At 37.3% G+C, this 72,089-nt stretch overlaps 1 long non-coding RNA gene across 2 annotated transcripts; it reads left to right on the plus strand.

The window, feature by feature from the left end:
* Positions 1 to 24,692: 24,692 nt before the first annotated feature.
* Positions 24,693 to 58,905, plus strand: LOC125364812. 2 transcript variants are annotated; one of them, XR_007213570.1, is made up of 4 exons: positions 24,693 to 24,732; positions 25,353 to 25,356; positions 51,450 to 51,599; positions 58,895 to 58,905. It is a non-coding gene; the product is annotated as an uncharacterized LOC125364812 (long non-coding RNA). The 2 variants fall into 2 exon arrangements; XR_007213569.1 differs by lacking the exon at positions 58,895 to 58,905 and having other exon boundaries at positions 51,450 to 51,644.
* The last annotated feature ends 13,184 nt before the right edge of the window (positions 58,906 to 72,089 follow it).

Consider the following 72,089-nt stretch of genomic DNA (forward strand, 5'->3'; position numbering starts at 1 on the left):
GACCCAGTCAGAACAGACTGGAACTAAAGCAGGCCAGGGGAAAGTGAGGACAAAGGAGGGCAAGAATAACTGATCAGTGAGAGACAGCTCTGCCCAGGAGAAGGACCCTCCACCCACAAGGGAGGATCTCTCCTTCAGGCCATGGCTCAGAGACTCAGCTAAACTCAGCCAGAGGTGCCCTGCCCCGCCCCGCCCTGCCCCACCGACACTGAGGCTGCCGACTGACTCTCCAGCAGCCGGAATTTCTAAAATCAAACCGAAAGCGGTGAGCAACTACTGGCGGCACAGAATTATCAGACAGGAGAATAAACAGTTCCCGAGATAGATAAATGGCCCCATTACAGAGAAAGCCCAATTTCTACCAGCAAACCAAGTTGAATTCCACATACCAGCTCCGCCCAGGAGAAGGTCGCCCCACCCAGGAGGGAGGAGCCTCCCTGGGGGCAAGCAGCTCTCAGCCAGGTAAACCAGGCTTGACTCACCCTGCTCTGCTGAGTCCCCAGGCTAGTCAGAGGCAGGTGTTAAAGGCAACAGCCCCACAGCAGATGGGAGGAGCCATGGTTCCTGAGACTGTTCAGTGTCCCCCAACTACAGAGGACACCCAAGTCCTACCTGCAAGCTGTGTGAACCACAGAGACCAGGATTTAACTAATAGGGGAGGAGGGTAAGAGCAGATCCACCCCCTCCAACCTGAAAGCAAATCAAACCAGCCAAACAGCAGGAAAGTAGACTGTAGACCATCGCGAGGAAACCAGAGACTGGAAAAAGCCACCCAAACAAGGAAGACTCCATTTTTTAAACTTTTTTATTTTTTATTTTTCAGTTGTCACTTGTTTTTTGTTTGTTTGTTTTGTGTTTTTTGATTATATATATATATATATATTTTGGTTTGTGTGTTTGTTTTCCAGTATTTTGTCTTTGTTTCTATTTTCACATTTTCTTTCTTTAAAATTACTTTCCTTTGATTAATACCTTTACTGTTTTCTGCTGACTTTCCATTGTCCATCATTTTAACCTTGTTATTTCTACTGATTCTACTCTTCTCCACCTTTCCACTTCACTGAAACTAAACCAAAATCATCATCCCCCATTCATTTTACTCCATTCTCTTCACTACCCCTAACTTATGCTCTTGAATTTACTTCCAGGACCTTCAGACTCCATTGATCGCTGGTTATTGGATAGTGGGTATCCCTATTCAATCCGAGTGAGTCAAAGGGGTTCATAGAGAAATCCCACCAGTCTAAACAAAATTAAATGTAAGAACAAAATTGCTCATATGGTTATAATGGTAAATAAGTAACTACTGAATACAGGGCTCAGGGTTGCTGTTATATTAAAAGTATATTCTTTGGGGACACCAAATCTCCTTTTATATACAAAAAAAGAGAGGGAAGGTATCTGTATATAATTGTGAACTTCTAAGTTTTATACAAGTGCTTGGTAGGGTATTCTTTGGGTCTTAAACGGTGCTCACAGGTGCTTGTAGATTGGTATTTCCAATCCAAATTGGCAGAAGAAGCACAAGAAAGATGGCAAGCCAGGGAAACTCATCTCCCACTCAAAACAAGCAGGAAGCAGAGCAGTCAATCAAAGACCAAGAAGAGAATCCTCAAAATGTTCTACAAACTCTACTGATAAAAAATTTAATGAAATGTTTGAATCTCTTCAGACAGCTATTCTAGAGTGTGAGGAGGCTAGCCAAAGACGAATACACCAATCCATCCATAAATAGAGGATTTCATAGCCTCCAAAAAATAGAAAAATAAATGAACTTCAAGAGTCCAATGAAAAGATAGATACCCAGCTAAAAGATTTGAGAGACAGCACTCAAAACGAAATTAATGAAGTAAGGAAGTCCATACAGGACCTAAGAGAAAATTATAGTAAAGAAATTTAAGCCATCAAGAAAGACCAGTCAGAAGGAAGGGAGATTTGAAATCAAGTAGCTACCCTACACAGCAGACTAGATGAAGCAGAGGATTGAGTCTCAGGAACTGAAGATACCCTAGAATCTATGGAGAAAGAAGGAAAAAAAAAAACCAATCCAATCAGCAAAGCAGATAAATCCAGGAGCTCCAAGATACAATCAGGAAGTCCAACTTAAGGCTAATAGGTATCGAGGAAAACTTAGAGAAAGAAGTTAATAGAATAGACAACATGTTTAACAGAATAATAGCAGAGACCTTCCCAAATATCCAGAAGAATAGGCCTATCCAGATACAAGAAGGATTTGGAACTCCAAACCAACCAGACCAGAATAGGACATCCTACCAACACATTATGATCAAAACAGGATCAATAGACACCAAGGAAGGAATGTTTAAAGCTACTAGGGAGAAGAAAATAATCACATATACAGGAAAACCAATCACAATTACCCAACTTCTATCCAGAGACCATGAAAGCAAGGAGAGCCTGGAATGAGGTATGCCACAACCTACAGAAAAATAAGTATCAATGAAGAATACTGTACCCAGCTAAACTCTCATTCATAACCGAAGGTCAAATAAAAGTCCTCCACAGTAAGGAAAAACTGAAACAATGTATCTCCACCAAACCAGCATTACAGAAAATCCTCAAGGATATCCTACACATAGAAAATAATCAAAATCACAATACAGACATAGAATTGAATCCTAAATCGAAAACCAGAATATTAGATCAAGAATAGGGAAGACACAGCTTTTAACAAGATAGCTATAATGAAAGGAACAAATGTTCAGCTCTCAATCCTAACTCTCAACATTAATGGAATTAATTCTCCAATTAAACAACATAGGTTCATAAGCTGGATCAAAAATCAAGATCCATCTTTCTGCTGCCTCCAAGAGACACATTTACTCAGCTAAAACAAACATTTTCTAAAAGTGAAAGGCTGGAATAAAGTCTATCAAGCAATCAGCCCCCATAAGCAGGCTGGAGTTGCAATTATACTATCAGACAAAATTGACTTCAAATTAAAAACAGTAAGAAGAGGAAAAGAAGGCTACTACATATTAATGAAGGGGTCTCTCCTACAGGAGGTTATAACTGTTATGCCAAGTCACGAAACAACCACCAAGAAGGCCACTGAGACTCAGACATTCTGAAATGCAAAAGCAAGGCTTTATTCAGGTGGGCTGCAACTCGGGCCTCGTCCTACTCACCGACACAGCGGAGGTTAGGAGGAAGCCCTGAGCTGCGATTGCACAGGGCTTATAAAGGCAAAAAAAACCAAAGTTACAGCCATCAGGTGTTCAAGCAAGCAAGATTAGGACACAGGTACAAATCTGATTGGCTCAGGGCTCAAGGCATTCTGGAGGCAGTTAGAGTTAAGCATTCCCAGTGGTTAGAGTTCTTGACTGGCTGGGCCCTAATAAGCTTGTCCTGAGTTTGCTCACAGGGCCTGCTTATCTCAGGTTCACGTGGTAAAGTGGGGTTTGCGTGGTAAAGTGGGGCCTGACTTCAACATCTGGCTCTTCATTTCCGCCTTTTCTCTTTGGTACCTTGGGAGCCAATCATGACTCCATTCTGTCCATTTCAATGGCTTGCATGTCTAGGGGATGATATAGAGATAAGGCATGGGCCAATAGGGCCCAAAGTAATAACAACAACAACAACAACAACAACAAAAACCAACTCTGGTCCCTTAGTTTTAAAGGGGGGCTGATGGGTGAAGATCATCCATCTTCTGTAGCTTCTTCAGGCTGACTGAGGGACGTTGACCTTACCTAGCCAGGAACCTATAACCTTACTTTACCAAGGGACTGCAGGAGTACTCCAAACTGGAAATTAACTTTCAGCTATACAGACTTACCATTAGCTGTATAGTGTTTAGTATCCAAATGTCAGCAACAAAATAATACATAAACTTCTCAGCTGTGCTCTAAGGGTTGAGTGGCTATGCCCATATTCCTGAGCAAGCCTAAAACTACCAATGCCTTCTTGCATGGGACTTTACAGAACTCCTGCTAGTTGCTAAAATAAGGGGGTCACCCCACTTTGGAGTGAGCTGCCAAAATAACATCAACATTAGCCAGGGTAGCAAGGAAAGAAGGCAAAAAGAAAATTATGACAATATTCAGTCTAACTTTCTTTTCTTGAGGAGAAGGCAAAGCGGCTGAGTCGGGTGCTTGGAGACCTCCCATGTTCCACCATGGTAGTCGCCGTCTAGGGCAAAGGGGTCAGCTGCCCTGGCGTGGGAGCAACGGACCCAAGTGGCGATGCCGTCTACCTTGAGGGCGGTGGAAGTAGTCAGTAGGACCACATAGGGTCTCTTCCACCGTGGTTCTAAGGATTTAGGGTTATGCCTCCGGACAAACACCCAATCCCCTGGTCTGAATAAATGGGGGGTAGGGGCAGAAGCGGAATCATATAATGCCTTAAGTTTGGGCCACATGTTCTTGTGCATGAGCTGCAAATAATCAAGTTTACACAAAAATTCAGTATGATCCAAATCAGCAAGCAATTCAGTCTGAAGGCTAGGGATAATGGGTGGGGGGTGGGGGGGTACCCGTACATTATTTCAAAAGGAGTAAAGCCAAGCTGATAGTGAGAATTTCTTACTTTAAGCAGAGCAAAAGGAAAGAGTGACACCCAGTCTGCGCCAGTCTCTAAGGCCAATTTAGTTAAGATCTCTTTTATAGTCCGATTCATTCTCTCTACCTGTCCTGAACTCTGGGGTCTATAAGCACAATGCAATTTCCAATCCATCCCCAGTGCAGTGGCTATTACCTGACTTATTTTTGAGACGAAGGCCGGACCATTGTCCGACCCAGTGGTGGATGGGAAGCCATACCTGGGTAGGATTTCTTCCAGAATCTTCTTAGCCACTACATTCGCAGTCTCATGCTTTGTTGGATAGGCTTCAACCCATCCTGAAAAGGTGTTTACAAAAACTAGCAAATATTTGTATCCAAATTTTCCAGGTGTAATTTCTGTGAAATCTACTTCCCAATACACGCCTGGCCTATCCCCATGGAGGCGAGCTCTTTTAATAACTTGTTGCTTGGGGGCATTGGTAAGCTGACAGGCCTTGCAATTTTTAACAATATCTTCAATAAGTTGATCTCCTTGTCTAATTTTCACGGTGGAGTATCGGAGCAAGTCCTGCATTCTTCGGGTTCCCATGTGAGAAGCTCGGTGGATCTCTCCTTACCCAGCCCTTGTGGCGAGATAAGTTTCCCTTCACCAGTTTTCCACCAGTCATTGTTTCCTTCTCTGTCTGGGGTTTTGTGGGCCATGGGAATTTGCCACTCCAAGTCTTCTTGGGAATACTGGGGCACAGGAGGCAAAGCTTGTGACCCTGGGTCTACTAGAGTCAATACTTCTGCTCTGGGCTGGAAGGCATCCTTGGCTGCCTGGTCGGCCAGATTATTCCCTCTAGTCACTGAATCAACTCCCTTTTGATGACCCGGACAGTGCATAATGGCAATTTTTGCTGGTTCCCATAGGGCCCAGATGAGGCTTAAAATCTCCTGCTTGTTTCTAATGGCCTTTCCTTCAGCTGTCAGTAGCCCCCTCTCTTGGTAGATGGCTCCATGGATGTGTACCGTGGCAAAAGCGTACCGACTGTTCGTATAGATATTTAGTCTCTTTGCTTTTCCCATCTGTAAAGCTTTTGTTAGTGCCACTAGTTCTTCTCTTGCAGTTCCCTGAGGGAGGGCCTCCGCCCTCACTATCTCAGTGTCTGTAGTAACCGCCACACACGCATACCATTTTCCATCCCGAATGAAGCTGCTGCTATCAGTGAACCAGGTGTGCTCGGCATGTGATAGTGGAAAATCCAGCAAGTCTGGCCGGAGGCCATGTGCTTGGGCCAGGATCTGCTCACAATCATGCAGAGGCGCTTTCAGATCCAGATCCGGCAGCAGAGTTGCTGGGTTTAATGCTGTAGGTACACAGAAGCTGATACATGCCGGGTTAAGTAACAAGGTCTGGTAATGGACCATGCAGGCATTGCTCATCCATTGGTTGGGCGGTTGTTTTAGCACCCCCTCTAGAGTGTGTGGAGTGGCCACAGTCAGGTTCTGTCCCAGAGTCAACTTGTCTGCATCTTTTACCAAGAGGGCTACTGCAGCTATTATTCTTAAGCATGGAGGCCACCCAGCTGTGACAGGATCCAATTTCTTTGACAAGTAGGCGACTGGCTGTCTCCAAGGCCCAATTGGCTGGGTGAGCACCCCTTTTGCTATTCCTTTATTTTCAGCCACGAACAATGTGAATGGTTTATTCATGTCAGGTAGGCCTAAGGCGGGGGCTTCCAGAAGGCTTTTCTTGATTGCCTCAAAGGCTTTTTGCATCTTCTCAGTCCAATGAAATTCTGGGAGATTTTTGGTGGCTTCATATAGAGGCTTGGCCATCTCAGCAAACCCAGGTATCCACAGCCGGCAAAAGCCCGCTGTTCCCAGGAACTCTCTGACTTGTCTGGCTGACTTAGGCACAGGGATTTTCACACAGTCTCTTTAAGTGCCAATGCTTGCCCTCTTTTAATATGAAACCCAGGTAGGTGACTTCAGGTTTACAAATTTGTGCCTTTTTAATGGAGGCCCTATAGCCCAAATTGCCAAGAGTCTTTAAGAGCCTAGCTGTTCCCTTTAGACAGCTATTTTTGTCTGGAGTGGCTATTAACAAATCATCTACATATTGCAATAGACTTATTCCAGTATTTTTGGAGCGGTACTCACTCAGGTCTTCATGTAACGCCTCATCAAAGATGGTAGGCGAATTCTTGAATCCTTGAGGCAGCCTGGTCCAGGTCAATTGACCACTTATCCCGATTTCAGGATCGTGCCAAGTAAATGCAAAGTAGCTTTGGCTCTGTGGGGCTAAGGGCAGGCTAAAGAAAGCATCCTTTAGATCCAACACAGTATACCACACATGGCTCGGTGACAGGGAGCTCAGCAGAGTATACAGGTTTGGGACTGTTGGATGAATGTCCATTACTCTCTTGTTAACTTCTCTCAAGTCTTGCACTGGTCTGTAATCATTAGAATTAAGCTTTTTTACAGGCAACAGTGGAGTATTCCAGGCTGACTGGATGGGCTTCAGAACTTCTAAATCTAACAATTTTTTGATGTGAGGAGTGATCCCCTTCTTTGTTTCTAGTTACATAGGGTACTGGCAAACTCTTACTGGGTTGGCCCGGCTTTGAGTTCCACAAAGATTGGAGGACGATGTTTTGCCAGTCCCATTCCCCCAGTTTCTGCCCATGCTTGGGGAAATGCCCGTAGCCACTCATTTTCTGGAGACTCAGGCTTGGGATTCTGGTATAGCCTATATTCCTCTTCTAACTTGCTAGTTATTAGTATACTAACAGGCTTTTCTCTTGAGTTCGTCACGGAAGCCCCACTGCCTGTGAACTGTATCTGAGCTTTCATTTTTGTTAAGAGGTCACATCCAAGCAATGGATAGGGGCAGTTAGGGATGACTAAAAATGAGTGGGTTACCTGGCTGGCTCCCAAGTCCACTGTCCTTCGAGTAGTCCATTTATAGGGTTTAGTGCCCGTCGCACCTTGGACCCATGTTGTTTTAGTGGACATCGGCTCTCTCAGGGCTAGCAATACTAAATTTTCTACTCCCGTATCTACCATGAACATGACTGGATACCCCTCCACTTTCAATGTTATCCTGGGCTCAGGGAGGGGATCTGAGCCCAGACTCCCTCAGTCACTGTCTTCAGCCATCTCTAAGGCTGGAAACACTCTTGATCCTACTTTCTGTTTTTCCTCCTTTTTCTTGGCTAGCTCTGGGAAGTTTTTGATCCAATGCCCCTCCTCCTTGCAATAGGCACATTGATTCTTCCCCACTCTTGATTGGGATTTGGGCTCCTGCTCCTTACTTGGAGAGGAGGACTGTTTCCTGCCTGCACAGAGGTCAGGATTTCCCTGAGGTCCTTGTATTGTGCCTGTTGTTGCTCCAAAATTCTAGCCAAACTCCTTTCCTTAACTCTGTTCCTCTTTTCTTGCTCGATTCCACGTTCTTTGTCCTTCCTTTCCTGTCTTTTTCTCCTGTTTCTCTCTTATTATAAACCTTTTCCACCACTGCTACTAAATCCTTAACAGATTTTTCACCAAGCCTGTCTAGAGCCTGCAACTTCCTCTTTATGTCTGGTGCGGCTTGATTTATGTAGGCAAACATAATCATCTGAGCAGATTCCTGGGTCTCAAGATCATATGGGGTGTATTGACTAAATGCTTCCACAAGCCGCTCAAGGTATGCTGCTGGACTTTCACTTTCTCCCTGTCTAATATCATAAACTTTGTCCATATTGGTAGGTCAGCGAGCCGCCACCTTGATACCTGTCAGCAGAGCCTGGCGATAGACAAGGAGTCGCTCCCTACCTTCAGCCGTATTGTAGTCCCATGCTGGTCGGGTTTCAGGAAAATAGGTGTCAATCAAGGCAGGATTCGTGATGGGCGTTCCGGTGGGGCCGGAGATAAGTCTTCGGGCCGCTTCTTGGATACGATCTCTCTCCTCAGTTGTGAAAAGGACCTGTAAAAGCTGTCTACAATCATCCCAAGTGGGCTGGTGGGTGATAAGTATAGTATCAAGCAAGCGAATTAAATCCTGGGGTTTCTCAGAAAAGGGGGCATTTTGGGTATGCCAATTGTAAAGATCACTAGTAGAAAATGGCCAGTATTGGTCTCTCTTGTCACCCTGTGCCTTGGAACAAATACTGGGGTAGGGGAAGGATTGGAGCAGGGAGTTGGTAAGAAAGGCCAAACCCAAGGAACGTCCCTGTCAACGAGTTCCCTCCATGTGTAAGGAACCTGGTCTAGATACCCTAAACAAGGGACGTCGATTAGGTATTGTAAAGTATGGATCTTAGCTATGTCAAAGCTCCCCTCAGGTGGCCAATTAGCTCCCTCAAGGGTGGGCCATTCTGACTTGCACAGGGTGATCCACTTTTCCTTCTTAAGGGCTACACCTTGGTTCTGAGCTATCTCCTTGACCTCCCTCCAGTGAGCTAGGGTCAAATCTAGGGGGCCAGATGGAGGTCCCCAAGATAGAACGTTACCCATAGTTCTGATCAGATGTTCACTCCAAAAGGTTACAAAAACAAAACAATTAATACAAAAGGAGGAAAACACAGGCCTGAGAACAAGAAAAGTTGGGGCTCTCCCAAGTTGGCCCACGACCTCCTGCAAGGGTGCAGAAGGAGTGGACCCGAGTTCAAGGCAGGTTTCCAGGCGTCCTCCTTCAAGGGTGGAGAGTCTGGGGCATCCCCCAGTCTCCAAAGGGTTGCAGAGTAAGTGCATCCGCTTCGACAACCCCTTCAAGAAATAAACAAAAGCAAAACAGACAAACAGACACATTATAGGACAAGACAAATGAACAGGGCTGTTTACTTACCTTCGGAGTCTGGGGTCTCGGGGGGGCCCCCAAATGTTATGCCAAGTCGCGAAATGACCACCAAGGAGGCCACCGAGACTCAGACATTCTGAAATGCAAAAGCAAGGCTTTATTCAGGCGGGCTGCAACTCGGGCCTCGTCCTACCCACCGACACAGCGGAGGTTAGGAGAAAGCCCTGAGCTGCGATTGCACAGGGCTTATAAAGGCAAAAAACAAAGTTACAGCCATCAGGTGTATAAGCAAGCAAGATTAGGACACAGGTACAAATCTGATTGGCTCAGGGCTCAAGGCACTCTGGGGGCAGTTAGAGTTAAGCATTCCCAGTGGTTAGAATTCTCGACTGGCTGGGCCCTAATAAGCCTGTCCTGAGTTTGCTCACAGGGCCTGCTTATCTCAGGTTCATGTGGTAAAGTGGGGTTTGTGTGCTAAAGTGGGGCCTGACTTCAAAGTCTGGCTCTTCAATAATCATCCTAAATATCTATACCCCAAATACAAGAGCACCCAACTTCATCAAACAAACACTACTGACTCTAAAAAGACTCATAGATCCAAACACATTGATAGTTGGAGACTTTAACACTCCACTGTCACCTCTGGACGGAACAGCACGCCAAAAACTGAGCAAAGAAAACTCAGAACTAAAAAACTACATAGACCAACTAGACTTAACCGACATCTACAGAATATTCCATCCAGCAACACAAGAATATACATTCTTTTCAGCAATACATGGAACATTCTCAAAAATAGATTACATCTTAGGACACAAAGAAAATCTGTACAAATTCAGAAGTATGGAATTCGTTCCCTGCATTATCTCAGAAAACAATGGAATAAAAATAGAGCTCAACTCAAACAGCCACCACAGATAATCCTACAATTCATGGAGACTGAACAACACATTGTTGAACCACCAGAGGGTCATTGAAGAAATTAGAGCGGAAATTCAAATGTTTATGGAATTAAACCAAGATGAACACACAAAGTACCAGCTCCTTTGGGCCATATCAAAGGCAGAACTCATAGGTAAATTTATATCTCTGAGTGCCTACATAAACAAACTGAAGAAATTAGCAACTCAACATCTTAAGGAAGCAACTTAACCTTTGGAGAAGCTAGGATTCCAGGGACCAATACTGAATATAATTAAGGCTGTCTACGACAAACCCACAGTGAACATTACTCTTAATGGGGAAAAGCTAAAGCCATTTCCTCTAAAATCAGGAACAAGACAAGATTGTCCCCTCTCCCCTCTCCTCTTCAACATAGTACTAGAATTCCTAGAGAGAGGAATAAGGCAAGAAGAAGACATAAAGAGGATCCAAATAGGAATAGATGAAGTCAAACTCTTTCTTGTTGCAGATGTGATGATTCTGTATCTAATGAACCCCATAGACTCTACTCCCAAGCTACTTGAGCTGATCCAAAACTTTGGCAAAGTAGCAAGATATAAAATAAACCGTCAAAAAATCAATGGCTTTTCTATATGCCAATGACCCAAAGACCGAGGCTGAAATCACGAAAGCAACTACTTTTGCAATGGCCTCAAAAAACATAAAATACCTAGGAATAACCTTAACCGAAGAAGTGAAAGATCTCTATGATGAGAACTTTAAAAACATGAAAAATGAAATTAAGACAGAACTAAGGAAATGGAAAAACTTCCCATGCTCCTGGATTGGGAGGATTAATATTGTCAAAATGGCAAGACTGCCAAAGGTTGTATACAAGTTCAACACAATACCCAATAATATCGCAACACCATTTTTTAATGAAATAGAGGAAGCAATCCAGAAATTCATATGAAACAATAAAAGACTCCATATAGCAAAAACAATCCTAAGTAGAAAGAACAGTGCTGGAGGAATTACAATACAAAACTTGGAGCTGTATTACAAAACTATAGTAATAAAAACAGCTTGGTATTGGCACAGGAACAGGCCTGAAGACCAATGGAACAGAACTGAAGACCCAGAAAGGAACCTGCAGATATATGCCTACTTAATCTTTGGTAAAGGAGCCAAAAAATAGGATGGAAGAAAGATAGCCTCTTTACCAAATGGTGCTGGCAAAGCTTGTTCAACACCTGCAACAAACTAAAACTAGATCCCTATATATCACCCTGCACCAAAATCAATTCTAAATGGATCAAAGACCTTGAAGTAAAATCAGATACCCTGAAAATACAAGAAAAAATAGGAGAAACACATGGGCTCCTTGGGACAGGATGCAACTTCTTTAATAAAGGCCCACAAATGCAACCAATCAAAGAAAGGTTGCACCAATGGGATGGCATCAAACTGTACAGTTTCTACAGGGCAAAGGATATAGTTTGCAAGATAAACAGAAAGCCCACAAATTGGGAGAATATTTTGCTGGCCATACAACAGACAAATGCCTCATATCTAAGACATATGCAGAACTAAAAAAATTACATTCCTCCAAAACAAATCCTCAAAGAACCAAAAGCCCCCTCAACAAGTGGTTTAAGGACTTAAAAACAGACTTCTCTGAAGAGGAAATGTGAATGGCTAAGAGACATATGAAAAAGTGCTCTACATCACTGGCCATAAAATAAATGCAAATCAAAAGAACATTGAGATTCCATCTCACTCCAGTAAGAATGCCCATTATCAAGAAAATTATCAACAAATGCTGGAGGGGATGTAGCCAAAAGGGAACCCTACTTCATTGTTGGTGGGAGTGTAAAGTTGTTCATCCACTCTGGAAATTGGTATGGAGATTGCTCAGGAGGCTAAACATAGAGCTCCCCTATGACCCAGCAGCCCTACACTTGGGCATTTGCCCAAAAGATTACAAACAAGAACACATTAAAGCCACATGCACAACAATGTGCATCGCAGCACAATTTGTCATTGCCAAAATATGGAACCAACCCAGATGCCCCTCAGTAGATGAAGGGATCAGGAAAATGTAGTACATACACACAATGGAATTTTATGCCTCTATCAGAAATAATGACATTGCCCCATTCATTAGGAAATGGAAGGACTTGGAAAAAATTATACTAATTGGAGTGAGCCAGACCCAAAGAAAAATGGCCTGTGGTTTCCCTCATAGGGAATAGTTATCACAGGTTTAGGCTATTCACAGCAGAGGATCACAAGAGCCCAATAGCTATACCCTTATGAACACATAAGATGATGGTAAGTTAAATGGACTCCACATATTGGAAATGAGTGGTAGTTATTTTCAACATGCCATGTAAAACAGTAGCTTTTTTGTTGTTGATGATGATGGTCCTCTTGTATTTCCTTCATGTGGTTGTCCCCGCGCTATCCGTTTATCTCATCTGAGTACCCTAGAAACTGTGTATACTGGTATTGGAACTAGGGAAGGGTAGAGAATATCAAAATCAAGAGTAATGTATAAAAAGACAAATGACTCCAAAATCAGTATTTAGGAAACCACTTGGTGTAAACGAACTGAACAACTCATGGTGGAAGAGGGGGAAGAGGAGGGGAGGGGGGGAAATGAGGAAGGAGGTAACAAATTGTACAAGAAATGTACCCACTTCCTTACGTACGAAACTGTAACCTCTCTGTACATCACTTTGACAATAAATAAATAATCATTAAAAAAATTTCAATTCCAGAATGTTTGAAGACAAATAGGGCACTGATATACCCAGAACCCTAACAGGTAAAGCCATGGAACAGATCCTGTGTGTGCATAAGAAATTTGCAGCATTCTAATCAGAATTCACAAATTTTTAAGAAAGCTGGGCTTGTCTCTCAGCCAGACCGCTCTGGGGCTCTGGAGATGGCCTGAAGGTTCTCCTTGCAGGCTTCTCTGTATCAAGCTCTTGCTGATTATGGAGAGTGGAGCTTCCTCCAACAGTCACAGTCACCTCACAGCTTTCAAAATGATACAGTCAAGCATTCACAGTACAAATACAACCAAGTGAAATAGGGAGGAAATACAGGAGTCCAAAACTCCAAGACAGGAGTCCAAGGTGCCTGTCACTGCATCCTTGGGTCACTAGAGAGGCTAGAGAAATACACCACCAATGCTGGTGAGGCACATAACTGAAAGTGGTGATCATAGATTAAACAAGTTGGGACAGTTCAAGGAAGGGGAGAAAGCAAGATGGCAAGAACTTTGGCAGCCAAGTAGTACAAAGGGAACAAATGGTCTTTGATAGCAATGAGAACTTGCTACACAGATTTTTAGCTAGGACTTACCTTTATGAATGATATCTGGTAAATGTATTTAGAACTGCCAGGATCCTTTCTTTCTCCTTCCTTCCTTCCTTCCTTCCTTCCTTCCTTCCTTCCTTCCTTCCTTCCTTCCCTCCCCCCCTCCCTCCCTCCCTTCCCTTCCCTCCCTCCCTCCCTCCTTCCCTCCCTCCCCGCTCTCTCTTTCTTTCTTTCTTTCTTCCTTCCTTCCTTCCTTTTTTTCTTTCTTTCTTTTTTTCTTTCTTTCTTTCTTTCTTTCTTTCTTTCTTTCTTTCTTTCTTTCTTTCTTTCTTTCTTTCTTTCTTTCTTTCTTTCTTTCTTTCTTTCATTCTTGTGCCACTCCTGGGGCTTCAACTCAGAGTCTGACTGCTGTCTTTGAGCTTTTTTTTGGCACTTCACCACTTGAATCAAGGCTTCCATGCTGGCTTTTTTGTGATTAATTGTAGATAAGTGATTCCTTTGTTGCCCTGGCTGGCTTCAAACCAGGATCCTTAGATCTCAGTCTTTTAAGTAGCTAGGATTTCAGTCATGAGCCACCAGCACCTGGCTGAACTTGCAGGGTGTCTGCCTCTGAATTAGCCATTTCAGAATGTGAGAAAGAGATGCTGCATCTGTGATGTGGGCAGAAAGAGATACTTGAACAGACTGAGTTTCCTTGGAGCATAGCTTCCAGTCTGACTCCAATAATTAGCAATACTTTAAATACCCTAGTGTTGGGATGCTGTATGTTGGCAACTAGTGTTTGTGTAGTTACTAGTTTCTGTTATACTTGTGGTAATATGTTAGGGAATATAAAAGTTTTTATTTTATTTAAAAAATCCCCAAAGTCAGTAAGTATTCATTCCGTTGTAATTATTGAGGAATACTTTTACAGTTAGAAATGGCTACTACTGGATCACAATAAGGGAATAAAATATTTATTCAGATAATATGCAACTTTGTTCATTTATAATCACCCACAGAAAGGAGTGTTTTCAATTAAAATATATTCTAGTCACATACACATTCAAATGAAATTAACTTTCTACATCTAACAGCTAAACTCTGAATTGCACTTTTTTTCATTCTCCTCTACTTCTTCCTCTTCCTTCTGGATTTTGACCTTTGGGTTGGAAAATGAAACATATATGGAGATCTTTGATCTTATTAGCATGTTTTGCAATTCATTTTTCTGTTCCCATCTAGTTAAAATAGATTAATACTCACCTATATCAAGTTACAAAGCCCAGGTCAGTGTACTAAGACACTACAAGTCATTTCAGGCATTTAATTCTGATTTCATTTAGTTATTTAAAGATTGGAACGATACAACCTTGAGAAATTAGCCTATTCCTTGTACTTCAGCTAAAATTATTCTGTAAGTAGATGTCAGTCTTCCATTCTAATGGAGCACCCTTTGTCAATGTAGAATTTTAAAGCAACATTAAATTAATACTTTCAGTACAAATAATCTCAGCTGAGGGTTGAGAAGTTTAGGTTTAAGCATGTGTATGTATGTGTAAGAGGTGAAAGGGAGAAAGGGAGAGAGGATTGGGACAGAGCCACTCAGAACAAGACAGAGAAACACACTGAGTGACTGCATTGTAATCTCTTTTCTTAATTTCACTGTGCCTATTCATTTTTTAACACTCTAGTGCACCCAGGTGAGTGTCTACCCAATTTGTCACTATCCCTTATGGTACTGAGTTCACTAAAACACCAATGTACATTATCAAATTTATGGTATAGTTGTTAAATTTTGCTGATTGAACTTTTAAATAATCAGTTGCCTTTCTCCATAATTTAACTTCCAATAGTTTCAGTAACCAACAATTTACTACTGTGTGAAAATACTAAATAGTGTATTCTAAAAATAAACAATCCATAAGTTTCAAATAGGGTTTTTAACAGTTCATAGTTATAATTATTCCATATATAATTATTATCACCCTCTTTATGTGCATCAATTTATGTTAAGCTCTTTATCTTAGTTGTGTGTGAATAGGAAAAAAAACATTGTATTAGTAGATTTGGGTATGATTTCAGGATTAATGAAAACTTTTGGAAAGCATCCTAGTGCACAAAAGAGAAATATTACTATTTATTTTAGAGGTCAGAGTTGGCAGTGATAGGATGACTAGTCCTTTAGACATATAGAAATCTAATTGTTTACATGGAATTTTCCACACAATGAAAGACAGGCCCTATATAGGCCAATCTTGATCAGAGAAGCTTACAAAATGATAATGCATTTCAAGGATAAATCAAACATTCCATTGATCCAATTAACATCTTGAATTGACTTTGTAATATTTTTTAAATTTTTATTGTCAAGCTGATGTACAGAGAGGCTACAGTTTCATACGTTAGGCATTGGATACATTTCTTGTACTGTTTGTTACCTTCTCCCTCATTCCCCCCTCTCCCCTTCCCCTTTCCTTCTTCCAAGATGAGTTGTTCTGTTGATTTACACCAAACAGTTTTGCAAGTATTGCTTTTGTAGTTGTTTGTCTTTTTATTCTGTGTCTCTTGATTTTAGTATTCCCTTTCACTTTCCTAGTTCTAATACAGTATACATGGTTTCCAGTGTACTCAGATAAGATACAGTGATAGTGCAGGCACAACCACAGGAAGGGGATACAAGAGGATCATCAACAAAAGAAGCTACAATTTCACATCGCATGTTGAAAGTAATTACAACATTGATATAAGTTGTTTCCATTTGACTTTGTAATTTGAAATGAAGAATGAAGAGGCAGCAAAGGAAACTGTCCCAAGAATTTTAAACCTCACTCAGATTATATTTTGACCTCAGAGTGTTTGGTGTTCTGTGTTTTTAAAGACACACCTAAAGAAGAGAAGATAGCTAGCTGGGTTTCACTAACCATATTAGCATTTCCTCCCAGTCCCAGAAAAGCATTCACTGTAAATGTGGAAAAATTCCGTATAGTTATGTAAAAGTCCAAAGTCTGGAAGTATGCTATTTTAGCAAATGCTTTCTACTTAATTTGTCAGAAAGGTTATTAACTGTAGTGGGCATGTCACAGGTTTCTTGCCTTGGAAGACTGTACATAGACAAGAAGGTCTGTCATAGTTTCTAGATGTTTGCATCATTAAGAATAAATCACATTTTATAACATATTGTCTTGTAAGTATTACTGTTGCATTGGTTCACCTTTTACCCTTTGTCTCACCATTTTGATGTTCCCCTTCCCTTCCCTAATTCAGACAAACATATATACAGTACTCAGGGTGCCAGGGTAAAATACAGTGACAACAGAGACTAAATCATAGGGAAGATAAACAGAAGAGAAAAAGGAATAGCTTCACATAGCACATTAAATATAACAACAACAATGTTGTAAACTAACTGTACAACTTGGGGATGGGGTGAGGAGGAAGGAAGGTAGGAGAAAAATGAGGGAGGAAGTAACAAATTAGACAAGAAATGTACTCAGTGCCTTACCTATGTAACTGTAACCCCTCTGTATATTACCTCGACAATAAAAATAAAGAAGAAAAAGAGCCTCACAAAATTATTGTGATAACCAAATCAAATGATTCAAACTACAAAAAAAAGAATAAATCATATTAAGTGAAGTGTGCCAGACCCAAAGAAACAGATTCCATGTTTTCTCTCATTGGTAATAATTGGTAAATATCTAGGATAGTCCTAGCACAGGATCATAGTACCTCATATTTATATACATACGATCCTATAAGATGATGCCAAGTGAAATGAGCACAAAGATATGGAAACAAAAGATTTATTTTACTGTTGCTGTTATTTTCAGTTTGCTATGTGGAATTTTTCTTTTTTCTTTCATATGGTTTATCCCTTGTTGTGACTGTAATTGATTTCAGTACCATAGATATTGTTTATACATTCATCTGAATTAGGGAAGGGAAGGGGAACATCAAAATGGTGAAACAAAGGATAAAGGGCGAACCAATGCAATAGTGATACCCACAAGACAATATGTTGTATAATATCTGTATAACTCTGGGGGTAGGGGTAGGTTGGGAGGTGCGAAGATGGGAGAAAAATGAGGGAGGGAGTAAGAAGTATGACAAGAGATGTAGTCACTATCTTCACTACCTTATGTATATAACTGTAACCCTTCTGGATGTCACCTTGACAATAAAATTAAATTTAAATAAAAGAATAATCGGAAAGAGAATCACAAAATGGTGAAACAAAGGGCAGAGAGTGAACCAATGCAACCATTATACTCACAAGACACCATGTTGGAAATGAACTTTACAACTTGGGAGAGAATGGAGTTGTGGGTGGAGGGAAAGTGGGAGAAATGCAGGAGAGACAGGGGTTAACACTGTTAGACAGGAAAGGTACTCAATAATTACTTACGTAACCGTAACCGCTTTGTACACCATCTTTACAATAAAATAAAATTAAAATTAAAAGAAGAAGAAGAATACAACTAACTGGGCACTGGTGGCTCACACCTGTAGTATTAGCTCCTCAGGAGGCTGAGATCTCAGGATCAAAATTCAAAGCCAGCCCAGACAGGAAAGTTCATAAAACTCTTCCCTCCAATTAACTTCAAGAAAACTGGCAGTGTAGGTGTAACTCAAAGTGGTGGAGCAGTAGCTCAGGAACAGCAGACCCTGAATTCAAGCCCCTCAACCAACCACACCCCCACCCCATGACCAAAAAAATACTGCTAATAATGCAAGTAAATAGCCCGCAACTCAGAAGAGGTCAGCAGATAATTTTATGAGGAAAAAAAGTAAAAATATTAAGGAATAAAAAGAAGCCAAGCATCCAATGTATATCATACAAAATAAAGAAGAATAAGTTAAAAGGAGTATAGGAGGGAGATGGGTGCAAATGTTGAAGAGGCAACATTGATCAACATAGGTCCTATACATAAACTGCTTTGCTTTCTTAATTGGCAATTCCTTTGTACAGCTACTCACCTAAAGATTAAAAAAAAGCGCTCATAAATTTTTAAAAATCCATGGAAATACGATTCAATTTCTTGCTCTAATTGAATTTTTGTTGGGTAGTTCTCTAAGATAAGATATTTTACATTGCTCTCTTATTTTTGTAAGAAACATTTGATTATGTACTTAAAAAAAATTTTAGGGCTGGGGATATGGCCTAGTGGCAAGAGTGCTTGCCCCGTATACATGAGGCCCTGGGTTCAATTCCCCAGCACCACATACATAGAAAATGGCCAGAAGTGGAGCTGTGACTCAAGTGGCAGAGTGCTAGCCTTGAGCAAAAAGAAGCCAGGGACAGTGCTCAGGCCCTGAGTCCAAGCCCCAGGACTGGCCAAAAAAAAAAAAAAATTTTAACCACCTGCTCTATATAATCAATTTAAGGGTATTTTGAATCTTCACTATCTATTACAATTATTTAAATAAATAATGGAATGCAATAAACATTTTTGTTTTGATAAGACTGCCTTTTAAGAAAGGAAATAAAATGTTTAAGTATCCAGTTTTTATTATGTATTAGGAAATGAAAAATTATGAGTTAATTTTGTGCATAGTTGGTACTCAACACTTTGAGCAGTTTTTCAAAATAAGGGTTAAGCAAATTACATTTTCATGTACCATTTAACAAAAACTCTTCATGTTACAGGTTTACAGTAATTCATTAATAAACTGTCTAAGATTTTAATATCTTAAGACACTTTTGTGAAGGAAATGACAATTTGAAAGATAATTTTAATTTAATTGGCTACGAAGACCGTGACATTTTGATTTCCTTAATGTTTATAATGATAACAACTTTGCATGCATAAAATTTCTTAGTCAAACAGTCTCACAAACACCTTTTTATATTAAAGTCAAGTTTAGTTGTCAAATGAAAAAGTCTAAATTGCTTAGAAAACTATATTTATACTGCTGCACTGGCAAGCAGATCATGTATGAATTTCATATAAAGTTTCTTGATGTTGTAATTTGAATAAAACTAATTCAAAATGCTTGAGGAAATATGTTACTTTGTTTATACTGAAACTGGGAGTGTGACAACTAATTGAAAACTGGAAACATTCCTTTTAGTTGCTGCAAGCTCTCTTAGTTACAAAGCTGAGGAAATATTTAATTATAAGTTCTAATAAGAAAATCCAAGGGGTGCAAGGAAAATATACTTTGCTAAAATTAACAGACATATTCTGGGTATGAAATCAATAGAAAATAAGAGCAAGGATAAATTCATGTCTTTCTGGATGCTTTAAAGATATAACTACTTACAATTTACAAAACTGTTGACCCAAAGTGTTTGTTAAGCACCTTAAAAACTATTTGCTGTTGCTGATATTTTGAGTCACATTTTTTGGTGTATATGTTGTGGGATGTGTCAAGATAGACTCAATGATGAGTTGATTTTTTTCCTATTGGGGATAAAGAGAGAAGGAATACCAGTCAAGGGTGATCACCTTAAAAGAGCACTCCTAGATGATAGAGCATGAAGATCTTACAGGGCTTTGTCTGGAAGGAAACAGAACCTAACCTGGAACCAAGATGATGGCTGATTCTCTGGTGGTAAAGGGAGCTTCATCTTTCATTGAAGCTGATGGAAGCCAATAAAGTGAAACACAGGTTACACTTGTTATGTTATTTCTTTTTAATATTGTTTGTTCTAATAATTAACTCTTAACCTTAAAATTTAGAAAAGTAATTTCATATGTGTGGCTGTACTGCTTAGTAACAACCACTAAACGTTTGAAATAGTAAGAGTGCCCCTTATATATGAAAATCATTTAACATGCCTCCAAAACTATTAAGACAAGAGAGTATTAACAGACACTCAAGACACTTGAGTCATGGCAGATGGTAAAAGACACGATATGCAGTCAAACCAAGCAATGCAAATTAATCACAAGCAGAAAGTGAAACATTTTGACAAAGAAAACATTTGTGTAAATAGCCTTATTATCTATAGACCTCTCTAGGAGAGGAATGATGTGTTAAAAGAGAAGAGATGGTTAATGAAATCAGGAGGCCTCACTTCAAGCCTGCTAGCCCCAGACTAAAATGTTGTGTAACTATGGGTACTTGGGAACAATAAAAGGCAGCATTTTCATGCATTAATAATTGTTTCAAAATAATTGTTTTCTTTAGAGTGTCTTGAGGCTCAATACTATTTCTCACTTTATTATCCCAGACTTTCTTTTACTATTTATTTTCCTTTTTATTATTCAGTTGTCCAAATAGCTTAACACTCAACGTCAGTCTATAAGTAAAAGGCATCTTGATTGAAATCATCTCTTTTGCCATTTTCTTCCATTCCTCTCAACTCTACCACTCCCCTCAATTCAACTCTGCTCCAGTATTAGTACTAAAGAAATTCCTAATATATCTCCTTCAAACTCATTTTTTCTTAATTTATCCACATTTAAGATTTTTACAAAGATGAATTGTGCCAATCTTGACAATTTGCTTTTCTGCAGCATGAGTTAGCACATGAGCACACACAATTTTGAGTTTTTGATATACTTGTTATTTTACCTGAAAAAACTTACTGCGTTCTTAAAAATCGATTTCTGTAATATGCTTGGCTTTTGAAATATAAATAACATTCACGAGGGAGAAGAGTTCACAAGATTGAGGTTTTTATGCATCTATGGTTAATTTTAGTAGGTTCGATTAACCTCATTTGGAGAAAAGTGCTGAAAGCCCGTGTTTGTATCCACCTGGTGTGACACACTTTCTTCTCCCAGCACCATTTCCTACAACATCAGCCATATTTTTGTCAGCAAAATAGCCACCTGTCCACAAAGTTTTCTAAAATCTTTACATCTATAACTTTGAAAACAAGATAAAATATACCATCTCTGTGTGGCACTTTTAATCAACTTTTTGCATTGCTACAAGACCCTCTATTGGAAATGAAACGTTGTATTTAACAGCAAACCATGTCATAAATAAGGGAAGAACAGCCAGATGGCAAAGGACACTAAGTATTTCTCCAGTGAGCGAGGGCTTAAACTATATGAGCAGTGTTCTAAGAAAGAAGGCCAGGGTAGGAGGCAGACAATCACGGTGTAAGCAACAGGAAACTTTTTACCAAGGGCAGCTCTCAGAAACATCACCCATTATTTTAAATATTAGAAGTGTAGTGAGCACAATCAAAAGTCAACAGCTCAAACATTAAGTTGTATGAAATAATTTTTAAAGCATTTAGACATGGTAGTACTGAAGATGATTCATTAGATTTCACAAGATAATGTCAAAATTTTCCATGAGTTACATCAGTTTTATGGTTTTAGCATTAATCATTTTAATTCCTAGTTTTCACACTAAAAGTAATCAAGGAATTATGTACTTTAGAAACAAGTGACTGTCACTTATTAGCTGTGCAAACAATAGAAATATATTAGAGTTCCTTAATTTCTTAGAACTTTTCTAGTATGTAAAGTAATGGCTACTGTGTTTACGATAGCAAAGTTGGTTATTAAGAAATGTTATTTTTTCTCTTGCATCTTTGTTTTCTTCCCATCAATTTATGTACATGATATTTAAACCATGAAACTTATTTTGAAGGTTAAAATTTCAAATAATACCAAATTAATGTTTCAACCTAAATATATCAGACCCTTCTATTCCTCACCACCTACTTGCATCAGCTTTACTGATTTGCCTGTTTGATCACCCTGTTAAGTATAAAGGAGAGCACAAAATTGCATAGATGTGTAGATTGACCCATAGCATTTATCTAGCTGACAGCCTGTACAGCCAACCACCCATACATCCACTTTTTTCTATCTTTCACTTGTTGTTTTTGATTGATCTGCTAATAAATATTTTTCCTAATGCACTAAACCTTGTCACAGTATGTATATAAATACACACATTCAAAAACATATATGTAAATATCACAATATTTCTTATTTTTTATAGCTACTTAGGACTCTATCATAGTAGTATTTGCTGCAGATTATACAACAAAACTCTAGATGAGAAATATATGCTGAGTATGCTGCCATTGTAAATAACTTCACAATTATTAGATGATTAGATGGGGTTGGGGAAGGCAGGACACTGTCCCATCATGTGGCTTGAACTTAGGGCCTGGGCATAGTCTCTGAGATTTTTCAGCTCAAACTTAGCACTCTACAACCCTGAGTCACAACCACTTCTGATTTTCTGGTGGTTAATTGGAGGAAAGAGTCCCACAGACAAACTTATATTGAAGAAAAAGGGTACATAAAACAGAAACAGTGACAACGGGAATAAACCAAGGATGAAAAAGAAAGAAAAAAGCAATAACTGCAAACGACAATAAAAAAAATCTCTTGTTTCCATTTCTTGGAGTTCATTTAAGTCAGCATCATTTTGTATGGTCATATGCACATAACTATTTAACTATTGTGATCCTCTCCTAAGAATTTTCTCCTTTGTTCTCACTGTGTGATGCTTAGGGTTCTGTTTAATTAATCATATCAAAGTCTAATTATTTGTCTTTTATTATTCATCTGATTTGGGGAAGGGGAGGGGAATCACAGAAACGGTGGGAGAAAGGGTGAATCAATTCAACAGTGGTACTCACTAGACACAATGTTGGAAATGAATGTTATGACTTGGGGAAGGGAGGAGAGGGGGTGGGGAAGGAAAGTGGAAGAAAAGGAGGGAGAGGATAACATTGCTCAGAAAGGAAATTTACTCATTACCTGACTAATGTAACTGTCAACCCTCTGTACATCAACTTTACAATAAATTTAAGTTAAAACAAAAAAAGAATCCCATGGACTTTCCTACCTGTCTTCACAATATTCAGATCTCAGCCTCCTGAATAGCTAGAATCACAGTCGTGAGTCACCGGTGCCAAGCTACAATGATTAGTATTATAAAGCAATGGAATTCGATTTCTGAAAGTAAAATTGTTGAGTGAAAAGGTTAATGTGGACATAATTTTTTAAATAAGTTTTTATTATAAAACTGATGTACAGATAGGTTACAGTTTCATACATTGGCATTGGATACATTTCTTGTACTGTTTGTTACCTTGTCCCGCATACCCCCCTCCCCCCTCCCCCTTACCCTTTCCCCCCCTGAGGTGTTCAGTTCACTCACACCAAACAGTTTTGCAAGTATTGCTTTTGTAGTTGTTTTTTTTTTTTTTTTTTTTTACCCTGTGTTTCTCAATTTTGGTATTCCCTTTCAATTTCCTACTTCTAATACCAGTATACACGGTTTTCAATATACTCAGATAAGATTACAGAGATAGTGTAGATACAATCACAAGAAGGTGATACAAGAACATCATCAATAGTAGAAGCTACAGATACACATGGGATGTTGAAAGTAGTTACAACTGTGATATAACAATCATTTCCATAAAATGGAGTTCATTTCACTTAGCATCATCTTATGTGATCATAAGGGTATAGCTATTGGGCTCTTGTGATCCTCTGCTGTGACTTGCCTAAACCTGTGCTAATTATTCCCAATAAGGGAGACCATAGAGTCCATGTTTCTTTGGGTCTGGCTCACTTCACTTAGTATAATTTTTTCCAAGTCCTTCCATTTCCTTACAAATAGGGCAATGTCATTCTTTCTGATAGAGGCATAAAATTCCATTGTGTATATGTACCACATTTTCCTAATCCATTCGTCTACGGAGGGGCATCTGGGTTGGTTCCAGATTCTCCTTATGACAAATTGCGCTGCAATGGACATTGTTGTGCTGGTGGCTTTACTGTAATTTTGTTTGTGGTTTTTTGGATAGATACCCAAAAGTGGGGCTGCTGGGTCATAGGGGAGTTCTACATTTAGCCTTCTGAGGAATCTCCATACTGCTTGCCAGAGTGGTTGAACCACTTTACATTCCCACCAACAATGAAGTAGGGTTCCCTTTTGGCCACATCCCCTCCAACAACTGTTATTGTTAGTTTTTTGTTTTTTTTTTTTGGCCAGTCCTGGGCCTTGGACTCGGGGCCTGAGCACTGTCCCTGGCTTCTTCTTGCTCAAGGCTAGCACTCTGCCACAGCGCCACTTCTGGCCATTTTCTGTGTATGTGGTGCTGGGGAATCGAACCCAGGGCCTCATGTATTCAAGGCAAGCACTCTTGCCACTAGGCCATATCCCCAGCCCTAGTTTTCTTGATATATGACATTCTTACTGGGGTGCGATGGAATCTCAATGTTGTTTTGATTTGCATTTCTTTTATGGCCAGTGATGTAGAGCACTTTTTCATATGTCTCTTGGCCATTCTCATTTCCTCATCAGAGAAGTCTCTTTGTAAGTCTTTAGCCCACTTGATGAGGGGGCTATTGGTTCTTTGCGGTTTTGTTTTGGAAGAAGGTAATTTTTTTAGTTCTGCATATATTTTAGATATGAGGCCTTTGTCCATTGAATGGCCGGTAAAGATCTCCCAGTCTGTGGGCTTTCTGTTTATCTTGCGAGCTATGTCCTTTGCCATGCAGAAGCTCTGCAGTTTGATGCAGTGCCATTTGTCCAACCTTACTTTGATTTGTAGCCTTTCTGGGTCTTTGTTCAGGAAGTTCCGTCCTGGGCCAAGGAGCCCAAGTGTTTCTCCCACTCCTTCCTTTAGTGTTTTCAGAGTGTCTGTTTTGATTTCGAGGTCTTTAATCCATTTGGAATTGATTTTGGTGCAGGGTGATATATAAGGATCTAGTTTTAGTTTGTTGCATGTGTTGAGCCAGTTTTTCCAGCACAATTTGTCAAAGAGGCTATCTTTCTTCCAAACTATTGTTTTAGCCCCTTTATCAAAGATTAAGTAGGCGTAGTTCTGTGGGTTCATTTCTGGGTTTTCAATTCTGTTCCATTGGTCTTCAGGCCTGTTCCGGTGCAAATGCCATGCTGTTTTTATTACTATAGCTTTATAATACAAGTTGAAGTTGGGTATTGTAATTCCTCCAGCACTGTTCTTTCTGCTTAGGATTGTTTTTGCTGTTCTAGGTCTTTTATTATTCCATATGAATTTCTGGATTGCTTCCTCTATTTCATCAAAAAATGGTGTTGGGATATTAATGGGTATTGCATTGAATTTGTAGATAGCCTTTGGCAATATTGCCATTTTGATTATATTAATCCTCCCAATCCAGGAGCATGGGAGGTTTTTACGTGGACATAATTTGATTAGTGGACCAAATATCCCTCCACTGGTGTATTCTCAGCAATATCACAATATCACACTGGGATGGTGTTTTCTGTTTTATTAATGTAAGGAAAACAGATTATTTTTTTCAACTGGTTGCTTGCTTGCATAGGTCCACTTTTGCATATGATTTGATCATTTTGAAAGTAAGATTAAAGCGTTAAAAGCAGCAGAGGGATAAGTCTTCATGCCCCTCAATGGACAAATGGATCAAGAAAATGTGTTGTATTTTAATTATCCATTAGAAAGAATGATATTGTACCATTTGTAAACATATGGAAATACTCGAACAAAAGTACATTAAGTAAGTCAGTCCCAGAGAGACAAAGGATCTATGTTTTCCCTTATATATAGGAGCTAGATTTAATTTGCAAATCCCTAAGTAAATATATTGGATGGTATGCAAGTGCATAAAATTTATTAACTGAAATACAGTAGATACAAGGAAGATGCCAAATAGTGTAATTTCTTAGAAAACCCAAATCAAATTCTCCAAAATAAAACATCAGGAAGCACGTACTCAAAAGGGGTAGAGTTTGTTCAAGAAGAAAGTAGTAGATGAATGAAGAGGAGAAGAAGGGAGAATGCAGACAAGAAACCAATATATGTCCTACAAAATTAAGAAGAGTAAGGGAATGGATAGGCAGGGGAAGGATATTGAAAGATATATCTTGATATATGTCTTGATATATATATATATATATATATACATACATGCGTATGTATATACATCTTCATATACCTTGATCAAGTTATATCAAATTCATAAGCTGAGGGGCTGGGGATATGGCCTAGTGGCAAGAGTCCTTGCCTCGTTTACATGAGGCCCTGGGTTCAATTCCTCAATTCCACGTATATACAGAAAACGGCCATAAGTGGCGCTGTGGCTCAAGTGGCAGAGTGCTAACCTTGAGCAAAAAGAAGCCAGGGACAGTGCTCAGGCCCTGAGTCCAAGCCCCAGAACTGGCCAAAAAAAAAAAAAAAATCATAAGCTGCTTTGTTAAATGACAACCTGGTTGCACAACTATTTAAAGATAGTAATAAAGAAGAAAACATTATATAAAGAAAATAAAAAGAAATTTAAGCATATGAAACAAAAAAGTTGAAATCTCTATTTTAACATACATTTAACACTTATTGAACGATTATTTAACACAGATATTCCTACTCTGTCATTTTTTACTTTGCTGTTTCTAGAATATAAAAAAGTTTTAATCTCTATTTTAAAATATATAACATTTATTTAACATATTTATACATATACATATACCAACTTTTTCATTTTCTTACCTTGCCATTATCTAGAATATACTTTCCCTATACTTAGTAATCAACTTTATCAATTTTCTTTATCCATACCAAGGTATGATTAAAGAGACTTATTCATATTTTCTTCAAGCATTAAATTGTTTTACATACATATGTACATGTACATATTCAGTACCATTCAACCCAGTATTTTCCCTCACTATATCTAACATTATACAAGAGAATGAAGTTGATTAAAGGAAATCATTGTATCTCTAACTCTCAATAAATATACAGGAACAGAGAACACATATTCCACCCTTACCAAATTACAAATACTTTGTGGTACTTGTGGAAATACTATGTAGGTGGAGTGTCTGTTTACCAGGCCAGTAATTTTTTACTGATAAAAATTACTGATTTCTTGTCATTTTGCAGAATCATAAAGTAAGAATAAAGTAAATAAGGGTGTGTGTGTGTGTGTGTGTGTGTGTGTGTGTGTGTGTGTGTGTAACAGGGAAAAGGAATGTAGAGTTGCAAAGCTCCTGATAATCAGTTTCCAAACTAAAAGTTTTAAGTGGCTTGGGATACTAAAATTATTATCTATGACATTGGTGGTATAAGGATTACATAGTACATGCAAAACTGTTCTTTATTTCTTTTTATGCCCCTGGCTAGTTGATAGCTCTGCTGCCATCAAAATATCAGTGCCAGTGATGCTAGTGGCCAGTAATCAAAAGTGGCTGAGATCTTAGAGATGCATTACTAGAGCAAACATTTAAGACCACTTCACTTTTATTTTTATTAAATGAAACCACTTCACTTTTATTTTGCATCATCTAGTACAATCACAAATGTTTGGTATGCCTTTTCCATGAAAATGTGAATGAGTTATATCAGTTACATGAAACCTCTTATGGGTTTTGGGTTACCAGACTGAAAGTAAAAGGTTCTTAGTTAAGACATTGATATCCATAATTTATAGATGTGTCTATAAGGAAGCAGGATTCATGTATCATTGATCAATTCTTTTTTTTTTTTGGAGGGAAAGAAGTTTAACCTCCAAGGACCTAAATATGCTTGTAGAAGAGAAGAAACGGACCTCATGAGTCCCCAGACAATTATGTGAGTGTATACATGTTATAAAACCTGTCAGATGGTATGCTTAGACCTGGAAAGTTTTATCAACATAAATTATATTTCAATAAAGTTTAAGATAGTTTGTTATTGTGTTGATTACCTAAGGACATGGCCTTGATGCACGCAGCACTAAAAGCTCTGTCCATGACCCTGTTCTTGATGACAGTAAGCTGGCAGTCTCTTAGTAGCATCAGCTATTTTCCAGAACAAATACAAAGTGAACACATGAATGTGGGCATCACCCTGAGTGAGGAAGAGAGAAAACCAGACTTAAGTTCATACCCTTGCTGACATTTCAATGTTCATGGTCTGAAACCCAGTCCTAAATTTCACAAGCAAGCAAATCAGTCTCTGTCTGGGTTTTGGACAAGTGAGAACCAGCAGAAAGAGGGAGAATGAATATGATGAAAGAACTTTACATGCATGTGTGAAAAGAGAACATGAAATCTTTTGAAACTTTAAAAATCAATAGAGTTAAGGATAAGGGAAACTGAGAAGAGAATTTGACAGGTACATTGTATGCATGTAAGGAAATATCATGATGAACCTCACCTAGTAAAACAAATGTATACAATTAAAACATTTCTTTTAATGCCCTCTTAATGTCAATGAAGGATGATAGTGTTGAAAATCTTTTAAAATAGACTTCTTATTTCTTTAAAATGCTTGTAGCATTAAAATATCTCCATAAAAGTTTGTATTTACTTTCTCTTACATAAAGCAGTAACATTTTTTTTCTTTTTACATCACAACTTTTTAATGGAAATTCAGAAACAAAGGGAAAACATGAAACCATAATGGTCAAATATAGTCTTTCAGAACTGTATTCTTTTCTCTGAGATTATTTTTACCTCTGAGTTAAGAGATCCTGGAAAAATAAACAGTGTTCTCAGTTGTGCATATATAATGATCATAGGTGACTTTGCAGTTATGTAACACATACATCATCTGGAAATTTGGAAAAATCCTTAGCAATGCTTGGAGTGAAGCAAAATGAGAAAACCTGACAAAGGAACTTTCAGGAGTAAGGACACTAGTCCTAAATGAAACTCAACTCATCAAAAAGATCCAGTGCCACATTATATGTAAATTCATAACAACTGTCCTATACCAGATTGATCTTGTTCTTGTTCACGGTTCTCTCACACAGATGCTTATAGAGCTTCCTTTATCTCCTAACTTCCCTTCCCTTCCCTTCTTTTCTGACCTTTTTCTTTCCTTCCTTTCTCCCTCCCTCTTCTTCTGTCCCTCCCTTCCTTCCTCCTTTTCTTGCCTTTCCTTCCTTAGTTTTTTTCTTTGTATGTAGTTAAGATATACAACTTGATAATTTAATATATGCATATACTCTAAGGTTAATAGTAACAACTAAGATAATTAATTTATGCATTACATTATAGAATTACATGTGTGTGGCTTAGACTCTGCCCTTTTAGCAAATTTCAAGTATACACTGCATATTTTAACTTTTAGTCTTCCTTCATTTATACTCACTTATATTCTCAACAATAATATATCAAAATTCTTTTTGCTCTTTATCTTGCCTGCTACACTTGTTTTGTTTGTTTTTAGTAACAATTATTCTAACAGGTTTGAGATGATATCTCATTGTAGTTTCCATTTATATTTGGGTAAAAATTAGTAATGTTGAGTATGTCTTTCTTTCTTTCTTTCTTTCTTTCTTTCTTTCTTTCTTTCTTTCTTTCTTTCTGTCTTTCTTTCTGTCTCACTTTCTTTCTTTCATTCATTTATTGACAGCCCTGGGGCTTGAACTCAGTGCCTGGGCACTGTCCCTGAGCTTCTTTTGCTCAAGACCAACACTATGCCACTTGAGCCATAGTGTTACTTCCAGCTTTTTCTGCTTATGAGGTACTGAGGAATGGAGCCCAGGGTTTCATGCGTACTAGGCAAGCACTCTACACTAAGCCACATTCCCAAACTCTTTATAGGTCGTTACATACTGTTAGACTTTTTCCATCTTTCATAGACTCACTAGTATCTCCAGAGGGACAACATATGACTGACTATAATGATAATTTATAATAACTTAATGTATCAGTTTGTGAGTTCAATGCATCTTCTCTTTCAATGAGTTGATAAGAATTTATGCATTTGCTGCCCTGCCACCATTTGTCCTCTAACAATAAGCTTATTTAAAAGGATTCCCCTTAGCCAGGATGTTAAAGAGATAAGTAAACAAATCCATCAATTTTCATTACTCCATATATTCACAATGTTCCAGTTAGTTTTCACAAACCTTAGATTTTCATGCCAAAAGTATAAGTCTAGCAAATTGATTTTTCTAGAATAACTCAAAAGAAGACATATTCTTAACCTAGAGTCATAAACTCATCTTGAAATATTCCTGGCATTACAAGGTTTGCTTCCTGATGATAATTATTTTGAATCAATGACTAAATTCTATTTAAATTCAATTTGTGACTACTGATATCTCAGAAGACACCAGAAAGTCTGTGACAACTTCCTATTCATAGTTTTAATAACATTGTCCTTCTAAAGTAATTTCTACTGATATATTCCTCCAAAAATGTCATTAGATTTTATTAGATTTAAAGGCTAGTGGGAGATTCTGGGTTAAAAATTCATATTTCAATGCCATTTTATTACCTCTACTCTGCTGTATGTCTTAACAAAAAACAATTTTCCCAAGGAAGACCAAGACACATACTAGATCCCTACTGATGGCTGTAATTTTGTATTTACAATTCTTTTAACTGTCAGGATACTTGAATACCCTTGCCAGTTCTGGGGCTTGAACTCAGGGACTATGCACTCTCTTTTAGCTTTATACTTAAGGCTAGTAACACCCTACCACTTAAGTCACAGCTCCACTTCCAGCTTTTGGAACATATTCATTTTAGTGCCATTAAAACAGGTCATTTGAACAGAGCAATCATCTAGGTGAAATATAAAGTATTTAGGTGGCTTTTCTCAAAGGCATTTATCTATCTTACTCATTGAACCAAGAACACGTCAGGTATCCTGTGGAGCGTGTATGTGCAATAATCAAGAGGCTTTGTATACCTAGGAAATTTATGTATACACAGAGGCCAATTTCACACTTGCACAACTCCACTGTAAAGAAGCATTTGTCTACATTTGCTCAATAGTTCATCCCCCTGTTGTACGAGACAGAATAAGCTATTCAACATATGGAAAAGATTATTCCTAGGTAAATCTGGTATAGCATTATACTAGAAAATAGGTGCCACAAGAAATAGGCTACTCTTGCATGAGATTGCTAGTGTCTACAAGACCATTCTATTCACTTGGCCTTTTTATCTTTTTTACTTGGATTTTTTGCCTCAGATGACCCATATCTCTTCTTATTTATCTGTTTTTAATTCTCCTTTTTAACTTTAGGTGTGAGTGGGATGTAAGTAAAAGCTTAAGCAGGAAGATTCTTTGCTAACAAGTCAGTAGTTTCATCTGTATTCAGATCCAAAGACCTAGTACTAAATGTAGGTTACAAGAATAGATGAAGACATAGGAGTGAACACATCTAATATTCAAAAATGCTGATGACTGCTGAGAGGCAGTCATTACATACATAGTTAATTTCTGGAAAGCTCAGACAAGAATGAGCAAGTGGTAAAGGCAAACTTAAGGATAAAAAACAATGAAAGCCAAAGTTATCAGGGTAGCAGTGAATATGCAAAGGATCTGAGAAACAAAGCTAAGGCCCGTTGGGAAATTCTAGCTCAAAAAAGTTGAAGAATTAAGGAAGCCCGAGACTCTTAGAATAGACTGGCTAAAGCAAGACAGAAAAATAATTAAATGGGTGTGCTTTTCAGGTAAGTATTGAGGTATCTCAAATGTATCATGATTGTGTGTTTGTGTGTATGTGTGTGTGTGCATGCACGCACACTAGTCCTGGGGCTTAAACTCCAGGCTTGGGCTTTGCCCTTGAGACTTTTTCTCAGGGCTAGTACTCTATAACTTGACTCACAGCTCAACTTTGATCCATGACCCTCAGATCTCAAGCCTCCTGACTAGCTAGAGTGACACACGTGAGCTACTGGCTCCTGGAAATTGAATGCTTTCATGGAAAACAAACTTCTGATTCAAGTAAACATGTGACACATAAAGTCTAGAATGCATACTTTTGCTCTTGAATTTACTTTATTATAGACTGTGTAAAACTGTCTGCACTAAGGTTAATGGAGAAAATTACTATTAGTACTACTGAAGTACTTGTAGTGAATGAGTAGAAATGAGTCATAAAATAAGAAATAATTCAAACGGCTGACTCTGGGTTGAAATGCTTGAAGTATTGCTTGGAATTTTTCTTTACATTTTCTTTATGATAAACCACCAAGTGTATGATTACTTTCAAAGTGCTGATTAACTTGAATTTATAATTCCAATCAAAGATACCAGATACATGGACTACAAATCACTCTAATCTACAAAAACAATCATAGAGGAAAAAGTGACTCCCAGATATATTTATATTCTGTTAAGAGCAATCTCAAGTACTCTACAAAACCAGTACTTTACGTTAGAACTATCAGGAAACACTGAAGGTATTTACAAGTACAAAGTTTTCATTAAAAAATCTACTATATAAATCATTTCTTGATTTCTCTTGTTATGTCATGTAGACTGCCAACTTATTCTCTATGTGTAGTTTTATTTATCACAGATCATAATATGTGAATAAGAACAAATAATTGAAGTCTTCCCTTGTATTATGTCATTTTATCAAAAATATACAGATAATTTTATACCCGATTTTCACATCAACTGGAACTGGAGTTCTAGATTAAAAGCTGTGCCTCACTTTTATTGTTGTTGTCTTCTGCAATAGCTAAACTGAATTGACCAACAATAATTTGTCCATAATTTCATGATTGTTAATAATACACTTCTTCTGTATTACATCATGATTTCATTTCAATTTTTCTATCTTCAGGCAGAACTTGATACTTCTGCATGTAAATGGATTATACAATTTTCTTTTCCTATTCTGAAAAGTGGTATTGTATTGTCATTTTTCTCCAACAAAAACAGTGATTACTGGTAATTATCAGTTTCTAATGCATAAATATTCCCACATGGGCACATTTCAAGTAACAATTCCAGCTTTACTGACATTAATGTGGTGTTGGAAAGAAATGCAGACACACATTTGGATCTTGAACATGTGATCTGGCTTCGACCTGCCAATATCCATTGAAATAATATATCTTGAGTGCTCATTATATTCTAAGCCTCAATGAATACATGTACAATGTATTCAGTAAATGTCCAAACTGCATTTACAGAATCCTAAAAAGTTTACAATCTAACTTAAATCTGAAATATAAATTTACTCCAGAAAGAGTCTAACTATATAACAAGGTAAGGTAAGAGGTAGTGTAGCCTTGCCAGAACACAAAAATCTCCAGACCTAAACTATCTGGATGAGTAATACTAGTTCAGATTTTGAAGAACTCCACAATTGCACATAAATCTTGGTTTTATTTGTCATAGGAATATTTACAGATTTTTATACTCAGGATTTCTGTATGGATTGAATGTTAATGTTTTGGAAGAGTTTACCACAGTTCCTCATGCTAGTAAGAATTCTATAAATATCAACTGGTACTATTTCACCTTTCTCATTGTTCAAAAGCCATTCAGGAGTCATATACAGAGTTGTACAGCTAAGAAAGTTGGGTTCACAGTTAGAATGGCCTATACTCTGAACTCAGGCAACAACAAATGCTGGAGGGGATGCGGAACAAAAGGAACCCTTCTCCACTGTTGGTGGGAGTGCAAATTAGTACAACCACTTTGGAGAACAGTATGGAGGTTTCTCAAAAAGCTCAATATAGACCTACCCTATGACCCAGCCATACCACTCCTAGGCATCTATCCTAAACAGCAAAACCCAAGATATCAAAAAGACATTTGTACTTCCATGTTTATCGCGGCACAATTCACAATAGCCAAAATATGGAAACAACCCAGATGCCCCTCCACAGATGAATGGATCCAAAAAATATGGTACTTATACACAATGGAATACTACATAGCGATTAGGAATGGTGAAATACTGTTATTCGCAGGGAAATGGTCAGAACTCGAACAAATAATGTTGAGTGAGACAAGCCTAGAACACAGAAAACAAAGGGGCATGATCTCCCTGATATATGACTGTTAACAAAGGGAGACGGAGAGACAGTAGAGACCAAGTCTGTGAATACTGTATATGTTCTTGATACATTGTATATTGCATATATGTCTACCTGACCTAGACAAGGGATAGAAAAACAGGTTGTAAGATATCACAAGAAATGTACACACTGTCCTACTATGTAACTGCACCCTTTTTGCACAACACCTTGTAAAAAAATTTACGTTCAATAAAAAATTAAGAAAAAAGAAAGTTGGGTTCATTGAATATATATATTTAATTGCCATCATCATCTATCTATCTATCTATCTATCTATCTATCTATCTATCTATCTATCTGATTGTCCCTGGAACTCCCTTTCTATGATGTGACAATTAAATATATTATGGAAGTGTTTAAGGAGTCATAAATGATTTTTGAAGTAGGATAAGTGTTGTAAATTCACATACAAATAATTACAAAGATGTTAGTAAGAGGAAGTTTGCCTGTCTTTTTTATGTAATAGCTTGAGTTTGTACAAGATAACAGGTAGCATGGTGTTCCAAGGCTTTTTATTTTCTTTATATTTTAAAGTTTTGCTCTCTCTGTATGGTGTAGGGTAAAGCACATTCATAATCCATGAATAAGGAAAAAATAGAGAATGTATATGTGGATATATTTGTATCCATACATATATACACAAACATATGTTATACACATACACACACATATGGAGAGAGAGAGAACAAATATATATGTGAATGAATGTATCTATTCTTGAAAAAGTGCATATATTCAATGGTGTCTTCCTTATTCTCATGAGCAAGTGAATCTGATGCTATCCAGGAAAGATGAAGAATTCATTCTCTTGAAGACATGCTAAATGTACCCTAGTAACAAAATTCCTCTTGTTTTCTTTCAAAAATGACCTCCAGGGCTATAGGAATATCTAATTGTGTTATTTTTGCTTGATTACTGTTCTTTACCTTAAATATCTATATCTATATCTATATCTATCTCTATATATATGTATTCTGGGTAGTTTCAAAATGATGAAAAGTCAAATATCATTCTCAATTTAGCTACAGTCTCCAAATGCAGAATAGTATGTTACTATCTTTATAACACAAAGAATATGAATATTCTGGTATTCTCATCCCTGAGGACTGTGATGAAGCTTATTGTAGGTGTATCCTGTGGTCAAGTCATGCCAGATACTTTCTTTGGTTGAAAAACTGGTGGCTTTCTTGCTTCTTCTGATGCTGAATTTTGAATAATTCCTAAAGATTATTATCTGCAAGAAGACATATAAAATAAGAACATAACAATTTTCAGAAATGTATGAGTAATATACACACCTATAACATGTGTAACCTGTTATATATTTGTAACATGTGAGGAATATTTTTATGTTTCCGAATATGTGGTTAAAGACAAGATTTCATAAACCCTGAAGTGAATAGATTTAAGATATTTTGAGGATTAGCACATTTCTAAAGAAAGGAGAGAGAGAGACAAAAAGAGAGGAAGGAAGAAGGAAGGAAGGAAGGAAGGAAAGGAAGGAAGGAAGGAAGGAAGGAAGGAAGGAAGAGGGGGAGGGAGGCAGGGAAGGAGGGAGGGAAGATCTTAATGTAATTGATAACATATTTTTCTTTGCTTTATTTTGGAAATTTTTATCTCAATTTAGGCTATATAAAGAATGTCATGAAAATAACTCTCATCTTTTAATAATATCTTTGAATTCAGGGACTTGTTTGCAACTGACCAGTGATTACAGAAGTAAATTGCTAGCCAGGCTGATTAAATAATAAGCTAAAATTTGTTCTGAAATTTAAATTTTAAACTTAAATCTTTCTTTTATTTTGCAAATATGTACACCCTTGATGCTATAAAGATGGTAACATCTTGTTCCTCATTTGGGGACTGTAGCTAAACGGAGGATGGATAAAGGACATTTGATCCCTGACTGTTTTGAAGCAAGAAATGAGGAATCAAAAGGTATATAAAAAGGATATCATTTTTAGAGTCTTGGAAAGTGGAGTTTGACTCCTGACTCTACTCTTCCATAGCTGTACAAACTTAGAAAAGAAATAACTTAGCATAACATTTCTCTCTCTTACCCCAGATCTCCCTGATTGTTTCAGGTAGACTCACAATAGAGGGTAGTTTCTCTGTATTTCATCCCATGGCTGGCACCCTCAGTAGAAAAAGCCAGAAGCTTTGAGGATGTGAAACTTTGAAAAACTATTATTAAAAATATATTACCAAATTATTCATATGCAATTAAGAAGGGTATATTTATTTAGGTGGGGAAAGGAGCTACAATAGATTGTATATTTTAAGAATGTATAGGGCTGGGGATATGGCCTAGTGGCAAGAGTACTTGGCACGTATACGTGAGGCCCTGTGTTCAATTCCCCAGCACCACATATACAGAAAATGCCCAGAAGGGACACTGTGGCTCAAGTGGCAGAGTGCTAGCCTTGAGCAAAAAGAAGCCAGGGACAGTGCTCAGGCCCTGAGTCCAAGCCCCAGAACTGGCAAATAAATAAATAAAAAGAAAAGAAAAGAAAAAAGAATGTATGAAATAATTTCGTAAAATAAATGCTTAATTCAAGTACCACTAATGTCACAAAACCCAGAGATGGGTATTTTGTTTATTCTTTGTCTCTCTAATGTTTTTCCCTCACATGGTTGTTTCTGTATACTTTTCATATGGCAATAATTTTTTGTTATGGAAATAATTCTTATAATATTATCTTCAGAGAATAGAAACATAATTGTCTATTCCTTCATGATTAATTAAAAACTATCTTTGTTTTTATTGTATCACAGAATTTAGAAAACTTTCTTTCATCTTCACAACTTCAATTGGCAATATGTAAATATTTAGGATTATTGTCAAGTACTGGAAAACCTGAATCAGTAATTTGCATGTATTTGTGTGTGTGTGTGTGTGTGTGTGTGTGTGTGTGTGTGTGTGTTTGTGGTGTATGTAGAGAGAAAATGGAGAAGTGGAGCCTACTACAAGTTTTAAGCTTTTGAAAGATCAAGTTACGTGTTTTTTTTAATAAGGAAATGATTTGTCTAAAGTGAAGAACAGGAGAAAAATCTTGAAAGGAAGCTTCATTTGAATGCATGCAGAAAATGTTGCCATAGAAACCCAGCTCTAAGTGTGAAAAAGGACATTTCTCCAGCCTGTTACTTATACCCTGCACTTACAAGCTGCAAAAATTTGGCTGTGATTAGTACAAGAAATTAATTTTCCAAAGGATTTGGTTATGTATGAATGGATTAGATAGTGATCAGCACCTTCTGCCAAAAGATAAGCAATAGCCATTACCTACAATTTTTATCCTAATAACAGATTATCTACTATTTCCCTGATTATTTCATTTACTAAGTATCTCCTATAATTTCTACACAAAGAAAGCTTTGAGAATATAGAACCCTTTTATAGTCTTAGTTCACTATTTGTTTTAAGCCTAGAAAGCCACCTCTCTCTCTCTCTCTCTCTCTCTCTCTCTCTCTCTGTCTCTCTCTTTCTCTTTCTCTTTCTCTCAATATATCAGATTTACCATTCACAACTGTCTTTTTACTGGTATTTCTAGAGAATAGTAAAGACCTGTTTTAGTAAATGGAATTTATTTTACTTTCTGCAACCCATGAATGTAATGGAAAGTGGCCAGAGATTCAGACTTATTCTTCACATTAGTCCAAAATTACAATGGATTTTTACACTTCGGGGGGAAATTCCTAATATGCAGACACTGTCTGTTAATACAAGTTCATCTTGCTGGGAAAAAAAAAAACTGCTCTCTCAAAGGCAACACAAATTTATCTGAGGTGCCAGTAGGTATAGTTGTGAATGGGAGCAGTGGCTGGTTCCAGGAATTGCTCTTTCATTTATCTAAAGTTAGTATTGGTCAAGTCCCTGTCTCTATGTCACATTTTTCTTCACCTTTAAAACAGATTATGCTGAGAATATAGTCTATTAGTTTGTGGAGGTCAAAATTTGAAGAAAAAAATAGTCGGACACTTTGTGCAAAGGATCAAGAAGTAAACATTTTATGCTTCATTAGCCATAAATTCTCTGTGGCTATTAGTCTACAGCTGTAATAGCAGGATAGCAGTCAAAGAAAATTAAGAGGGATGATGTTTTTCAATAAAATTTTATTTATATAAACGAACAGTGGCGGCTGGGTTTGGCCTGTATAATGCAGTTTAACAACTTTAAAGAGCAAGAACAGAAACTATCACTTAGCTCAGAAAAGTGCTAATTGTTAACTCTTCTGGGCTACACTGAGTTTCTTGTGGTTACTTCAACACAACATGCTAATCAAAAAATATTCTAATTAGTAATTCATTTGAGGCATGATTCATTCCGAGAGAACCTCAAAGCCATACAGGTGACTGTTTCACTTGTCTGGACAATAAGAGGTTGCCTCATAAGCTTATGACTGACTGAAAGATGCTTTTATTGCAATGAGCATTAGTATATAATCTATTGAGAGAGAATGAATTAAAAATTACAATGGGATTATCAGAATAAGTTTCTCTATGAAGATTATTATTTACCAGTGAATTTACAGAACTATTTTCTTTTTTTTTAGGAATCAAAAATTTAATTAATTAAACCATGCCATAAATATAAGCTAGCCACAATTACAAATTAGATAGAAAAGCTGCCAATATCAATATAAGGGAAAGAAATAGGCTACTCTCAAACACTAGTAAAATACTTTTACAATAAGGGTACTTAGTTTGTCAAAGTGTGGACAATTTCCCTTCTATACCTTCCATTAGTGTCTTGATACTTTATTTCAGTTTTTTAAATAGCAAGGCTACTCAAGGAGGACAATTGGTCTTTAGTGGAAAGCCCAGTATCACATATTTTTCACAATTTAGGAGATAACTTTCTAATCAGACCTCCCTTCCTTCCTTCCTTCCTTCCTTCCTTCCTTCCTTCCTTCCTTCCTTCCTTCCTTCCTTCCTTCCTTCCTCCCCTTCCCTTCCTTCCTTCCTTCCTCCTTCCTTCCTTCCTTCCTTCCTTCCTTCCTTCCTTCCTTCCTTCCTTCCTTCCTTCCTTCCTTCCTTCCTTCATGCCAATCTGGCTTCCAGCTTGCTATTTGTGCCTGTCCTGGGACTTGAATATAGGACCTGGGTGCAGGCTCTGAGCTTTCATGCACTAGGCTTAAAGCTCTACCACTTGAGTGTCATTTCCACTCATAGCTTTTTATTTGGTGGTTGGTTCATGTTGAGAATCTCACAGACTGATCTATCCAGGCTGGCTTCAAACTAATATTCTCAGATCTCAGCCTCCTGAACAACTAGAATTACAGGCATGAGCAACTGGCATCCCGCTTATAACTTTTTCTTTATTTTTCTCTCATTTATTGTAAAAGTGATGTACAAAGAGGTTACAGTTTCAAAGTTAGGCCTTGGGTACATTTCTTGTACTGATTGCTACCTCCTCCCTCATTCTTCCCTTCCCCCTCCCCATTTCCCTCTTCCCCAAAGAGTTGTTTAGTTGGTTTACACCAAATGGTTTTGCAAGTATTGCTTTTGCAGTTGTTTGCCTTTTTATCCTTTGTCTCTCTATTTTGATGTTCCCTTTCAATTTCCTAGTTCTAATACCAGTACTCAGATGTACTCAGATAAGATATAGTGATAGTGTGGGTACAACCACAGGAAGGGGATACAAGAGGATCATCAACAATAGAAGCTATGGTTTCACATGGCATGTTGAAAGTAATTACAACAGTGATATAACAATCGTTTCCATAACATGGAGTTCATTTCACTTAGCATTATCTTATACATTCATAAAGGAATAGCTATTAGGCTCTTGTGATCCTCTGCTGTGACTCGCCTAAACTGTGCTAATTACTCCCTATGAGGGAAATCATAGAGTCCATGTTTCTTTGGGTCTGGTTCACTTCACTTAGCATCATGCTTTCCAAGTCCTTCCATTTCCTTACAAATGGGGCAATGTCATTCTTTCTGATAGAGGTATAAAATTCCATTGTGTATATGTACCACATTTTCCTGATCCATTCGTCTGCTGAGGGGCATCTGGGTTGGTTCCATATTTTAGCTATGTCAAATTGTGCTGAGATGAACATTGTTGTGCTGGTGGCTTTAGTGTGTTCTTGTTTGTGGTCTTTTGGGTAGATGCCCAAAAGTGGGGCTGCTGGGTCATAGGGGAGCTCTATGTTTAGTTTTCTGAGGAATCTCCATACTGCTTTCCAGAGTGGTTGAACAAGTTTACATTCCCACCAACAATGAAGTGGGGTTCCCTTTTGGCCACATCCCCTCCAACATTTATTATTGGTAGTTTTCTTAATAAAGAACATTCTTACTTGGGTGAGGTTGAATCTCAATGTTGTTTTGATTTGCATTTATTTTATGGCCACTGATGTAGAGCACTTCTTCATGTGTCTCTTGGCCATTCTCAATTCCTCATCAGAGCAGTCTCTTTGTAAGTCTTTAGCCCACTTGTTGAGGTGGCTATTGTTTTTTTGCCGTTTGGTTTTGGAGGAATTTTTTTTTTTACTTCTCCATATATTTTAGATATGAGGCCTTTGTCCATTGTATGGCCGGTAAAGATCTTTTCCCAATCTGTGGGCTTTCTGTTTATCTTGCAAGCTATGTCTTTTGCCCTGCAGAAGCTCTGCAGTTTGATTCAGTCCTATTTGTCTAACCTTTCTTTGATTTTTAGCCTTTCTGGGTCTTTGTTAAGGAAGTTCTCTCTTGTGCCAAGGAGCCCAAGTGTTTCTCTTACTCCTTCTTTTAGTGTTTTCAGGGTATCTGTTTTAATTTCGAGGTCTTTGATCCATTTGGAATTGATTTTGGTGCGGGGTGATATATAAGGATCTAGTTTTAGTTTGTTGCAGGTATTGAATCAGTTTTTCCAGCACCGTTTGTTAAAGAGGCTATCTTTTTTCCAGACTGTTTTTTTTTTTTTATCTCCTTTATCAAAGATTAAGTAGACATAGTTCTGTGGGTTCATTTCTGTTCCCTTGGTCTTCAGGCCTGTTCCGGTGCCAATACCAAGCTGTTTTTATTACTATAGCTTTATAATACAGCTTAAAGTTGGGTATTGTAATTCCTCCAGCACTCTTTATGCTTAGGATTGTTTTGGCTATTCTGGGTCTTTTATTGTTCCTTTCATTATCCCTATCTTGTTAAAGGCTGAGTCTTCCCATTTGTTGATCTGATATTCTGGTTTACTATTTAGGGTGCATTTCTCTGTCTGCATTGGGATCTTGATTATTTTCCCTGTGTAAAACATATTTGAGGATTTTCTGTAAAGCTGGTTTGGTGGAGATATATTGTTTCAGTTTTTCCTTACTAGGTAAGACTTTTATTTGACCTTCGGTTATGAGAGTTTAGGTGGGTACAGTATTTTTGGTTGATAGTTATTTTTATTTGGGGTTTGGTATAACTCATTCCAGGCTCTCCTTTCTTTCATCGTGTGCTGAGAAGTCTGGGGTAATTCTGATTGCTTTTCCTTTATATGTGATTGTTTTCTTCTCCCTAGTAGCTAAGGATTCTATCCTTGGACTCTACTGATCCTGTTTTGATCACAGTGTGTTGGTGAGATGTCCTATTCTGTTCTTGTTGGTTTGGGGTTCTAAATGCTTCTATCTGGATAGGCCTATCCTTCTGGATATTTGGGAATTTCTCAGCTTATGTTCTATTAAATAGGTTGCCTATTCCTTTAGCTTCTTTCTCTAGGTTTTCCTCCATATCTATTAGCCATAAACTGGGCTTTCTGATTGTATCTTGGAGCTCCCCTTGTGGAGGCCATGAAATTATTTATTAATTTTTGGTTTGCTTCCTCACGCTCTAGGGTAGTTGACTGAAGAGATTCAAACTTTTCATCTAACATTTTTTATCTGTAGACTTTGTAGAGCATTTTGAGGGTTCTCTTCTACGTCTTTGACTGACTGCTCTGCTTCCTGCTTGTTTTGAGTGTGAGATGAGGCTCTGTTGTTTGCCATCTTGTGTTTCTTCTGCCCATTTGGATTGGAAATGCCAATCTGCAAGCACCTGTGAGCACCGTTTAAGACCCAAAGCAGCCTTTACCAAGCACTGTTGTGTAAATCTTAGAAGTTCACAATTATATAGATACTTTGTATACCTGTATATAAAATTATATTTGGTGTTCCTAAAGAATACAATTTCAATATAACAACCAATCCTGAGCCCTGTATTCAGTAGTTACTTATTTACTGTTACAACTCTATGAGCAATTTTTGTTCTTATATTAAGTTCGTTTTGGACTGGCTTTCTCTATGAATCACTTTGATTCACTGGGATTGAACAGAGATACCCTCTATCTAATAACCAGGGGTCAATGGAGTCTGGAAGTCCTGGAAGTAAATCATGAGGGTAAGTTAGGGGTAGTGAAGAGAATAGAGTAAAATGTATGCGGGGGGGGGGGGGGGAGGGATTATTTTGGTTTAGTTTCAGTGAAGTGGAAATGTGGAGAAGAGTAGAATTAGTAGAAAGGACAAGGTGTTAGTCATAGGAACATAATTTTAAAGAAAGAGAACGTGAAGAGAAAAACAAAGAAAAAATACTGGAAAACAAAAACACAAAAAAATTACCAAAAAAACAGAAAAATAACAAAAAAACATAAAAATGGAAAACAACAAACAAATGACATCTCAAAAATGAAAAATAGAAAACAAAAAAGCTTAAAAAGTATTAAAAATAATGTAGTCTTCTTTGTTTGGGTAGGCTCTCTCCAGTCTCTGGTTACCTTCAGAGGGTCTGCAGTCTATTTTCCTGCTGCTTGGCTGGTTTGACTTGCTTTCAGTTTGCAGTGGGTGGATCTGCTTTGACCCTCCTCCCTGTTAGTGAAATCCTGGGGCTCAGTGGTTCACACACCTTGCAGGTAGGACTTGGGTGTCCTCTGTAGATGGGTGATGCTGAATAGTCTCGGGAACCATGGCTCCTCCCATCTGCTATGGGGCCACTGCCTTTAATGCCTGGCTCTGAATAGGCTGAGGATTCAGCAGAGTGGGGCAGCTCTGGCCTGGTTTACCTGGCTGAGAGTCGCTTGCTTAGGGGAGGTTCCTCCCTCCTGGGCGGGGCGACCTCCTGGGCAGAGCTGGCTGTGGAATTCAGCTTGATTTGCTTGTTGGAATACAGCTTTTTCTGTGATGGGACTGTTTATCTGTCTCGGGAACTGTTTATTCTCCTGTCTGGCTGTTCTGTGCCACTGGTAGGTGGGGTTTTAATTTAGAAATTCTGGCAGGCAGGGAGGGACACCTCTGGTTGAGTTAACCTGAGTTTGTGAGCCACAGAATGGGACATGCCTCCCACCTGGGAAGGGGTCGTTCTCCTGGGTGGAGCTGGCTCTCACTGGTTGGCCCCTCTTGCCCTTTTCAAAGATCGCCCCTTTGTCCTCGCTTTCCCCAGGCCTGCTTTAGTTCCAGTTTGGTAGGATCCTATGCCTGTATCAAAGATGGTGCTTTGCTCTGGCAGTGGGGGAAGGGCTAGGTTCCAGAAGCTGCTCTGGGGTCGAGTGAGAATGTCTTTCGTGGGGTACTCGTGCTCTCTCTGTGATTTTGGCCTGTTTGTGCTCAGCCCGCAATCTGTGTCTGTCCACCGCCGTCTGGAGGATTTCTTCCTGGTTGCCACTGTGTGCTTTAGGTGCATGGGATGTCAGGCGCTGTGCCGGCGCTGGCACTGGCATGGTGGCAGGATGCCCCCTGGAGCCCAAATCATTGTTTCAGGCCAGCAAAGTCATTTTTCCTTCCTGGCCAGAATCCCTAAACTGTTATAACTTATTTGGGCTGTCTTTCTAGGAGTAAAAGTTTCCTTGGCTTGGTAAAACTGTGGTGTCAGAGGGAGCTTAGCTAGAGCTCTGCTGCTCCTCTGCCTTCTTCCCGGAAATCCTCCTACAGAACTATTTTCAACATGAAGGTCGCTATATACAACAATGGGAGCATCCTGTCGACTGGATCAAGACTGAAAAAAGAATGAGATACTTGAAAGCAGAGAGAAAGTATGAACACATTCTGCTCAGTTGATTATTCAAAATGACTTTTTACTATTCCTGGTTCCACTAATGCTCTCTTCCTAATCAAAATATGGGAGCCACTTGAAATTGTTACAGTGAAGGGCAGGTAGTTAAATTTCAAATGCTGGTTGTAATAGTGCTAATAATACTTTAGTTTTTTTTTTTTTTAAGCATCAAGATTTAAAGAACTAGTATATTGTATTTTCCCTCTAGGAAGCAATGTAATAGATTGTTCTTTAATTACGTATTTCTCAGGCTGCAACTCACCAAAATGGTTACAAAAAAATTTGTCTACTCAAATATTTCAATCCAAATTCAATATAATCCCCAAGCTTCACTGGTAAACTTATCCATGAAATGTGAGTGTTATAGAAAACCAAAATAAGTTCAAAAGAAAATGAGGGTTAACACTAAGAATCATATGTTATTTTTCTTGGAAAAATTATTGACAGATAAAGACCTCAAAAGAAACATCTGTCATGGCAGATTAAATATATTTTTCATCTGGAACAGTTGCTCCTCTGAATAATTTGATTATAAAGCCTTTAGAAACCTATACTCAAATTAGTTTAACTAAGCATGGATGTATACTTTAGATAGTGTGGAAAAATTACATTCATTTCATTGCCTGGAACATTGCTGTCTGAAGATGCAAACATTGAGTTTCCTATAACATAAAGCATACCAGTTTTAAATGATCAGTCATAATTTCATGGTGATCAATTATCATGATTGCTTTTCATAATGATCATTGTAATCCCTAGAGAACCATTTTTGAGCTGATTTTGAAAATTTGATAATCTCTTTTTTTTTTTATTTTTTGGCCAGTACTAGGCTGTGAACTCAGGGCCTGAGCACTGTCCCTGGCTTCATTTTTGCTCAATGCTAGCACTCTGCCACTTGAGCCACAGCGCCACTTCTGGCCATTTTCTGTAAATGTGGTGCTGAGGAATCGAACCCAGGGCCTCATGTATACGAGGCAAGCACTCTTGCCACTAGGCCATATTCCCAGCCCCCAAAACTTGATAATCTCACAGGTTACTTTCTGAGTTTTACAGTAGCTAGTAAGCCTGCATTGAATATTCTGGATTATATAATTACTTAAGTTTTATAAAGTACAACTGACAGCTACACCCAAAGAAATAGATAACCACATACTAGATAGATAGATAGATAGATAGATAGATAGATAGATAGATAGATAGATAGATAGATATGTGTATATATATATATATATATATATATATATATATATATGTACATATATATCTGCATTTGCATGAACATAAATCCCATTTTAGCTTGGACAGATTCTGTTTATGTATGTTTCTCTTCAAGCTCTCCTTTTGAATTTTAATATAGCAGCCTGCACAATAATATATGTATTTAGATAGATGCACTAACTTTCAGTTATTCTTAGACATTGGTAACATTTTAGTGGCATGCACTCTTTTGGGCCCCACATACTTTCTGTTTCAGTAAATTTATATATAAATCTATACACAAAATTAAATAAGTTTCTTTTCCCAGAGGGTAGTAAAACAACTACTACAAGCTTTTTCTGCTCATAAGAAACTGACTTGGCTTCTGATATTGGCAAGTTGTAGGAAATCTTGACTGAAATTAGAAAATTAAGCAGTTAATTGCCATCAACACTGTCATAGAGGGTTAGGGAAAAAATCTAAAAAAAGCTTTTTATCCTTTTAGGAAATTATGAAATTGTAGCTACCAGGCACTGCATAGTAATGAAAAGTTCCAGACCCAGATCAAGACTAGATTACACTTCTAACCCAGAGACAAATGGAATTAAATTTAACTTTCCTAAGCAAGTCAATGGGATAGATATAATGGAACTGTACTTAAAATCACTTTATGTGGAACTTGAGGTGATCAGACAGGAAATAATCGAATAAGCACCGAGCACAATGCCTTGTCCACTGTTGATTCACAGATGAAATGTCACACCATTCTTGAGCCTGCCATGAATTTCCTCTCATTATTTTTAATCTTTCACACAATTCCTGAATTCTTTTCAGCCAACATGACCCTCACTTTGCATATAAGAGATGGCTTACAATAGTTAATACACTGATTGGTTTAATAACCAGAAATTGTGTGGTTTGATAGGTCAAGCATAGACAATAAATCTCCTCTGCTCCTATGCCCTATGCAGTTGGATACTTTCCTGGTAATGATAGTATGTTTTCTATCTTCTTTACATTCTGAGAAATCTTGTTTTTCCAAATCAGCATACTGGGATCTGACCTCTTCTGTGTGTTCTTCCTTTCAGTATCTGATGTATATCTTATATGTGGAGAGCGAGATAGAGGAAGAGGAAGGGCAGTGTAGAAATGCATCCAACAAGAAGAGGCAGGTAATGCTACATCTCAAAAACCTCACACCTACTCAATAACTAAATCTAAAAATAAGGAAGTGGCTGAAATAGAAGAGAAGAAATTCAAAAGGCTACTTTTTAAAATGATCAATGATCCTAAGTAGGAGCCAAGTTAACAGATAACTACAACTCAGGAAATCAACTCCAACACTGGACAAGAAACTCAGAAACGTGGATAGGAAATTCAGAAAGGAAATGGAAATTGTGAAAAAAATAAACAGAAAATAAATAATCAACAGAAAATAAATGTTAGAAAGGAAAAGTTTAATAAATCCAATAAAATCCATGGTGCATGATATTATCAGCACATGAAATCAAGTGGAAGAACATTAGAGATGGATGATAGCACAAGGAACTTGTTGTACTCAGATAACAATAAGGGGGAAAAGTGAGTAATTATCACAACAGATAAGAACTTTGGGACATGATCAAAAGACCACACATAAAACTTCATAGAATGAAAGAAAGAAAAGAAGTCCATATTAATGGCATAGGAGAAATATTCTGTGAAATGACAGCAAGCAATTTCCAAGCCATGGTAATGATTTTCGCATTCAGGTACAAGTGCAGTCTAAATTCCAAACAGACATGAGCCTTGAAGTACAATTCCATGTTACATCGTAATTAAAATGGCAACTTTATGTTTCTCCCAGAGAGCTTTATCTCATTCAAAATTGGATGAGGACTTTGTTGGACATATTATTTTTCTTTGGCAGTTGTTGTCCCTAGGGATTCATATGCATTACTCTGTGATTTTTCTAGCATGTAGGATTTATTCTCAGGAATTTGAGGTGACTCATCTGTTTACTTTTTTTTATGTGAGATTACATTTTTTCTTCCATCTTTCCATATGTTTTTATTGTTGTTCTCTAATCTTGACATTTTCTTTTTTCTTTTAATCAAATATTTAAAGAAACAAGAGTATGTTGACTATTTTTATGCTCCACAAAAAATTTATAAAGTAGGGAAATTGAACATGAGGGTAAAATGAATCAAGGTGGTAAAATATGATGAACATTTTTGCAGAAAGTAGAAAAATGGCAAAGAGTAATAATCAAGTTCACTGGACTACAGCTTAGGAAGTACAGAAGAAGAAATGTAAATGAAGCCCAGATAAAAGAATTAAAGAAATAAAATCGTAGTGAGCCAGTGACTTACTGCTACATTTGTCTGAACAAATATAACAAACTATATCCCATGGCTCACAAAGCTCTAAAATTTTATTCTTCATATGTAATTTTTTGAACTTTATTTGCTTCCATACAATATACATTTTAAATTGTCTTCCAACATCTACTTTTAATATACTAGTTGAATTTGTGCATTCAAGTGTCTTTGTGCCAAGTTTCTTTCACTGTTTAATAAGTCCGCCACAATAAAAGATAATGTAAAACCTGCAACAGATGCATTGAACTAATCAGTTGTAACTACCACGTTTAGTCTCATGAACATTTCAACATTCAAAAAAATACTGGTATTTACTGCACCAGGACATTGGCTTACAAAATTATTTTTAAGTACCAAAGGGAGAATCTCAGAGGGTGTCCTTCGTCTCTATGCACCTGATTTAAAATATTTCCTTTCAAACAAAGCATTGCTCAAAATTAGATTCTGTCTCCTGCCTCTGTGGAACCAGCACTCAATAGTATTGTTATAAAGCATCCCATCAGGAAATAATACTGTCAAATTTTAGCAGTTTCATACTTTCCAATAAATCTAGAATCACTATTTTTATAAAAACACTCTGACAGTACATGTCTGAATAGCAATCAGAAAGCCAAAATGTGTTCTTTACTCTGCTTTACACCTTGACTGTAAATGGTGGACATATCAAACAGTACAAGAAATGTACCCAAGGCCTAATGTATGAAACTGTAACCTCTCTGTACATCACTTTGACAATAAATAAGAAAGAAATTTAAAAAAAAGTAAAAAAAAAGTGAGCTGAACTATTCATTACATAAGGAAATGTAAATTCAATAAATGATTGTAGGATTGACAAGCAATACCAGGCAGTGTTGCTATTTACAAGGCAACAATCTATCCAAATATTGTGATAACAAATTTGGGGGTGGGGGAATTTATACATTATGTATTATTTTTGTTTTCCACGGTGACTGGGAAAAAAAACATCACATGTCATTCCAGAAACGAAATGAACAAAATTGGGAAAATTAGTAATTATCTTTAGCCAAAATACTCTTCTCATACAAGTAAGACAATGGTTTTAAAACTATGTAAACACAATTAAACACAGGTTAGAATTTATTGTGCAATTGATAAGATAATGTGATAGGGGTAGTCATGGTTTTGCCTATAGATAACATTGCTGGGTCAGAAACCAAACTATTAAATGTCTTAAAATGTAAATATTAGATGCTGCCTTTCTCATCAGTGAGAAATCTATAACTTCACCTGTAACATGTATTAACTGTGATAAGCCAAATAGTAAATTCCAAAGTTAAAAACAATTGAATCCTGTTATGATGCTGAATATTTGTTGGGAAGTAAGCATAATAAAATCTTCATCCAGAAAAACAGAGCTTTTGTCTTTTTTACTGGAACATTTGCAGAAACCTAAATTTTAATTCTCCACGTGTCAAAAAGAAAAATAATACTTTTATCATAAATCACACCCTGGGGGGATATCATTCTCTCCTAGGAGAGGGAAGAGATAAGAAATAACTTCATGTAAAAGCCTTGCAAGCTGTGAAGTAGTGATATGAATAGAATTTCTCCAGAGATGTCTCAATGACAACCCTAAAGGTAATTAGACGTGGGTCATACATAAAATCTATGTCATCAAAGACTTAAATTTAGCTGGATGGTATTATTGTATTATTATTAATTTCAGGAGTCTTAGGAAAACAATTTTTAAAAATCTATGGAAGAAAGTTTTCTAAACACAATCCTTAAACAATGACCTCTTTAAAAGTTCCAGATAAAAAAGCTAATAATTTTTAGTCCTTGAAATTAAGAAATATATGCAGGAAAAAAAAAAACCCAGAATAACTCACTGGAGATCAAGCAAAGCAAAGGAGGATATAATACAGTGAACAAAGAAGAATTGTAAATGAGCTTTGATATAGTTGAGAAAATAAAAATAAAGCATAGATACTAAGAATAAATCTGTAAAAATTATAAGGCAAAAGTGAAGATAAATATACTTTAAAATGAAAATCAGACAGCATAACTTACCAAAATAAAAAAAATATATAGAAAAATGGCAAGAAATTCCAAGAAAATTACAGAGATATAGAGAAAGAAACTTAGGGAAAGTAATTTTTTAGAAACCCAATGAAAATAATAGTTTTTTCCTAAAGCAAAAGATAACTTTAAAAAAAGTATGTCACAAAAAATTAAAATGCTGATTTTCTTATAATTAATGGATTGTAATCAATAACTTAGTTGGGTGCAAGTCCCCTACTGCATATTCTCCTGGGAATTACCAACAAATTATATTGAATATTTGTTGAAGGCCTCTTGGGCAGGTTTAGATAGAGCCTCCCGAATCAACTCTAGATAGCTATAGATGAGATGAGATAAAACATGACAATTCAATTTTCTCTGGAGCAACTTGGCTTAATCTTTGAGTCTTTAAATGCTTAGTCCCTTCTACTTGAAAAGAAAACACAGATATTGCAAATAAAATCCATGACATGTTGTATTTATTTTTTTAAATAGGAAAAGATCTCCCATGGGCAAACACAAGAGGAAAAATATCGCTTTACTATATTAAAGAAAGCTACATACACTCTTACTTATTTTTTTTATTGCAATTTGTTTTACTCCTTTTTCCCCCTTTATTGTTAAAATGAAGTACAGATGTGTTACAGCTTAATATGTAAGGCAGTGAATATATTTCTTATTCAACTTGTTACCTCCTCCCTCATTTCCCGTACCGTCCTCCCCTTTTCCCTCTCTTCCGCCCCCCACCGCACCAGGCCCTGAGTTGTATAGCTGGTTTACACCAAATGGTTTTGTGTATTGTTTTTGGAATTTTTTTTTATGCTTTGTCTCTCAATTTTGGTATTCCCTTTCCCTTCCGTAGTTCTAATACACGTATATACAGTATCCAGGGTACTAAGATAAGAAACAGTGATAGCGTGGTTAAATTCACAGGAAGGGAATACAAGGTAGAGAAAAAAATGGTACGGTCTCACATGGCATATTGAAAATAATTACAACAGTGATATAACACTCATTTCCATAACATAGAGTTCATTTTACTTAAAATCATGTTATGTGTTCATAAGGGCATAGCTATTGGGCTATTGTGATCTTCTGCTATGATTAACCTAAACCAGTCCTAATTATTCCCCATGAGGAAAACCATAGAGTCCATGTTTTTTGGGTCTGGCTCATTTCACTTAGTATAATTTTTACCAAGTACTTCCATTTCCTTACAAATGGGGCAATGTCATTCTTTCTGATAGAGGCATAAAATTCCATTGTGTATATGTATCGTATTTTCCAGGTCCATTCATCTACTGAGGGGCATCTGAATTGGTTACATATCTTAGCAATGACAAATTGTGCTGTGATGAACATTGTTGTGTTGGTGGCTTTAGTGTGTTCTTGCTTGTAATCTTTTGGGTAGATGCCCAAGAGTGAGCTGCTGGGTCATAGGGGAGCTCTATGTTTAGTGTTCTGAGGAATCTCCATACCATTTTCCAGAGTGGCTGAGCAAGTTTACATTCCAACCAACAATGTAGTAGGGTTCCCTTTTGGTAACATCCCCACCAGCATTTGTTATTATTAGTTTTCCTGACAAAGGAAATTCTTAATGGGGTGAAGTGGAATCTCAATGATATTTTGATGTGCATTTCTTTTATGGCCAGTGATGTAGAGAACTTCTTCATGTGTCTCTTGGCCATTCTCATTTCCTCTTCAGAGAAGGTCTTTAGCCCATTTGTTGAGGGGGCTGTTGGTTCTTTGAGGATTTGTTTTGGAGGAATTTAATATCTTGAGTTCTAAGTATATATTAGATATCAGGTCTTTGCCCATTGTATGGCTAGTGAAGACCTTATCCCAATCTGTGGGTTTTCTGTTTATCTTGCAAGCTATGTCCTTTGCCCTGCAGAAGCTCTGCAGTTTGATGCAGTCCCATTTGTGCAACCTTTCTTTGATTTGTTGCATTTCTAGTCCTTTATTAAAGAAGCTTCATCCTCTGCCAAGGAGCCCAAGTGTTTCTCTAATTCCTTCTTGTAGTGTTTTCTCGGTATCTGATTTTACTTCGAGGTCTTGATCCATTTGGGAATTGATTTTGGTGCAGGGTGATACATAAGGATCTAGTTTTAATTTGTTACAGGTGTTGAACCACTTTTGCCAGCACCACTTCTTGTTTTTTCAGAAACCTCTTTGTTTAAATTATTGGTGACGCCATTGGGCAGATGTAATTTTCTTGAATAGTTATTCTGCCTAAGTTGCAGGAACAAAGACTTATTTGATAGATGAATTGAGACAATTATTAATCTGATACTTTATTTAAAAGTGCAAGTAAAACTGCCATTGAAGTTATCTTACAGATCACTACTTAACATTACTAATTTGTGATAATAAATGACTTTAGAGAGAACTATATTTTTTAAAAGAAAATTAATCCTGCAGAAAATATTAGTCATTGAAATATTCTAAATACACATCAAACCCTGGCAAAATCACCATCAAACTTAATATTCATGTCACTCCATTACATAATAGATAGTGGATGTTTTCTGTCTACAAAATCCAGGAGACTTTTTAGTTCTTTTCTTCTAATATAAAAGAGCCATATACAGACAGATCATTAGAGTTTTCTAAGAAGGCACAGAATATTTGTCCTGAAAGAATCCAGATAACAATGGAGAAATGTGTCCCCTCTACATGCATCAAATAGCTTGGAGAGTAGTACATGCATTATTTATTTTTTTTACTGATTTCCTTTTCTTCTGATTTGAGCAGTTCCAGGGCAATGATTGAACTTTAATCACATTTTATGAATATGTTTTTTACTAGATGGATTGTGGGGAGAGTGGTAATACAGGAGTCATGGAGCTAAAGTAGAAGCATATTTCAAACACCAAGTAGAAAATTATGAGAGTTTGAGCTATAGTGGGTACTGATTGATATGTGTGTATATACATATTAGTATACAGCACATATTATATATAGTATATATGGAGTGCTCTTTTTAAAGGAGGATTTAGGTGGCAAAATTGGTGATTGGTGTCAGAGTAATATAAGATGAAGGTGGTCATTATGAATGTATAGAACTGCAGAAAAATGTGTACCCCTTCCCAAGAAAAAGCACCTCTGCACTCTCATTTTTCATTTGCATGCATCTGCATGCATGTCCATGTTTCCTGCACTGCAGATTCAACCTTGGGTCACAGATATACTAGGCCTTGTTGTAATATTCAGCCTTATCTACAAGCTGTAGGAGTTTACATATCAGACTCCCATTGCTGTAGAATGCCTGATATGGGTTTACCCCTTCTCTCTTATTCACAATACTCTAATAGGAGCATGCATTGGAAATTGGTGACCACTTTCTTTGTCTCCAGGAAGCTCTGGTATTATGTGAACAACTGCAAAGTTATTTTCATCAAAATCTTCTTAAAACAAGAAGCTCCAGAAATATATTTATATTTTGTTTTTCATTATAGGTAATATATTACAGGACATAAATAGAAAGAAAATGACAACGTGTAATGAATTTTTAAAGGGTATTTCCTGGTGAGCTCCCAGGTTGGGGTTTATACAAGAAAAGAGATGAGAGGAGATAATGTCCATTCTATGACATTTGATTCCAAGCATTATCAAACTTAAAGTGTTTAAAGTGCTTGATTATTATTGCAGCACATTCACAAAGGGTATTAACAATCAACTTTGAATTTAATGAAATTGAACTGGAAAATAACATGGAATTAAGGATTTTGTCTTCAGAGAGATCATTATATGGAGATTGAGAACATTTGCAGCAGAATCTCTGGGCACAGTTGGATGCTGAGTTTCAGCTTTGATGGAAGCATGACTTCCACTTTACAAATGTGAAGCCACACTGTGAGAAGTTGCTACCTCAATGTGGGAGAAGTCCTCACTAATGACAAAACAAGCAATAAAATTCACCTAATATTTTTTTAAATGACTCTGGTGTCTTCTTGATAAACTTCTATTTATGAAAAATATTTCCTTGTGTTTTCTTGAGGATTATTGGACTATAATAGATGTACTTTTTTCAGTATGCTAAATGGCTTTGTGTGGTCTTGAATGATATAATTTTATTTTAAAAAGTACCATGTTTGCCTATTCATTAATTAAATTTTTGCTTAAATCATATTATGTATAACACAAATCAGTCTGACACATCACAACTGATTGAATAAAGTATGTCTGGTTCGATCAACAGGAGTCCTCATTCTAACTTCCAAGATAGTATGATGGAAAGGAGGCTGATTTCTAGATGAATTATAGTGAAGTGTGTTGGGAATATATTTAGACATTTTTAATAAGAAAATTTGTTATAATATCTAGTTTTAAAGATTTTCTTCTACTTCATGGAAGATAAAATATAAACAAGGCAGTGCAATAAATAAGAGCATTATTCTTAAAAATCTGTTCTTTAAAAGTTTTACAAAATTCTTAGAGCTCAATTCAAACAGCCACCACAGAAAACCCTACAATTCATGGAGACTAAACAACACATTGTTGAACCACCAGAGGGTCATTGAAGAAATTAGAACAGAAATTCAAATGTTTATGGAATAAGATGAGTACACAAAGTACCAGCTCCTTTGGGATACAGCAAAGGCAGTACTAAGAAGAAAATTTATAACTCTGAATGCCTATATCAAAAAATGGAGAAATTAACAATTCAACAATTTAAGAAAGCACCTTCAGCTCCTTGAAAGAGAACAACAAGCCAAACCCCAAGACAACGATGGAAGCAAATAATTAAAATTAACTCAGAATTAAATGACTTAGAGTAAAAAAAATAGAAAGAATCAACAAAACAAAGAGTTGGTACTTTGAAAAAATTAACAAGACAGACAGACCCCGACCAAATCTGACCAAGAAAAGAAGGCAGCCCACCCAAATAAACAAGATCAGAGATGAAGCAGGTAACATCGCCACAGAAACAACCAAGGTTCAGAACACAATAAGGGAATATTTTGCAAACTTTTACACCAACAAATTTGAGAACCTGGAAGAAATGGGCAAATTACTAGCAAAAATTAATATGACCAAACTTAACCATGAAGATTTAAACCTTCTAAACAGACCCATAACCAGCATTGAAATAGAAACTGCAATAAGAAATCTCCCACCCAAGAAAAGCCCAGGTCCAGATGTATTCACAGCAGAATTCTACAAGGCTTTCAAAACAGAACTCATACCAATATTTCTCAAACTCTTCAATGAAATTGAAAGTGAACGTTTGCTACAAAACACATTGTATCATGCCAGTATAACCCTCATCCCAAAACCAAGCAGGGACTCATCACAAAAAGAGAACTATAGACCAATTTCCCTGATGAAAATTGATGCAAAAATTCTCAACAAAATTCTGGCCAATCAACTTCAATAGGTCATCAAAAGAATCATATACTATGACCAAACTGGATTAATTCCCGGTATGCATAGCTGGTTCAGTAAACACAAGTCAATCAACGTAATCCATCACATCAACTGGAGCAAGGTCAAGAATCACATGATTATTTTGCTAGATGTGGAAAAAGCATTTGATAAAATCCAGCACCCATTTATGATAAAAGCTTTGGAGAAACTAAGATTCCAGGGAACATTCCTGAATATAATTATGGCTGTCTATGACAAACCCTCAGTGAACATTACTCTTACTGGGGAAGAGCTAAAGATATTTCCTGTAAAATCAGGAGCAAGAGAAGGTTGCTCCTCTCTCCTCTCCTCTTCAACACAGTACTAGAATTCCTAGCCAGAGCAAAAAGGCAAGAGGAAGATGTAAATGGGATCCAATTTGGAAAAGATGAAGTCAAACTGTCTCTTGTTGCAGATGAGATGATCCTGTACCTAAAGAACCCTGTAGACTCTACTCCCAAGGTACTTGAGCTGATCTAAAATTTTGGCAAAGTAGCAGGATATATAATATACCCTCAAAAAATTAATGTCTTTTCTATATGCCAACGACCCAAAGTACCGAGGCTGAAATCACGAAAGCAACTCCTTTTGCAATAACCTCAAAAAACATAAAATAACTAGGAATAACCTTAACCAAAGAAGTGAAAGACCTCTACGATGAGAAATTTAAAAACATGAAAAATGAAATTAAGGCAGAACTAAGGAAATTGAAAAACCTCCCATGCTCCTGGATTGGGAGGATTAATATTGTCAAAATGGCAAGATTTCCAAAGGCTGTCTACTAATTCAATGCAATACCCATTAATATCCCAACACCATTTTTTAATGAAATAGAGGAAGCAATGCAGAAATTCATATGGAACAATAAAAGACCTGGAATGGCAATAACAATCCTAATTAGAAGGAACAGTGCTGGAGGAATTACAATACCAAACTTCAAGCTGTATTACAAAGCTATAGTAATAAAAACATCTTGGTATTGGCACAGGAACAGGCGTGAAGAGCAATGGAACAGAACTGAAGACCCAGAAAGTAACCCACAGAACTATGCCTACTTAATCTTTGATAAAGGAGCTAAAAAAATAGAATGGAAAAAATCCTCTTTACCAAATGGTGCTGGCAAAATTGACTCAACACCTGCAACAAACTAAAACTAGATCCTTACATATCCCCCTGCACCAAAATCTATTCCAAATGGATCAAAGACCTCGAAGTAAAGTCAGATACCCTGAAAACACTACAAGAAGAAATAGGAGAAACACACGGGCTCCTTGGGACAGGATGAAACTTCATTAATAAAGGCCCAGAAATGCAACAAATCAATGAAAGGTTGCACCAATGGGACGGCATCAAACTGCAGAGCTTCTGCAGGGCAAAGGACATAGCTCGCAACATAAACAGAAAACCCACAGGTTGGGAGATCTTCACTGGCCATACAACAGACAAAGGCCTCATATCTAAAATATATACAGAACTAAAAAAATTACATTCCTCCAAAACAAAACCTCAAAGAACCAACAGGCCCCTCAATAAGTGGGCTAAAGACTTAAAAAGAGACTTCTCTGAAGAGGAAATGAGAATGGCCAAGAGACACATGAAGAAGTGCTCTACATCACTGGCCATAAAAGAAATGCACATCAAAACAACAATGATATTCCACCTTACCCCCGTAAGAATGTCCATTATCAGGAAAACTATCAATAACAAATGCTGGAGGAGATGTGGCCAAAGGGAACACTACTTCACTGTTGGTGGGAATGTAAACTTGTTCAGCCACTCTGGAAAGCAGTATGGAGATTCCTCAGAAAACTAAACATTGAACTCCCCTACGACCAAGAATCCCCACTTTTGGGCATCTACCCAAAAGATTACAAACAGAACACAGTAAAGCCATCAGCACAACAATGTTCATCACAGCACAATTTGTCATTGCTAAGATATGGAACCAACCCAGATGCCCCTCAGTAGACAAATGGATCAGGAAAATATGGTACATATACACAATGGAATTTTAAGCTTCTATCAGAAAGAATGACATTGCCCCATTCATAAGGAAATGGAAGGACTTGGAAAAAATGATGCTAAGTGAAGTGAACCAGACCTAAAGAAACTTAGAATCTATGGTTTCCCTATTAGGGAATAATTACCACAGGTTTAGGCTAGTCACAGCAGAGGATCACAAGAACCCAATAGCTATGTCCTTATCAACACATAAGACGATTTTAAATGAAATGAACTCCATGTTATGGAAATGAGTGTTATATCACTGTTGTAATTATTTTCAACATGCCATGTGAAACCGGAGCTTTTTTTGTTGATGATCCTCTTGTATCCTTGTTCTGTGGTTGTCCCAGTACTATCATTGTTTCTCATTTGAATACCCTGTATCCTGTATATACTGGTATTAAAACTAGGGAATATCAAAATCGAAAGACAAAGGATAAAAAGGCAAAGGACTCCAAAAGCAATACTTACAATGAATGAGGGAGGAGGTAACAAACAGTACAAGAAATGTATCCAATGCCTAACGTATGAAACTGTAACCTCTCTGTACATTTCTTTGACAAATAAATCTAAACAAAACCATTTGGTATAAGCCAACTGAACTACTCATGGGAGGAGAGGGAAAGGATGGGGGGAGAGGCGGGAATGAGGGAGAAGATAATAAATTGTACAAGAAATGTACCCACTGCCTTATGTATGAAACTGTAACCCCTCTGTACATCACTTTGACAATAAATAACTACTTTAAAAAAGTTTTACATAATTCTAATTGCAATGTTAGAGCAACTAACAGAATATTTATCCATGGAATTTCCATAGAGTGACATCTCCTTGGAATTAGACATTGAAAACTCCACCATGTAATTTCCCCACAGTAATTAACATGTATAAAGTCAGCAAAACAAAAGTACTACTGCTGCCATCCATTTTTCTCCTCATACTTCATCTCTTTCCTAAAATCAGCAACTGTTAAGAACATTCAGTTTGAACAAAAAAAAGTCACAGGTAAAATTTTTTTTAAATTGTCAAACTGATATATATATAGAGAGTGGTTACAGTTTCATATGTTAGGTATTGGATACATTTCTTATACTGTGTGTTACCTCCTCCCTCATTCTCCCTCCCCCTCCCCCTTTCCCTTTCACCCCATAAGTTGTTTAGTAGAATTACACTAAAAAGTTTTGCAAGTATTGCTTTTGTAATCGTTTGTCTTTCTTACCCTTTGTCTCTCGATTTTGGTATTCCCATTCAGTTTCCTAGTTCTAATACCTGTATACATGGTTTCCAATGTACTCAGATAAGATACAGAGATAGCGCAGGTACAACCACAGGAAGGGGATACAAGAGGATCATCAATAACAGAAGCTATGGTTTCACATTGCATGTTGAAAGTAATTACAACAGTAATATAACAGTCGTTTCCATAACATGGAGTTCATTTCACTTAGCATCATCTTTTGTGTTCATAAGGGTATAGCTATTGGGCTCTTGTGATCCTCTGCTGTGACTAGCCTAAACCTGTAATAATTATTCCCTATGAGGGAGATCATAGAGTCCATCTTTCTATGGGTCTGGCTCACTTCACTTAGTATAATTTTTTCCAAGTCCTTACATTTATTTCCTTACAAATGGGGCAATGTCATTCTTTCTGATAGAGGCATAAAATTCCATTTTGTATATGTACCACATTTTCCTGATCCATTCTTCTACTGAGGGGCATCTGGGTTGGTTCCAAATTCTAGCTATGACAAACTGTGCTGTGATGAACATTGTTGTGCTGGTGGCTTTAGTGCGTTGTTGTTTGTGGTCTTTTGGGTAGATGCCTAAGAGTGGGGCTGCTGGGTCATAGGGGAGTTCTATGTTTAGCCTTCTGAGGAATCTCCATACCGCTTTCCAGAGTGTCTGAACCAGTTTACATTCCCACCAGCAATGAAGTAGGGTTCCCTTTGGCCACATCACCTCCAACATTTGTCATTGTTAGTTTTCTTGATATAGGACATTCTTACTGTGCTAAGATGGAATCTCAATGTTGTTTTGATGTGCATTTCTTTTATGGCCAGTGATGTAGAGTACTTTTACATGTGTCTCTTGGCCATTCTCATTTCCTCTTCAGAGAAGTCTCTTTTTAAGTCTTTAGCCCACTTGTTGAGGGGCCTGTTGGTTCTTTGAGGTTTTGGTTTGGAGGAATGTAATTTGTTTAGTTCTGCATATATTTTAGATATGTTGTCACCTACTCCTGACTCATCTAAATTTGATCACTCTCTTCATTTTAACCCATTATTATATCTCAATTATCTCTGAAGAGTTTCCATTCTCTTGACAATACAGCTTATTATCCTATATATCATTTATCTTTGGTTGTCATCTTTAAAGTGAGATTGTATATTCTATCACTGGGAATCTTTGAATAATAAACAGTTCCTTTAGGGGAACGACAGTAATAAATATATAGCAATGGTCATATGCCTCAATTTCCTACACTTTCCTACACAAAACTCTCTAATATAAGTGAGTTGTTATTCCACTACAATTATTTAAGAGGCTGTAACTCTCCTATCAGTCACTGCAATGGCAAGCACAGAATCAGCTCAAGCTAAATCGTGCAGACCAAGTTATATGGTAGGGTGATAAAGAACTATAGAATTGTCATTTCCAGTCATTGCTGTTTCTTCTCATTTTACCTGTTTCTCTTCTTTCTCTTGCTTCACTTCATCATTCTAGGTCTGATTATCTTCAGTAGTAATATGCAGGAGCCAATTTATATTGCTTCATCAGAGCCAATTATGAAGAATTTCTAATTAATAACAGGAATTTTATGAGCCATGGTTAAACATGTTCATTGTTAAAATTAAAGTTTATAAAATTATAGTCAAACAAAGTGTTTTGAACTTGATGTCTAGAAGTACCACAACTCATTAGTTCTTATTTTTTTGTGTGCCAGTCCTAAGTTTGAATTCACAACCTGGGCACTGTCCCTTAGTTTTTTTGCTCAAGGCTAGTCCTCTTACAACTTGAGCCACAGCTCCACTTCTCACTTAGTAGTTTAATAGAGGTAAGAGTCTCACAGACTTTCCTGCCCAGGCTGGCTTTGAATCCACAGATCTCAGTCCCTTGAATAGGTAGAATTACAGGCATGAGCTACTGGCATCCAGCCAGTTCCTAATTATTTTAAAACTTTTTATAAAGACTATCTTTATCTATCACATCTGTGCAGTCACATTGCATATCCCTTTCATGGCACAATGTTACCTACCTCTTCCCAATCCTGTGCTGAGCAATGTGATGGAAAATGACTGTGACAGGATGGTATGTAAATAAGGGATGGCCAGTGCTATTGATTGAGGTTCAATACTTATTCTGTTAACTTTTAATAAATAGATAATGCTGGTGGAAATACTGACAATTGATAATGGTGTGTTGTGTCTTTAGATATTACATTATGAAATGCATAAGACAGTAGATAACTCTAATATCTGGAAAAAATCTTATGTGTTTCAGAAGCTGCACACATAACTGATGGAAAAGTAAATATCTGTGACATTCTGTGTAAAGTTAATACTTCAGTGTAATTGGGTGAACACTTGACAGTCTCAAGCATCTTCTACTGGCTGTTTTGATAACAGGATCTCAACTCAGTATCTGCCATTTCATTATTTCAAAATCTACCTTATGGATTCAAGTTACTTAGGCATTATAATCCTGAAGTCATATTCTATAATGCATACATATTATTAAATTCTGTCTAAGTCTTTTGTCTAATCTCTCTATTATTTTTTCCATCCAGGTAATTAGAGTTTAGAAATCAAAACATTTCAAACTTTACTCTAGAGCTGTGAGCCTCTACTGATAAATTACACAGTTGTAGGCATAGGAGCACAAACTAAGAAAATACTAAAAGAAAGTTATCTAGGAATTTATAGAAATGGAGTGACACTAGAGTTGTAGTTGGAGAAGTTGCAGTTAGTACAATTAGCTCAGAAAGAGAGACACTTGGTTGTTTTGTGCTTATTTGGTGCTTTATCTTTTGACTCTATTCAAACTTGATAACAACCGGTATTATTTTTGGCTGATTTATCTGTCAACAACTGGTCTTGTTTAGGTTGGTAATCTAGGAAGCACTGTAATTTTGTTTTTAAAAGAAGGACAAGTTACATACAGCTGACAGATTTCAGGAGAAATAACAGTTGTCTTTTTCAAAACTAAGACAGATGCTTAAAGCTGTGAGCACTTGAAAGACTTGCTAAAATTGTTGTATATGGTACACAGATTGCAAAAGGAACAAAATATACCTAAGCCTCAAGTACATCATTAGGACTTTGAAACCTCTATTTTTCTCCACTTTTACCCATTTTTAACCTCAATTCATAAAATTTTCTGTAGTTAAAAATCCTGATCAACACACACACACACACACGCACACGCACACACACACACACACATTTCTCTTTCTCAAAATTTATTTCTGAGAGCATTAGAAAGAGTATGACTTAAAAGTACTAGTTGTAAAGAATATGAGGAAAAGCAGATGAGAAAAGTCATGGCTGAATTTTAAGGTATATTTTAGGATAAAAATGAATGGCATCACCATGCAGTTGGTATTACTCCATTTTTTTCTCCATATAGAGGCACTTTCATGGTTTGTCCATGTACTGTAACCTAAGCTGTATATTATCTTAGAAATCTAATACCTTTGGTACCTAGTTCCTATTCACTTTGTATCCTAATGCTTATTTCCTATTACCAGATTTCATTTTAGATACTCCTACAAACAGGGAACAAGCTACTTCCATTAAAGGCACAGACTCAAGACCTTTCTTTGGGAAACCAAATTTTTTCCTATATCCTTCTTAATCTTTAATCTCAGGAGAGTAAAAATAAATCTGTAACCTAATTTTTTGCCTCAAAAGGTTGTAAGGAGAAGTAAATAAATTACCATATACAAATTTTCCAATTTTATACTTTCATTTTCATTACCATTATTTTTCTCATTGCTTATGGAGATGGTGGTGGTGATGGGAGTGGCAATAATACAAGGAAAAATTGATCATACCATAAGAGAGATTTGACCTTCACATCACATTGCAGGCAATGTCTTGGAATTCCCCAAGTTACAGAAGTGTCTTTGTTATTCAAAGTTTCAAGATAAGGAAATTATTTGAGGTTTAAAGCCATACTTGATGATGGCAGTATTAACTGGAGAAAAGTCTTGACAAAAAAAAAAATCAATTCGGGACATACCATATTGCCTTCTTTGGTGAGAAATAATTTAGAGATTAAGTTCAGACACATATTCCATGTTTAAATTAGTCATATGTTGTATACTAAAACCTCTGGACCCTGAAGTTTGAGTGAAATTCTTGGTTCAGTTATATTCTCTTAAGATATGGCCTCATCAAGGCTGAGAAAGAAAGCATTCATAAGGGCAGGAAAACTTTGTGTTTTCAAAGATACCTGGCTAGAAATTTCACCTCTTATATAGCTTTGATTGTTGAAAAATGCAGAATTTATTCTACAAATATAGGATTTCATTAAACCCAAATAAAAGCCAACAACCCCTATATTGAAATAAAGATTCAGAAACAAAAAGGAGAGTTGTCACATCAGAGAAGTTAGCAGGAGAGTGAATACACTCTTTAGAAGACAGCCTCCAAATTCAATTCCGCACTTACTAATGTTAGGTTATTGAATATGGAAAGAGAAACATGAAGTGGTTTTCTTTTCCTCTAGCCTTAAACTGGGTTTTGTAGACTCCTTCAATGTTATTTGAGGTAAATTTCTTAGGTTATGTCCCCTTTGGACTGTTAAAAGTCAAGGTAGTCTTAGTATTTCATCCCAATTTTTTTTTTGTACTGGGGTTTGAACTCAGAATCTTGTGCTTAATGGGTAGACACTCTACCCCTTGAGTCATATTCAAAACCCTGTGTATCTAACTCACAGCTTTCTCTTTTCAGGCAGTATCTGTGGTTTGAGAAATGAAAAGGAGGGATGATAATTAGCTTCTCACTGCCTCTTTTCCTTTTGTTGATTAGGAGAGGTATCTGTGAGGTCTCATTTTTTTGGTGTGTTTTTTTAGTTTTCTTAACATATAGTAACTACTAATTAACATTTGGTTATTTGCTACTACTTTTGCTATTGTGTATAGTTTTTGTATTTTCAGATTCTTACCTTCGTTTTCCTAGCACACAAACAAAAAGTTGCAATTTAATGTGATTCCTGTATTAAGACCACTATTCTTCCTGTCTGCCACTATTTTCTGGTCTCCTATATGTGTGTGCTCTTGCTGTGACTATTCCAGCTTCTACTTACTCTTGTCTTAATTCTTGTATCCTATACTATATTCTCACTTTAACATTTATTGATAATTTATAAATATAGGCCAAACCTTAATTCTCTCCTACTCAAGAGTTTTTACTGGCTTTTTATTTCATGCAGTACTGTACTCATAGTACTCCCAATCGCATACCATCTTGGGAAACATGCCCTTTCCTGTCTGTCATTCTTTTTCATACGTGGTTGATTCTAGGTAGCTGGATGTCTAGCTCTCCTTCAAGCACATTCTTATCCCTGCTAGGGTACTTTTGTAACTACTGCTCCTTCTGCCAATGGAAGCAAGTGTCTTAGACCTGTCTGTGAACCCTCTTCTCTATAGAATTACAATCTCTACTAGTATGTCACCTTCTTATAAAAAATTCATTATGTATTGATGAAGGAATGAGCAAGTAAAAGTAAATGAAGAAAAAAAGGAATAATTGAATGCCTGAATGAATGAATGAAAGCATTCAGTCTCAGGTAATGAAAGTCTACTTACGCATATAAAGCTTTTTGGGATGAATACATTAACATTATTCAATTTATGTGCACATATAATACTTGCTTTATTTTTTATGTGAAGGGGAAATTGAGTGAATATTACAGCCTGAGGCAGCTAAATGAAGAATTTGTCATTGAATTGTGAGAAAACAATCAATGGAGAAAATGAAAGTGCTGGAATACATTTTTCACTTCTACTGAGGATGGAGAACTTCAAGGTTTTGGTTAAAACAACAGCTCTTAGCTGACAGTGCCACTGAACATATAATATGCATATATACACATAAAACTTTGTACATGGTAGTGTTTTATTATTTTACGGCGATATATTTAGTGAAAGATCTATGACATAGAGAGTGCTTTATTGTGCATAATAAGCAATCATAGTTAATTAAACATTTTATTGAAAAGCTTCATTTTTTCAAAAAGTTGTGATAGCATATTTAATGTTACAGGAAGGATGCATCAGCCAGTTTGTTTTTACAGAATTATATCTATATTATATCTATATTACTTTTCATTTCCCTTGTTTTGTTTGGCTTTGATTTTGTTGTCATATTGGGAGGTTAGGGTTGTTGTTGTTGCTTTGTTTTTATATTCCTGGGGATTGAATTAAGGATCTTGGCCACTTGAGTTATGTCTCCATCCCCTTTCGTATTGGTTTATTTTCAAAGTCAGGTCTCACTTTCTGTAGGCCAACCTGGTCTGGGGACCTCCTACATGTGTTTTCCCCACATCCTAGTGATAAGAAGCCCATATCACTATGCCCAGACATGGCACTCACTCCCTTGTAACTGAGATTACAAGTCCCAAACATTATTGAGATGGAGTCTCCAGATGCCCTGGTCAACCTTGAACTGTGATTCCTTGGAAATCCCCTCACAATTAGCTAAAAGTACAGGCTTGAGCCACTAATCCTGGCTAACAATTCCCTTTTAACTAAGATAATTCAAATGAAATCATTTCATGTTTTGTTGTCAAAACAAAGAAAAATATGCTAATTATAAAAATTAGTCTTGTGGATATTTGCAGGACTTAAATGTGAAATAATAGATTACCTGCCTTTTATGTTGACAATCAATTGAGAGAAATATTTTACTATCAGAATAAATACTTTTTCCAACTAAAATAACTATAGTTGGAATAGGGGGGGTTGGTGGTTGTTGCCAGTCCTGGGGCTTGAACACTGGGCCTGGGAGCTGTCCCTGAGCTTTTTTTGTTCAAGGCTAGCACTCTACCACTTGAGCCAAGGCTCTCTCTCTCTCTCTCTCTGCCTCTCTCTCTCTCCTCTCTCCCTCTGTTATTAATTGTCTTGTCTGCCTGTGATGCCCATATCCCAGACTCCTGAGTAGCTAGGATTACAAGTGTGAGCCATCAGCATCCAGCTCTATAATATTATTTTAAATGCATTTTCTAGAAATTGAGAATGCCATACTAATAAATAAAAGTATTATTTCACCTTATAAAATTTCCATAAAACATCAAGCACAGAAAGAACAAATAATCCAAGCAGTAAATAAGAAAATGAAATAAGCCTTAGTTCTCGGAAGAAAAAACACAATTTGTCAGTAATTACATAATAAAAGAAAAAGAAAATCTGCTCAACTTAGCCATGGAGGGCATAGGAATTGATGCCATCTTGAGAGTCTATCTTACCCTAGTCAGAATGACTGTCGAGTAAGATAACAAGAAACAACAATTCCTGGTGAGCATGGATGAAAAGATGGAATCCTCATAATTGTAAATGCAAATCTATGCAAGTTCCAAAAAACTAAAACGGTGCCAGACATGATGGCACACACACACACACACACACACACACACACACACACACACACACACCTACTCATGAGGCTGTGATCAGAAGGACTATAGTTCAAATCTACCCCAGAAAAAATGTTAGTGAGAGCCCCAATTCAACACACAAGCCAGATGTGGTGTGGGTACCTATAATACAAACTACACAGAAAATAGGTAGGAAGATGAGGCTGACCATGGGTGGAAGAAAATGAAAGATCTTGAAAAATCACTAATAGATAAAACAGGTCTGAGATATGCCCCAAGAGGTAGAAGAACTATCCCAAGCTCCAAACCACTATTGGTGTTAAATAACAAAGAAAGAAAGAAAGAAAGAAATCTAAAAATCATCCCCTAAAAACAAAACTATATGTCATCTAGTTGTGTCATTCTTTGACATGGGAGAAAAAATTTAAGTGAACATGCAAAAACAAAGCCTTATAGACTTATGTTTGTTGTAGCAGTGTTCATAATAGGCAAGTTTTGGATTCGATGTAGGTGCCCATCAGTGGATAAATGAATAAATAATGTGATATACATACATATCCAATAGAATATTATTCAGTAGTAAAGAACAAAATTGTATTTTCAGAATATATATGTATACATATATATAAATAAAAAATCATTAAGCTATGCAAAATAAGACAGACTTGGAAAGACAGCAATTTACAGTACTGTCTCTATACATATATTATGTGTATGTTTATATAGAGATTATTACTACTTTTTTATCTTCAAGTTGTCGTGCAAAGGAATTTACCATTCATCAAAGGAGTTAATGAATACAGTGCATCTTGAGGAATGTCACCATTTTCATCCACCCCTCACAACCCACCCCTTCCATCCCTTTTCTTAATTTTAAGTTATGTATTGATTTTTCCCCATTTAACAAAGCAGCTTACGTGTACTGCATCTTCATCTGTGTCATCACTTCAACATCTTCACACCCCTTCAACCCGTCCCCTTCTCTTATATTTCTCAGTTGTGTCATAAATACAACAAATTCTTGCCAAAATTATCCCTCCTTCCCCCTTCATTTTTCTATTTCTATCTCCTTGGTCCTCCCCTCCCCTCTTGACTGCATAAAATCCATAAAAAATATTGATTTAAACTAAAAGGACAGTATTAGTTTTTAATGTAAGCTAAACATTGGCTATAATTTTTGTAAAGCTGGGGCTTCAATCTCCCATTTTCTAATAACCTGCTTTTTGTTCATGTCATTTAATTTTTTAAGAGTAGCTATGTGTAGGGGATGGCTATGCCTTTAAGACCTGGGGCGGCTGCTAGCTAGCCCCTCCCACCTCCTTTCGGTTCTGAAACCAGAAGAGAAGCCATGGAGAGCACTTGTGTCAGGATGGCGCCGGCTGAGCCAGAGGCGGAGCCAAGAGGTCTCCGCCTCTGTGGGAAGTTCCGTGACATCACCGTGATGGACAGACTCATTAGCCTATCGTTGGCACCTGGCCAGTTCCTCTCCTTTGAGCATCACTGCTGGCATAAGTGTATTTGCCCTCCCCCTTATTAAACCAGAACACACCTTGAGGGTTCTCCGAGGAGTCCATGCTCCAGTGTCTTCCTTGGGAAGTATAGGGAGGGGGCAGGACATTCTCGCGACCACACGCTGACCGAGGCTGCACGTGGCCTTCGCTCCCGCAGTTAATTCCTTATGGCCAGAGGATATGTGTGAGAGCGATAGAGGACCACACGGAAGAGGCAGTGAGGCCCAGGACTTCCACGCAGATGGAGGTAGAGCTAAGCCTGGCAGCTATGAAGCTATAACATATGAGAGAAAAGAAGTTATATATTTTTGTAGCCTTCCCTGGGTATAAAACTTCATAGATTGACATCCTTTTAAAAAGATCTATAGTATTACCTGGCAAGAAGACTTGACCCCATTAACTGAGTGCTATAAAGGGCAGAGATAAGCTCTCATAAATGTGTAGGTTCAAGAAGAGAATCTATGTGACTACAGTAAGCTATACTAATGGAATGATTTAGACTTGAGTCCCACTGAAAAAGGGCCTGAAGCTCATAACATGAATATCAGCATGGCATGAAACCATAGGAAGATTTCTGACCAGATCCAAGTCTGAGCTTCTCAAAGGATTCTCTTCATTTCTTTTACCAAAGTTACAATCCCTGACCTTACCTTTCTGCTCTTCTATAGTAGTCTCACCTGTTTACTTTCACTCATTGATTGACATGTAACTGGATTTGCCTCTAGAATTGGAATGAAAAGAAAGAAACTGTAATTTTCTTGGATAGTCAAAACATTTGTGCACATGCAGGAAAACATAACACAGATGTGAAAGAACCAAGTGTGAGTGTATTAAACATTAACTCCATAACAAAGTCACATTATCTTTTACACTTAAGAGATACAGAGTTAGGCAAAGGGAGTTGACACAGCTGCCTGCATGAAACACAGCTAGAAAGCAGCTTAGCCACTCTGCATCCCTCACTTTATCCTTCAGCCTTTCCTTTGTATGTTTAGAGTATAATTAGAACTTATCAGTATTAGTCCCGTTTAGACCCTTTAACTCTACAGGAATTCTCAGTGAAGTGCTTCAGTACTTTAACCAGTATGTTTTTGTTGTTGTTGTTACTTATGTTTCTGTTTAGGGCAGTGCGGAGTTAGAATTAAGGACTTTGAGCTTGCTAGGTGGTGCTCTACCCCTTAAATCACATTATAGCCTTTTTTGCTTTTGTGAACTTTTTTAGTATAGAGTCTGATATTTTTGACTGGTCCAACTTTATATCACAATACTCCTGCATATACCTCACATTTAGTTAGGACAACAGACTTGAATCACTCTATCTGGCTTGTTATGCTGGCAATCTCACTAACAATTTGCCTGGGATAGACCCAGAGTATGAGCTCCTAGATTTGCTTCTCCTGAGCAGCTTGTGTTATAGACTTGAATCACCATGATTGTCGCTGTGTATTTTGAATGTGTAGGTGTGGGAATGGTTCAAATTATGAGCTAACACCTATGACATGCACTTCTACATTTTTATCTCATATGTATGTATGTGTATTAGCTACATATAAAAATAGTACACAGTATCAGAAAATATTTTCAGAATATGCCTTAAAACTGAAGGAACAGGAGCTAGGAATGTAGATTAGCAGTAGAGTTCTTGCCTAGCATGCATGAAGCCCTAGGTTCGATTCCTCAGTACCACATAAACAGAACAAGCCAGATGTGATGCTGTAGCTCAAGTGGTAGAGTGCTAGCCTTGTGCAAAAAGAAGCCAGGGTCAGTGCTCAAGCTCTGAGTCCAAGCCCCAGGACTGTCAAAAACAACAACAACAACAAAAGAAAACTGAATGAACATGCCTTTTTAGGGAACTCCCAAGAACATTATAAATTCTAAGCAGTTCCCCACAAATTATGCCCTGTTGGAAATGTTTTACTTTTTTTTTCTTGTCTAAACTTTTATTCAGCATGAATATATGTATATGTAGGTTCAACCAAAGGATGGTGATACAAGAAGATCATCAATAATAGAGGCTACAGTAACATATGGCACGTTGAAAGTAGTTACAACTGTGATATAACACTGGTTTCCATAACATGGAGTTCATTTCACTTAGCATCATCTTATGTGTTCATAAGTGTATAGCTATAGGGCACCAGTGATCCTCTGCTGTGATTTGCCTAAACCTGTGCTAATTATTCCCTATAAGGGAGATGATAGAGTCCATGTTTCTTTGGGTCTGGCTCACTTCACTTAGTATAACTTTTTCCAAGTCCTTCCATTTCCTTAAAAATGGGGCAATGTCATTCTTTCTGATAGAGGCATAAAATTCCATTGTGTGTATGTACCACATTTTCCTGATCCATTCTTCTACTGAGGGGCATCTGGGTTAGTACCAGATTCTATCTATGACAAATTGTGCTGTGATGAACATTGTTGTGCTGGTGGCTTTAGTGCGTTGTTGTTTGTGGTCTTTTGGGTAGATGCCTAAGAGTGGGGCTGCTGGGTCATAGGGGAGTTCTATGTTTAGCCTTCTGAGGAATCTCCATACCGCTTTCCAGAGTGGCTGAACCTGTTTACATTCTCACCAAAAATAAAGTAGGGTTCCCTTTTGGCCAAATCCCTTCCAACAGTTGTTATTGTTAGTTTTTTTCATATAGGACATTCTTACTGGGGTGAGATGGAATCTCAATGTTGTTTTGATTTGCATTTCTTTTATGGACAGTGACGTAGAGCACTTTTTCATATGTCTCTTGGCCATTCTCATTTCCTCATCAGAGAAGTCTCTTTTTAAGTCTTTAGCGCACTTAATGATGGGGCTATTGGTTCTTGGCAGTTTTGTTTTGGAGGAAGGTAAATTTTTTAGTTCTGCATATATTTTAGATATGAGGCCTTCGTCCATTGAATGGCGAGTAAAGATCTTCTCCCAATCTATGGGCTTTCTGTTTATCTTGCGAGCTATGTCCTTTGACCTGCAGAAGCTCTGCAGTTTGATGCAGTCCCATCTGTCTAACCTTTCTTTGATTTGTAGCCTTTCTGGGTCTTTGTTAAGAAAGCTCCGTCCTGTGCCAAGGAGCCCAAGTGTTTCTCCTACTCCTTCCTTTAGTGTTTTCATAGGGTCTATTTTGAATTCTAGGTCTTTGATCCATTTGGAATTGATTTTGGTGCAGGGTGATATATAAGGATCTAGTTTTAGTTTGTTGCATGTGTTGAACCAGCTTTGCCAGCACCCTTTGTTAAAGAGGCTATCTTTCTTCCAGACTGTTTTTTTAATCTCCTTTATAAAAGATTAAGTAGGCGTAGTTCTGTGGGTTCATTTCTGGGCCTTCAATACTGTTCCATTGGTCTTCAGGCCTGTTCAGGTGCCATTATCAAGCTGTTTTTATTACTATAGCTTTATAATACAGCTTGAAGTTGGGTATTGTAATTCCTCTAGCACCGTTCTTTCTGCTTAGGATTGTTTTTGCTTTACGGAGTCTTTTATTGTTCCATATGAATTTCTGGATTGCTTTGTCTATTTCATTAAAAAATGGTGTTGGGATATTATTGGGTATTGCATTGAATTTGTAGATAGCCTTTGGCAATATTGCCATTTTGATTATATTAATCCTCCCAATCCAGGAGCATGGGAGGTTTTTCCATTTTCTTAGTTCTGACTTAATTTCATTTTTCAAGCTTTTAAAGCTCTCATCAAAGAGGTCTTTCACTTCTTTGGTTAAGGTTATTCCTAGGTATTTTATGTTTTGGGGGGCTATTGCAAAAGGAGTTGCTTTCCTGATTTCAGCCTCGGTCTTCGGGTTGTTAGCATAGAGAAAGGCCATTGATTTTTGAAAGTTTATTTTATATCCTGCAACTTTGCCAAAGTTTTGGATCAGCTCTAGTTGCTTGGAGGTAGTCTATGGGGTTCTTTAGGTATAGGATCATGTCATCTGCAAAGAGAGAAAGTTTAACTACATCTTTTCCTATTTGGATCCCCTTTATATTTTCTTCTTGCCTAATTGCTCTGGCTAGGAATTCTAATACTATGTTGAAAGGAAAGGGAGAGAGTGGACATCCCCGTCTTGTCCTTGATTTTTAAAGGGAATGGCTTTAGTTTTTCACCTTTTAGAGTTATGTTTGCTGTTGTTTTGTCATAAACTGCCTTGATTATATTCAGGAATGTTCCCTGGAATCCCAATTTTCTCAGGGCTTTTAGTATAAATGAGTGCTGGATTTTATCAAACGCTTTCTCCGCATCGAGTGATATAACCATGTGGTTCTTTACCTTGTTCCGGTTGATGTGGTGAATTGCATTAACTGACTTGCGTATAATGAACCAACATTGCATCCCTGGGATGAATCCACTTTGATCGTGATGTATAATTTTTTTGATCACCTATTGAAATCTATTATCCAGAAATTTGTTGAGAATATTTGAGTCTATGTTTATCAGGGAAATTGGTCTATAGTCCTCTTTCCGTGATGAGTCCATGCCTGGTTTTGGGATGAGGGTTATTGTGTCTTCATAGAAAGTGTTTGGTAGTGAAAGTTCACTTTCAATTTTATTGAAGAGTTTCAGAAATATTGGTGTGAGTTCTGTTTTGAAGGCCTTGTAGAATTCTGCTGTGAACCCATCTGGACGTGGCCTTTTCTTGGATGGGAGATCAGTTATTGCCTTTTCTATTTCAATACTGGATATGGGTCTGTTTAGAATGTTTAAATCTTCATATTTGAGTTTGGGGATATGAATTTTTCTAGAAAATCATCCATTTCTTCCATGTTCTCGAATTTGTTGGCATAAAGGTTTGCAAAAAATTCCCTTATTATGGTCTGAATTTTGGTTGTTTCTGTGGTGATGTTACCTGTTTCA

The sequence above is a fragment of the Perognathus longimembris genome, chromosome 16 (genome assembly GCF_023159225.1).
Source record: "Perognathus longimembris pacificus isolate PPM17 chromosome 16, ASM2315922v1, whole genome shotgun sequence".
Taxonomy (NCBI): domain Eukaryota; kingdom Metazoa; phylum Chordata; class Mammalia; order Rodentia; family Heteromyidae; genus Perognathus; species Perognathus longimembris.